This window comes from Melanaphis sacchari, unplaced genomic scaffold (assembly GCF_002803265.2).
Source record: "Melanaphis sacchari strain LSU unplaced genomic scaffold, SCAv2.0 Contig36_pilon_pilon, whole genome shotgun sequence".
NCBI classification, from domain to species: domain Eukaryota; kingdom Metazoa; phylum Arthropoda; class Insecta; order Hemiptera; family Aphididae; genus Melanaphis; species Melanaphis sacchari.
In genome coordinates, this window is record NW_020271232.1 from 2,998,076 (window position 1) to 3,056,391 (window position 58,316).

The 58,316-nt window shown below is 28.8% G+C and overlaps 3 protein-coding genes across 7 annotated transcripts; all 3 read left to right on the forward strand.

The window, feature by feature from the left end:
* The first annotated feature begins 897 nt into the window (after positions 1–897).
* Positions 898–18,259, forward strand: LOC112596991 (katanin p60 ATPase-containing subunit A-like 1). Of its 3 annotated transcripts, none has more exons than XM_025342887.1 (11): positions 898–1,302; positions 13,447–13,573; positions 13,661–13,842; positions 13,915–14,044; positions 14,607–14,965; positions 15,024–15,126; positions 15,187–15,308; positions 15,408–15,587; positions 16,528–16,795; positions 17,795–17,921; positions 18,037–18,259. In XM_025342887.1, exons 3-11 carry the CDS (start codon positions 13,666–13,668, stop codon positions 18,233–18,235), a joined length of 1,665 nt encoding a protein of 554 aa, XP_025198672.1. In that variant the 5' UTR covers positions 898–1,302; positions 13,447–13,573; positions 13,661–13,665; the 3' UTR covers positions 18,236–18,259. The 3 variants fall into 3 exon arrangements, with proteins under 3 accessions (XP_025198672.1, XP_025198673.1, XP_025198671.1); XM_025342888.1 differs by lacking the exon at positions 898–1,302 and adding an exon at positions 2,822–3,164; XM_025342886.1 differs by lacking the exon at positions 898–1,302 and adding an exon at positions 13,161–13,363.
* A 4,481-nt stretch (positions 18,260–22,740) lies between these two features.
* LOC112597057 (katanin p60 ATPase-containing subunit A1-like) lies at positions 22,741–32,820 on the forward strand. 3 transcript variants are annotated; one of them, XM_025342965.1, is made up of 7 exons: positions 22,741–22,905; positions 29,638–29,849; positions 29,931–30,054; positions 30,122–30,404; positions 31,234–31,556; positions 31,644–31,759; positions 32,418–32,820. In XM_025342965.1, exons 1-7 carry the CDS (start codon positions 22,754–22,756, stop codon positions 32,741–32,743), a joined length of 1,536 nt encoding a protein of 511 aa, XP_025198750.1. In that variant the 5' UTR covers positions 22,741–22,753; the 3' UTR covers positions 32,744–32,820. The 3 variants fall into 3 exon arrangements, with proteins under 3 accessions (XP_025198750.1, XP_025198751.1, XP_025198752.1); XM_025342966.1 differs by lacking the exon at positions 22,741–22,905 and adding an exon at positions 24,406–24,516; XM_025342967.1 differs by lacking the exon at positions 22,741–22,905 and adding an exon at positions 27,474–27,558.
* A 6,541-nt stretch (positions 32,821–39,361) lies between these two features.
* On the forward strand, positions 39,362–58,029 carry LOC112597056 (tyrosine-protein phosphatase non-receptor type 9). Its single transcript, XM_025342964.1, has 11 exons — positions 39,362–39,678; positions 39,871–40,104; positions 40,200–40,289; positions 40,361–40,501; positions 53,639–53,773; positions 53,858–54,046; positions 54,155–54,257; positions 54,362–54,557; positions 54,777–55,170; positions 56,658–56,865; positions 56,984–58,029. Exons 1-11 carry the CDS (start codon positions 39,643–39,645, stop codon positions 57,208–57,210), a joined length of 1,953 nt encoding a protein of 650 aa, XP_025198749.1. The 5' UTR covers positions 39,362–39,642; the 3' UTR covers positions 57,211–58,029.
* Positions 58,030–58,316: the final 287 nt, after the last annotated feature.

Sequence of the window (58,316 nt, forward strand, 5' to 3'; positions counted from 1 at the left end):
AGTATACGCACCCCACTCACCATATCACGTCATCTGCAATTACTCTACTTCAACTCCGTATTTTGTATAATATGTTGTTGTATCTCATCCATTTGTTTTCGTACTTCTATTTTATTTTTAAAACAAATGCTTATTTTCATTTTGTTTAAAAATTTGAATTGGTTGACCTAGAAAAAATGTATAAGTAGTTAGATTATTAATTTAACTTGTAACAATGATAATTATGTATTTTTAATATCATACATGTCATTACACGATTTTTTCTAATATTTACAAATATTGATTTCCACGAATTCTGAATAGAAATTAATCATAGTTTAACATATAGGTAATATTATTTATGATTGTTTTTTCTTTGGACGTCTAGCTTTCAAAATGTATTCCATTTCCATATAATAAAATCCAAAATTTATTAATTTCCGAATTCAAGTCCATAACAATATTATAAAAACGTGTAGCCGTCGAATTAGTATTATACAGAGTAAACTACCTACATAATATTGTATGATTTGTAAAACCCGATAATAAGAATGACAACCGCGGTTGCAATGGGACACAAAATGTGGTACCTAAAACGTGTAATTTATATATCCTAACCGCGAATTATGAGAAAGCGGTATAAAGCATATTATAATACAATGTATGAACAAAACGGGATTATTATGGATTTTTTTTGGAGAGGGAGGCGGACATAGGGGTAGGTACCAAAACGAGGTAAAAATAACGTAAAATTTCGATTGTCGCGTATCGTCATGTGCTCATCACGGAGTGTCGTTAAACCCCACGTGCACGCGATTTCAAACAACTCGGCCGTCTCGACCTTGGCTCACCCAAACGGCAACATACGGGTTATGCCGACACGGTACGAAATTGTGCTCACCGCGTACAATAACTGCCAGTCGCACCGGTTTCGATTTCATTACAGTACGTCTGCGGTTTCCGTCATCACTGCAATAGCATAATGTTATCACGACATTAATAATAACTAAATGAACATGTAAGGTGTAAAAATATTATTCAAAATATCATTTACAATAATGTACAGGCGTCGTGTTTCGAATAAAATTGTTTTTTTTGTAAAAGTATCTTTTTGAATGACGTTTAGTTATCGTACGCGTGTGTGAACAGTGCGGTTTGTTTTCATATATTATTTTGTAGGCTTGTAGCATAATGATATTATATCAAAACGTTAATAACATAATATAATATCGGCGCGCAAAAACCGTACGTTCAGCTTCGGTGTCATTGAAGACTGGCCACGGGGCCTTGTCGCGGCAAACGTCCTATTATGGTGCGAGAAAGGTAAAGTCGAACTATGATTATATTGTATATATATTAAATAAGTACCTATTATAGTACCAATATATTGTAATGTGACGACGACGTAGAAATTGAGATAACCAGATGGACAGGCAGACAGATAGAGTGACAAAAACAGAAAATAATTTTATTTTGCACATCTGTTAGTTGTTACGATAATATTATGTCGGTTGTCGAGTTTCATGACAGCAGACTACGATACGCATGGGCGTCCCCAGCGGGGGCAAGACGGGGCACTTTCCCCCCTCCCCCAAGAATTTTAAATTTATTAACTAATTGTAATAATTTAATGTAATAATGATGAAAAATAATAATTTACTATAAATAAAATATAAGTATATAATGTATAAAAAATCTTCATTTATTTTACCCTCCCCCCTAGAAAAATGTCTGGGGACGCCAATGCTACAACGTAAATCATAAGAGTCTGCCCACGAGAATAACATATTATTATTATTGCGTGTACGGGCAATAATCTTACGAATTAGTGTATCTCAGTACTATACATGCAAATGGGCAATATAAGATTTAGAATTAATAATATAGAAGAGCGAAATTGATAAAAAAATATTATGCCGTTTTTAGGTAGGTACACAGAGTGACGTATACCTACGTCGTAATTAAATAAAAACAATAGGTACATTGTGTATAGCAAAAAAAAAAAAATTTTAAGTTTCAGGTTAGAGTTATAACTTTGATGACTAACCTCCTTTTTGCAGTTAAGCAGTCTAGCCTCGATCCCTAGTTAAGCATACACACACATACACATACACATTTATAAATATCACAATTGGAGATATTAGAACCCCACGGAACAATAGCTTCTTAAAATTGAAAAATTGATACGGTATAATATTTTTACGATTATTTTTGAACGAGTTAATTAAATATTTTAGCACAAGGCGATCTATCTCAAAAAGTCCATTTCATCAATTAATTTGATATGTAATAGGTATAATATTAATAGTAGGTACTTGTACTAATGAAACCACAATATATAATATATTAGACTTCTATTTTAAAAAAAAATAATTTTTAAACGATTTAAACAACAAACTCTGTTTTTTTTTCGTGGAGACAAGCATTTTTTTTTTTTTTTTTTGATTTATCTCGAATATAATAAACAGTTCGCTTTTATCATAATGACATATACCAATGCGTACGTATCGAGACACAAAACGGTAAAAGGGACAAAAACGTTAATTTCTTTATTAAAATGTTTTGTTTTGTAGTGAAATTGTTGACGTTTTTTTGTAATCGTGAATTTTTCCTCCAGACGTCGATTTAAATAATATACCTAATTATTACACTGCAGGACATACACACATAGTAACGGTCGTCGCGCGCGCACGCATCTTCGAACCGGTGCACAGGTCGTGCACGTCGTGGGAGAGTTGGCGCGCCGCCGTCGCCGGTCCACGCAACATCTGCGACCGCGTGCTTCGTGGACCTCACTTCGTCGTCTCAGTCGTCGATATTAGCTCATCGCGTTCCGTTGACGGCGGACCGTCGTCGTCGTCGTAGTCGTCGTTTTGGTGGTGTTGGCGCGTGGTCGGTTACGTATGGTCACGACCAGATAAATAACAATATTAAAATATTATTATATGATATTATACGACCGGTTCGGCCGAGGCACTTTTTTCGGTTGTCCCCTGGGATTGGCCCGTGTTCCGGCTCTGGCAGAATCGGGAGTGTCACTCCTACGCCGTCGTCGCGATATAATATACGCTGTAAAAAAAAAAAAAAAAATCATTTGTAACCATACGTATATTATATAGGTACCATATATAAATTTATTTATGGTACCGTCCGCGTCCTCCATCCGGATGCTGCAACTGCTGCAGGTATGCGATTTTAGATTGTTAAACGTATACGAAACTCAATGATTACTGCACCGGCCGAAACGGACTACGCGCGCGACTTAGATTTCACGACTCACAAGCTGCACCCTGTTAAATATTCATATTATATATATATACGTATTATATAAATTAGGTACTCGCGGTTTATATATGGTCGCACTGCAGAGGCGTTTTATATAGGCGTTGTATTTGTTTTTGATCCTAGCCGGGAAATATATTTCAAAGCCACACGGGAAAAAAACAAATCCGTTCGCCGCACGTCCTACGCGCCAATTACTGCGCGCGATTTTGACCAGCGGACTACACTTAGTCACTCGTCACTGCAGCGATATAGGTATTATATAGGTGTGCATCAAATAAAAGACGTGTGCCTATAAATACAACGCGAACCGTATAGAAATATTCAACTTGAACAATATTGGGGACGTACGGAACCTATCTATACCCCTTTTACGCCCTTTTATAATTCTTATACATACAAATCGTATAGGTACGTTCTTGGTGACGTTATCGTGCGAAAAAATCGTTGTTCGTGTACTTCTTCATCCGTTTTATCCCCGTTTAAATTCAACGAAGAAGTAAATCACGTTTTGAAGCGAAGCGTCGGCAATGAAGGAATAAAGTGATCACTTATTCCACCAGTAGACTTATTCGCTGATCGATCTCTAAGTATGGAGTAAAATAAATCATCGTTTGTGGTATTATTGTTATTAGACAATTATTAAAATTATTACTGTTATAATAGAGCCGTCGATTAAATGTATAAATATAAATTTCTATGAAATAATGTAATAATATGAAGTATGTTGATGAGCACAATGGACATATTATTATATCGTACCTACACTATGACGTAGTATACCTACGTGTATAATATTTGTAGTTATATCGACATTAATACTATATATTCATATTTATTATGTAATAAAAAACTTTTTTTTTTAAATTATCGAATTTCGTACGAGCAGTTCGAAAAATTAGTTTTAAGTATTTAAAGTTTATATGAGCAGAGCTGTGGAATAGTACAAGAGTACCTAGCAAAGTGTTGTTTCTTATACGTACAGCTCATCTAAACTTTAAATTCCTATACTAGTTATACTTTACTAATTATAATTACCACGTAAGCGAACAAAATAAATTATTATTGTATTTTATTCAAATCACAGTGATGATTTAAGATATAAAATTGTCTTATATTTAAATAACATTTAGTTCGGAGAAGGAGAAGCTGCCCACTTAGCCTCTCCCGTGTAAATGTCTATGACTACCTACTTGTTCGCAAATTCACTTTTGTGTATTGAAATTCTCAGAAAATTATTCTGCTTTAGAATGTTAAATTGAAAATGTTTGGCCTCATTAGACAAAATGTAATAAAAAACAAATAATAAAAAAATGATTTATTTTCAAAAATGTTGATTCCGGAAAAAATATTTTTTATCTTCTGAAAATTACCTTGTACTTATACATTTATGTATATTTAAAAATTACAAATCACAATAATTCTTTTAGTAATTTAATCTATAAATAGTATAAATACAAGTAGGAGGCTTGCAGACCGCAGCCTCGTTCTAAATCTCTAATCATACTATATACTACAACTTAATACTATATGATATTTCTAAGTAATTTTATAACATACTTTTTTTTCCGTTTTGAACCGACGACGCCGTGGGAACTATTTTCGTAATGCTTCCACGGTGCCGAAATTTTTTTTAACATACTACCTTATAATAGTATACTCTACCGATTACCCGTATAAAAAGATGCTGTTATTTTTGCAACTATTTTCTGTCGTCTGTCGTTGTGTGTAGTGGGCCACAATCGTCATCGTGGTCGTCGACCGAATTGTTTATATTATAATATTATAAACTTTATAACGACCGCAGCTCCGAAGTTATGTTTAAATATGTATATTTCGTACAATAATATAATATATTATAATTTATAATCTCCAACCACTTTACAAAGGTTCGTGCATTTCGAAATATACGTTGTATTGTTTTAATTTTTTTATCCGAATAATTTAATAACAATATAAGTATTACAATATTATATTTGTACACATGTCGTATGTTTTCATAACAACACACCACGCGCGGTCCTATATAATATTTTATATATATATGCGGAAATTATTGAATTACGGTCGTTGCGAATACGCACAGCTATACCTATAGTTAAGAAGACGCGGATAGTATTATACCTAGTACATACAATATATGTGTTAAGTAGACGTTAATATGTAAATAATACGTGTTTAGATATCCTATAGTGTCTATATATACACACACATACAGTCGTGGATAATATTTAGTTTTGATACTTTATATTCAATATTTTGACGATATTGTAAATTTCGTCGTCAAAACAGTGTAATAGTTTTGTATTTCTTATTGGTACTTATAGTCCACATGTATGACGCTCGTTTCAATCGAGTTTAACCACGAACGCGCCAGTTCACGTTTTATACATTTAGAATATATATAGGTAATGTTAAGTGTTTCAAAAACAAACAAACAAACAAACCTATACTCTATTACATTATGTTAATAACTATTTGTATGTTTGACAAGTGAATATGCCTTAAATTACCAATAGTGTAGGAGCAGCTTATAAGTCACTATTTTATACTTTTATAATGTAAGGTATTTAGATATGTATAATAATTGAAAGTAGTTGATAATTTTTTTCTGTTACACAATAATTGTATACATAATATAATCAGATGTTTTTTTATGAAAACGATTTCGCATATGTATTTAATGTATTTACTATACATCTATACCTATATATTATATTAATATACAGGCATTAGGTATAAGCACACTTAAAAATTATTGATCGATATAAAAATTAGACGATAGTATAATAATATTATGCACCTATAATATACATGTGGGACGAAAGTGGAAGTCACAAACGTCATAATATTAAATAAATCAAGATAAAAATATTTTTTTTTAATGATTTGTTCACTTTAATCTTTCTAAACATCAATAATATACCACGAATAAATAATATTATAAATTATATGATAAATCATTTAAAATATTTTAAAAATTAAAATACCATTTTACCCACAATAACTCCTTAAGGTATTTTTAAAACTCACATGCACAAAATAAAATTTTTTTCATTTAAAAAAATTTAGTCAACTAGGAGAAATAATAATACAATTATTAATTTAAATTATTTAAACTCCAAAATTGTTTGTGCATTTATTGTACACCTACGGATTATACTCACTCGTTAATTATCATATAATATATCTAAAGTAATGTTCACAATACCTATTCAATATTCATTAATATTAATTTAATATTATTAGTTGTTGTTGTTAGTTGAGTAGTTGAGTACGTAATAGCTTAAGGACAAAAATTAAATTAACATTTTCACATTATTTATTTAAATAATAATGCTTTAAATCTACGAATGAATACCAACCGTTATTTTATATTGACTATTATTAATGAAATCGGTTAAGATAATATTCATTTTAAGAGCATCCACGTTTTATTATAATAATGAATATTTCTTTCTTTTAAACATTTTCATACCACATTGCAACTCGCTTACACACTTTTATATGTATCGATTCCATTGTGTATTGTACATTGCTGTTATTATTATTACACAAATATGTATTATGATTACGATTAAAAAAAAAAAAAAGAAAAAAAAAAAACAAGAATGTTTTTTGTAAACTCAATAATATATATATTTAATGTCAATATTTTATGATCGGATTTATTTTTCATACATGTATAACACTATAACTTATCTTTTTTATTCGAGTATTTACTTTTTTTTTTTTTTTTATCACGATAATAGGATTACATTTAAACCCTTCAGTATTCATTGTTCATCTCAAAATGTAATTATTTTTCAAGTATTAAATAAGTGCCTAGTTAATATTTATTATAAAGTTTTTAAAATATCACATAGTAACATTTAATATATTAAGGGACATGTTGATTTATTGGAAAAGTTTAAATAAAGACCTAATAAAAAAATATATTTATAATATTATCTTTCAAACGAACAGCGATTAAATGACAAACAAAATTATTAATTATGAGTCTAAATAAAAATAATAATTATTATTATTATACGTCAAAAAATTCAAAAGTAATACAGTCTACAATAGTACTTATTTACTATTTAGACAAGATTTAATAATATGAAAAACAATTAAGGAATAAAGCATTCTCATTAACTATCTTCATTAATCATTATTTTAATAATCTTATAGTATTGAACCAGTTAATAGTAAATCATAATATTATATATTATAATTGATAGCATCAATGACCAATGTTATATATTTCATATAATAATATTTAATATGTATGCGATTTTTATAGACCATAATCAACTTTATAGTCTCAAGTCATATATATTATAATAAATTTAAAATAAATTTAAATTAATTGGTAGCATTTTTTAATTTTTAAAAGACATCAAATTAAATACTTCAATAAATATTTTGTTATTCGTTGTTATTGTTTTTAATATGATATCTTTTATTCTTATGCATATTGTTTTGTTCCGAATACTTAAAACCTATGGTAATTTTGTTGTCTTATGTAATTCAAAACAATTAACCCAATTCATTTCAAAACAATAGAGCGTTGTTATTTGTCGATTCGTGTGATCCGACGAACTCGTGGCATATATTCTTTTGTGTGATTCGCATAATACAAATCTTTCATTCTTCAATTTTTATACATAAGACCACATACTATAATATATACTATAATATACAAGTACGTAATATATAAGTCATGTTTTTACGAAGAAATAATAATATACTAACTATGAGTTGTTATAAAGCATGCATGTATACACTATACAATAAGTATACTGCACTCACAGGCTATAATAGCCAATAGGTATCCGCATGTACACAATTTAATACGCGCTCATATAACGTTTGTTTCATAATCATCACTATATAGGATTTGTGTAATCGATTAAAATTATAAATTATAATATTATTTAGGTATAAAAATTATTTACACGCAGTTCTACGAATCGAAAATTAGACATTATTATTTATTCTTTTTTATTTAGCACGTGTTTCAACTACCTACGTGACATCTCGCCCATAATCTATTAAGCCAAACACTTATTTCGAAACCTTCGAGTAATAGGAAAACAAAAAAATAGGATAGGTCACAATCTCATTTAAAATGTCGCTGAAAAACGATTACCTATTGTTCAATGTTTACTTACCCGAAATGTCAAGTAAAAAGTATGGTCTATTTTTTTTTTTTTTTACAATCTTCCGTTTTGTCGATACTCGATACGATAAAATATAGTACTTTATATAATATTATACAAGTACTTTTTTTTTGTTAAGACTTATTTTTATTTATCATTTGTGCATCATATTATATACTATTATATTCTATTGTTTTGAAATGAAATATAATTTATTTACCTAATAGGTATTTTATATACCTATATACTTTTAAACTCTGTGCACCATGTATTAATAAGACAGAAATAGATCTAAATTATTTACATATTATGTATACTTATACTGAACTAAAAATATGTATTATAATAAATAGAACTAAGATTTTAATGACTGAAATTATACATAAAAATGTACTAAAAAAAATGCAAAAATGACCTACTTAAAAACTTTAAAAAAATGACCAAAACATATTATACTTAAATGAGCAAAAAAAAAAAAAATTAATTTTAAAATAATTATTATTTATTCATCTGTTATACTACACAAAATAGGGAGAATTTTATTTTAAAAAGTAAATTAAATAAATATATTCAAATTTGAGTTGACAATTAATTATTTTACTTTTTCAATACCAATGGACTGGAGTAGGTAATTGGGATTACCTATACAACACATATTAAAAAAAAAAGCTTAAAATAAACAAAAATGAGCTTAAATATACAAAATTAACGCGATATTTGTAATAATGACTTTAAAAATGCAATGAAATGCAAAAAAATACAAAATAAATAAACACTTCTAATATAGGATCTATTACGATTATTATATTTCTTAACAATACAGTCTATTGGATAAAGTGAGAAATAGTTGAGGAGATAGTATAATAAATATCCATTAAAGAAATACGTAACAGGAGGTAAAAATGTATAAATTTATACCAAAGGAAAATTTTTATTCTTTAAGTATTCCGTAATTTATGAATAGAGATATATATAATTCATATACTCGTATATTTAAACAATGTGCAAAACACAAGGTTTAATTCTGTAGAGTGATGATTGAAGGTGCATAAGTACATTCATATATTTTATTATTAGTAATTTTTGATGTTCATTTATGGAAACTTGCCTTATACATGCATAAATATTAATAAATATATATATAATGTACGTATATAAATGTTTGTATGAGTGACGTACCTATGTATGTGTGAGCGGTGTATCCCGCCCGTTGAATATTTGTTGTTCAATGTGTCAAAACAACAAATACCTAAGACCTACGCTCAACCATATTAATATATGTGTTAAAATATCAATGAATTTATAATTTTGTTAATTCTAAAATTGTATGTATTCCGTATATATAGGTATTTAAAAAACAATATAGTAATTCATAATACCTAAATAATTTACTGTTATGTATTTACTGTGTTATGTCGTGTATTAATCATGACTTAAATAATAGTTATACCTACCAAAATTCTTTGTCATTGATTATGTTTAATATGTTTGTAATTTTTTTAACATTAATTAAAAATAAGTTAATTCGCTAAAAATAGTATTATTAAATTAATTATGAATTTAATAAACATAGTTTATAATGCCATAAAAATGATAACCTATGAATAAAATAAATTCGATACTTTGTGTTTACATAATTGGTATAATTACTGAATGGTAAGCATGCTATCCGCAATATGTATTTCTGTTATAAAGTTTCGAAACAACACTAAAAAAATTGTGGTTTCATTATTTTTTTAGAATAAAATAAAAAATACAAACCCAATGTTCACATTTATTTCTTGTTTACTAAAAACTACAATATTTAAATCATAAATGCACTTTTATTTCTATAATATAATTTATGTTATCAAAACATATCAAACGATTTATAGCGATATTTATTTGTTTCGATCCATCGATTACTATTATTAGTTGTTTCTATTAAATTGTTTGGAGGAATATAGAAAGTTGCATTGGCCTATACAAAATCAGTCTGAACCAGTTTGTTTATGGCGCGAAGTTTTTCGAGTGAAAAACACGAAAACAATACAGGAATGTCGTCTGGATTCTTTATTGTGCAGTGTGCAGATATCGACTTTCGTGTGATAGTTATATTATGTATTTAAGATTTAAACGAAAAACAACTCACTCTCTATATTATTAAAGTCCAATCACGTTAGCAATTTTCAAAAGCGTAAATTGTTGTGTATATACTTGTAATTATGTATAATTTACATTTTATACATATTGTTACTCAAATCATTAATATATTAAATATTAAAATTTGAATACATATAAATATATCAGTATAGTTTGATATTTCACTTGGCATAAACTTTAAAGTATTTTACTATAGGTACGCTTAAGCAAAAATATCATTCTTTGCATAACAACAAACAATGTAAGCAAAATTAAAGGTCGCTAGGATATAAAATATCACTTCAATTTACGATTTAAGTCGGTTTCTTTAAACACTGCTATAGTATAATATAAAATTTACCAAAATTTATCCACATGGTTTGTCAAGTCGTTATTTTTATTTTTATACATACATATTATGTATGTTTTTAAATATATTAAATATAATAATTAATAAAGTTTAAAAAATATTAACGTACAATTTTAGTTAGGGTTGTATGATATAGATTCCTCACTTAACGTTGACCTATATAGTATAATATGCGTCTGTGCGTTTCGTTTTATCCTATTATACATTTTTATAATATTTTTATACATTCTATACTGTTATATGTATTCAAATCAATAAGTCGCTAAATAATGAATAGTAACAAAAATTATTTGGATAAAATATATTACCGATGATTAACTTCAATACTCTTATTATTCTATAATTTAACATATTATTCCGTAGATCCGCAGTCGTCCAACATCTGTGTTATAGATACATTGCAATTATATATATATATATATATATATATATATTATTATTTTTAACACTTAGCTACAGGTATTCACATATTTGTATTTGTGTCTCGTGCTCATTTATTATTTTCTATACTATACGCATAGGTACTCTGACCATACGACGGCCTTCTAATTTGGCTTTGATTCTCTTGCGCTAAACTATATTTCACTATATAGTCATAATTATTGTGCGTTGGTGTTTTCTTCGTATACCATTATACTATACACAATATTAAAGTCTAAGGTGGAGGAGAAATATGTCAAGAACAGATAGAATACGCGCTATATATGGTAAATGTATAAACAATGTACATATAATGACGATGTATGTGCAGCTGACTATATTATATGTATCATTTGTGAACTGACCATATATATATATGCAATACGATACCTATATAAGCTTTGAAGATAGAACATTTGTACCTATATCTACCAATGCTGATAATTTATTCGATTTTAATATACATTATCAACAATGATAGTTCAGGTATAAGGTATTAGTATAGAAAATTAGATACAACATTACAGTAATCAATGAATTTTGATGAAGTATTCTGTAATTTTAAAATGTACACATACTTTATATGAGTAGTATAGATAATGTAAGCCGTAAGGTATATATACAATGGCGTATCATCCAAAATTGTTTTTAGAGGGGGAGGCACACACTATCTAACATTTTACCAAATATACTACCAAAAAGAAAAAAATTAAGCGGGTATGATGTATACGAATAAAGAATACAATTCTTTAAAAAAAACTTATAGCTAATACGGCCAATGAAGATAGGCCATGGGCCATGGCCTCTTTGCTCCCCCCTTGGATACGCTACTGTGTATATATACATTATAATATTCATATATTTAATAACGATTGAAAAATTAAATGGCAAAGAACGAGTCAAACGCTTTGATTGTATACATTATAAAAACGGTTAGGATGACTATAATAGACTTAAAATATGACTTATAACTTATAAGTAAAATATAAATATAAATTAAATACCTAATCATAGCTTTAAAAAGTGATAGAGTCTTCTGATAAGAGTCTTGATATTCTAACACCGTGTCAGTCCGATAAATTGTTACCTCATCCAGTTATAGTTTTATCTTTGAATTATCGCTTTAGTAATTCATATGTAATTAAATCATCCAATAATTTTGTTAAGATTTTAACAAAAAATATTAACTAGTCGGTGATTCTAATTTTATCTACTCGTGTAATTCGATAAACGTAAAATGGAAATAAATACATTTTAATTTTTATCTGGTTTCTGTTTTAATATTTGATTTTTTCGATAATCCGGCCAATACCTACTATGATCCTATACTTGTATATTATGTCAGATTAACAAGACTACTGTAAATATTGTTGTATATTTTAATTTCTTTTTTTTTTAATTGACTAATGTCTATTATAAGTGAAAAATTTACCTTTAAAATCTTCTTTTTTACAACCACCTTATCAATCTATTAAGTATTCATAGAACTATTGATTTTTCTTAAAAAAGTATATTTTCCGAAACTTCTTAATTTCTGACTTTGGATTGGAAATCTGAAACACTATTCATTAATTTAAAATGCTTATTACCGAATTTATATTTTATAATAAATAAAAACTATTGATTTTGTCATGTTTGAGATATTTCTATAATTTATTAAAAACCGTTTAACTACAAATGGGCTTATTCAAGAATAAACAGTAACCAATAACCATATTTGAATAATTTAGTTTCCCCCGTTTTTTTGCTCCATGCAAGGATGTATCAAGCAAAAGATATATTGCTGATAAGATAACAGTTTATAGCGTCATTGAATTCTAAACAAGAGAGTGTACCTCAAAATAACATAATTTGATAATGTTTTTCCTGCAAAAAATTAAAACAAAATTGTCACAAGTCGTTGAAATCATTTAACAGTTATAGTGGTTGCTTGTTTGTTGTTTAATTCTTCTTGTTACATTGTAAATATTAAAGAATCACTGCTATTATTTTTAGTGGGTAACCTTACAAGTATTTGTCGAGACTTATCGGTCAATACAATTTAATGGTAAATTCGTTAAAAAAAAAAAAAATAAAATAAAATAATATATCATCGTTTTTTATTTTTTTGATTTGTATTTTATGTTTTAGAAATATTATGTTCCTGTTCTACACTAGGCTCCAATTTCCTAATGATGGGTGCCTGTAAAATGCATTATTCAATAATATATTGTCTTAGTCACAATTTAATTCTTAGCTCAAATTCATATCATTAAAGGTACCTAAATTATAATATTTCCACGCAAACTTTTATTGCTTTGAAGTTTTTGGTTAGATTTTATCAACTTGACATTTTTGTTTACAGCTGTGATGACCGTTATGGCAGTATCGATTGATGAAATACGTGAAAGTATTAACATGGCTCGTGAGATGGCTCTTACTGGTAATTATGATTCATCACTAGTGTATTATGAAGGAGCCAAATTACAGTTGGGACGATTCTTGTCCACTGTTGATATTCAAGCACGCCGAGAATCCTGGCGAACTGTAAGTGAAATCTGTTTCAGAATTTTATATTATTGTTTGTTATTTTATTTATATTTTATTTGTTATCTCTAGATTCAACGTCAAATCAATGATGAATGTGAACAGTTAAAAATGTATTCAAATACCTTAAATAAATTAAAACAACTAAGAAGTAATGACTTTGAAAGGAATGAGAGGCCACTTAGTGCATCTACTCCAGCATGTAAGTGTACTAGAATTATTTTTATAATGAAATGGTAGAGGTGTCATATGCTATCTACACAATAAATTCTTGTGTCATTTATTATCTACAAATATTATTTACCGTTGTATGATATCTATACAATCGTAATATTATTATCTACATTCTATAAGTTCGATTATTTTAAGTTCAAAAGAAACTGCATCGCTTTGCTTTCAATTGTTAATTCAAATGATGGAATATATAAATATGTTTGGCGACATATAAAAGTGAAACATGATATAAAATCGCACGATGCCACTAAATTGCTGAAAAGGCAGCTTAAAGAAGAATGGTGGCATTCCATAAATATAACAAAAAATTTTTGACAATATAAATAAATACTTTTCAACTTTAATTGAGAACATTCATTAATAATTTTCATTTATCCATGAAGTATTTAGATTTAAAACGAATTAAGATTATACTATAAAATCACGTGTGGACATTATTTTATACGTAGATAGCATACGACACCACTATCTTTCAATCATATTGTACCTAACTAAAATTTAAATAATTTTATCTTTTAATCTTTTATTAGTGAATAGAAATAATAGAAATGATAGAAATGAAGATATATCCCCCGTTGATGGATTGTCATGGTTTGGAACAACCCGTCAACAGGTCAATGGCAGTGGCTCCTTAGAATGGCCCCCAGCAAATAATAATGATCCTGATGTTTGGCCACCTCCATCACCCGTTGAACATAGACCTGGGCCACAAGTTAGGCCACAGAAAACATCTCGGCGTAATGAAACATCACGAGTGACCAATAGGAATCAAAAAATTGGGCCTAATAATACCCGTAACAGTGCCACTAGATCTCAGATAGCAAAAAAAAATGATGATGTTAAAAAAGGTCCAAAAAAAGATACTAATGGTCATAATACTAATGGAACGGTAAATATAAATGTTTTGGTTTAAGATTTTTTTAATAATTCTATATTTATAATATTAGACTGATAAAAGTGAAAAAGATAAGGATGAAAAAGAAGTTTTGAAGCCAGAAGAAAAACGATTTGATTGTTCCTCATATGATCAAGACCTTGTTGATATGCTAGGTAATAATATAATATGCTTACCTACGTATGATATTTATTTTACTTTATTTTATTTTATAGAAAGAGATATTGTACAGAAAAACCCTAATATAAGGTGGAGTGACATAGCTGAATTAGATGAAGCTAAACGTCTCCTAGAAGAAGCAGTAGTACTTCCTATGTGGATGCCAGATTTTTTTAAGGTACATTATAGTTTATTTCAATAACTAAAACTGTTTGAAAATTTAAATGTTTGGGAAATGTAGTGTGAAATTCATTGTATGAAAATTTATGTTTTAAAGGGAATTCGGCGACCTTGGAAAGGAGTCTTAATGGTTGGCCCACCTGGAACAGGTAAAACAATGCTTGCAAAAGCTGTGGCAACTGAATGCAGGACTACTTTTTTTAATGTATCCTCATCAACACTAACTTCTAAATATAGAGGTGAATCTGAGAAACTTGTCAGGCTCCTTTTTGAAATGGTAAGTTTTATATTATTTGTATCATCAAAATTATTGAATAATAAAAAGACAATTTAGCATATTATATAATAACTAATAATTATTTTAAAATAATCTATTAAGGATTTTTGCTTGGTAGATAGAGATAAGTGATAACATATATTATGTTAAAATTCTTTTATATTATGATAAAATGCTTATCATTATTCATTAGCTTAATACAAAATAGATTAATCAATGATTCATGATATTTTATTGTATTTTATGAATCTAAGTTTTTAATCATCCTATATATGTACTGTTTTTTCTATGAATTAATGAATATATAAATAAATATCATTATTTATTCTTTTGAATAATTCAAAATAACATAACCATAAATAAATAAGTCTAGTTTTTATTATATTTTTATGTTTTTAACCAGTTAAAATATTTTTCAGTCATAGTTATTATTTATTGTAGTATAATATGAGATAATTATTAACCTGGTGTGTTACACGCATCTTTTCATAATTTTTGCATTATTTATTTAATTGTTTTTTTGTATTTTAGTTAATAGAAGAAAAAAAAATGTTTTTGTAATTATAAATATGATAATATTTTTAATTTTGTTTAATTTTCATATAATGGTTATTAAAATTAACTGTAGTAAAAAATATATCGATTATAATTTTGAAATTTAATAAAAATATATACTCCATATAACTAAATATTTTATTATTAGTTTAAAAACAAAACAAATTTAAAATTATATAGTAAATCACTCTAAGTTGTGATATTTATGATATGATAAAAATTTATATAAATAATATAAATCAATACAAATAATCATCAACGTGACATCAAACACATGTGTTACAACAGGTTAACAATACATAATATTAAAATTATATTCCTACTATTTAATCTTTCAGTATTTTTTAATATTAATAGTAATAATACATGTATACTACTTTTTTAGGCAAGATTTCATGCTCCATCAACGATATTCATTGATGAAATAGATTCTCTTTGTTCACGGAGAGGCTCAGAGTCTGAACATGAGGCATCCAGAAGAGTGAAATCTGAACTCTTAGTCCAAATGGATGGCTTAAGTGATACAAGTACAGAAGAAGAATCTGGGGCTAGCCGTATTGTGATGGTACTGGCTGCTACCAATTTCCCTTGGGATATAGATGAGGCGCTTAGACGTAGACTGGAGAAGCGTATATATATACCTCTACCCAACAGTTAGTATTATATGTATTATATTAAATTAAAATTTCCAATTATATAATATTTAATATTGTAATTGAAATAATATGAAACATAAGTCTTTATAAAAGTCTTTATGGTTACGCACAACTGATAATTAAAGTTAAAATATAAAATATCTGCATTAAATTTATGAAGATTTGTAAACTATTTTATCAATAAAATAATTATAAGATTTTATTATTTATGAGAAGGATTTTTAATACAAGATTCTTGATTAGTTTTTTTATTTCTGGAATTTAAAAAAACAGTTTAGCGTAAAGTTATGTACATATTTTATGTATGATTAAAATTTAAATATATTTGAATTTCCTTCAATAATTTTTGTTATTTTGTTGTAATTCAAGAAATATTATTAGGTTTACTATACGCAATGAAATTTTAATAAATATCTATTTTACTACACACTGAAATTTTTAAAATATTTTTGTTTACTTTTAAGATCTTTGTACCACAAACTTATGAACACTATTTCATGGGAAATTAGTATTTTCAAAAGTTAATAACATAAATATTATTATAATAAATAGAATTTGACTACTCATTGACAATATACATTTGACACCTATAGCAGAACAAGCTTTTCAATTTTTTTTACTTGTGATTTCAATAGTATTATAACTAATTCTTTTTTAGTAAATACAAATTACCCAATTTGTTATGTTATAAATTGTTAATCATTTTTGGAAATTATTTTAATAATTATCAATATCATATTAGTTTATATTATAATAATAGTTAGTCTTAATTAGTATGTAATTCATAAAATATATTATGTGATTGTCGATTGGGTAGTATATGTTGGAAGATTATATAATACTGTTGTCACTTTACATTTTGGTAATGGTTAAAAAAAACTTTAATTAAAATTCTTCCTAATAATGTTATTACAAATAATGTAACATTTAAAGTAAACACTTATTTTATGTCTTTCTAAATGCACTATTAATTAATACAGTAATATTTATTTATAGGTGCTGGTCGAGAAGCGCTACTGAGAATAAATCTTAGAGATGTTAAAGTAGAACCTGATGTAAATTTAACGGAGATAGCTACCAAACTTAAAGGTTACTCTGGTGCTGATATTACAAATGTTTGCAGGTAATTAAATATTGATCAAATGTACATATAATGTATATTGTACATATTAGTTATTTACCATATTGTAACTAAATATACTAACTAATGTATTTCAATAATACTAATTTTTGTTTAGGGACGCATCTATGATGTCTATGAGACGTAAAATTGCTGGATTAAAACCTGATCAGATTCGGCAATTGGCCAAAGAAGAAGTGGATTTGCCAGTGTCCTTCCAAGATTTTAATGAAGCAATAGCAAAGTGCAACAAAAGTGTTTCGTCAGATGATTTGGCCAAATATGAAAAGTGGATGAGTGAATTTGGCTCTTCATAATTGTTGCTGATAATGAACTGTATTTTTTTTTCAATGCAGACCATTATTTTTAATTATTTTTCTTTTGTTGTTAATTGTATATAAAAATAGGAGGACAACTAAAAACTATTTACTTTTATTTTAATTGTTTATGGCTGTGCTAGCTTTTGAACGAACTTTATATGCTCACAACGAAACACATACTTAAAATATTGAAAAAAAACTAATATTTTTTAAGTTTTTTTTTTTTTTTGTGTCTAAAGGAAAAATTTTAATTTTACATTTATTTAATTAAAAACCTAAAAGAAATTAGAAAACATATATTATCTTGCCATTTTTATTGAATCAAAATATTTAAAATAGTCACAATATCTTGGTTTAATTTATTTTACCTGTTATTATAGGCTTTATGGAATATAAATTTTATATTTTGTTCTTTTGAATTTTCTGTTCTGCACTTATATAATTTTAATGCTAACTATTCAGATTACAACCGTTGATCAGTAACTACTAGATCCCTAATGTGATTTATATATAGTAATTTATTTGTTAATTTATTCAACAACTTTAAATTTCATATTGTAAAAAGTCACTTGTAATTTATTTAATAAAATAAAATTTTCCTATTATTATTTTTTGTTTGATCTAGATTTTTATCCAATACTTTAAACTTTTTAATTGATAACTCTGCCTTCATCATAAAAATAAACGATTAAATTTAATACATGCAATTACTCTATTCTTCAAAATATAAATAATCGATTTGCATGTAGTATTATTTAACGCTTTTATTTATTTAAATATTAATTTGATTAATCATTATTTACGACAGTCGGTTGTCTTCAAACTGTTTTTGCCATTCGGATAGATTAATTGTTGACAATCGTTCCAAACTAAAAGTTGAAATAAATGGAATATAGACTATAGTATAAATGAATTATGAAACAAATATTACGTATCTAATTAGACTTGTCGTCGTCTTAAGCGCTTATAAATCTTTTTTAGGTTTTTATTCTGGCTGCATCCGAGTTGGGTCTCGAATTAAAAATTGCTATACTAGTTGGGTCCTTAATTTTTTTTTTTTTTTTGGTGAGTACTATATAATATCATTTTCCTTCCTATTTTAACAGACCTAGGACTGTCTATGATCTATTTAGACCAAAGGTATGGTTAAAAATGTTTTTTTACAGTTTATTTTTTTTATATTTTTTGCCATTAAAAATATAAATTATTAGAATTTTTTTTAATAGTAGGTAAATGGCAATTACATATAGGTACTAAACAAAGAAATAATATTAAAAATACCAAAAAAGTAATAACTAAAAATATATTGATTATAATCAATGTAAATGACAATTTTTTTTTCGTTTGGATTGTTTATTTACTTAAAATAATCCCGGACCCAACTAGTGTAGTACCTACGATTTAACCCTAGTACTCGGGACCTAACTCGGATCTGCCGTTTATTCTATATCGGCGGTAGGTATCCGAAAACCGGATGTAGCAATCACAATAATCGTGGTTACGGAAAATCTAAACGATAACGCACCGGATACTAAACCCATGGGCGGATCGCAATATTTTTTCGAACCCATAGCACAGAATAATATAACATTATTTTGTAAAATATGTCGATGTGTCAATGACCGGTAAAGTATCCATTGTAAATTGAAATAATATAAGTAATCAAGACCAATCGTTTATTCAGTTTTTTGTTTGGGACTGTAATAAAACAATTTTATTATAAATATTATGTAATAGTATAAGTCGAAATAGTGTTGTACGGCTACATTTTTTTTTTTTTTATTACTTAAATGACACGATACACATCGCCGAGATTATTTTAATAACCAACATAATATTCATGATCAACTAATCTAAATATACTTTTACTGGAAAATTTAAAATTCATTTTACTCTACACAAAAAAAATCAAATATTTTTCCATTAAATATTGTAGAACCGTATAGGTACTTACTTATTAATTAATATGTATTATTATACGTAATACGACCACTCATCTGTTCGTCTATGCAATATGTATTAATGTATTATAATGCTTCAATGGCGTAACGTTCGTTTTCGTAGATTTTTGTCGAGTTCAGCGAACAACTGTTGTTCTGATGCAAAAGCTTGGAATGATAACTTACATAATTTTTTTTATTTTATGCAGACGAGAACAGTATTCATTGCAGAATAAAGTTTTTTGGATTCCGAAAAATCAGTTCATATGACATGTGTAGGTAGAAAATTTTACAAGCTCGACGACACACCAAGGTTGATGTTGGTTACCAGTCACCACTCACCACATTTGCTTTGCAATTTTTCTTCTTTAATTTATTTAAATTCTGGTTTTGGAATTTTTTTAAATGTGTATACTTAATACTTATAAAGGTTATGTTTTCAAATACCTACTTGAATTTTTATGGCATTTTTGAGAAGTCCTGTGGTAATATAGGTAGTTAAGGCTTTTGGATTTGAACGTGAATTAAGATTCACGTGATCACGTGTATTTAAATTTGAAAATCTGTAAATTTAATTCATATGTATATGTGTAATCAATGAGTAAATCACATATATTCAAAACATAATATTTATATCGGATATACTTATCAATTTCGTTTGACAAACGATAATTTTTTTTAAAAATTTAAATCAAATTCGAATGAGTTATATTTTAGAATCACTCAAGTTAATGTCTTACGATAATAGTCTGTGTTATTAGCTTTGGAAAATATGGGGTAGAAGTTATGATTTTAAATTATAGTAACTATAGTAATTACTGATTGATTTTAACTAATCTATTAACATTTTAAAATTCATAAAAAAATTATCAAAATATAATCATTAGGTACTAAAAAATATATTACATATTTTTTAAATTATTATTCAGCATTTTTTAAGAATTATTATCCGCATTAGTGTATCTATTATTTCAACAGTAGATTTCTCCCGATCTCGTTACATTAGGTAGATATACATATATATTTTAACTCAAACACTACTGTAAGAATTTTGATATAGATACATTAATATGTTCAAAAAAACATTTGCTTAATATTTTATGATAAAAAGGTTGATTATTGTTTTGAAAAAGAAGTCTGAGTACAAATAAAAAATAATATTTTTTGCAGTAAAAAAACCAAAAATTTAACTCATATTATCAATAGAAGATACTTATTACATTTTTAAAAATTGATGTAATTTGTATAATTTTTTGTTTTAAGCTGTTTAAAGTCTATTATGGTAATGAATCTAACAATAATATTTTTGCTGTGAATATGTCATTGAATTAAATTAGTAAAAAATATGAAGACGTAATCAATCAAACAATATCCGAAGACCATTATTGTCGGACTAAAAAGTCTTCATTGCTCTTTTTAAGAAGAGTAATGATGTATAATGACTTATTTTAAATAATAGTTATATTTAAATAGGCATTTAATATTTATTTAAACTAACTGTAAAGTATTTACCAAGCGTTAAGGTCGTTTATAACAATTATTGTATACAGGCGCACATACAGTAAAAACAAGCAATTCATTATTAGGTAATTATTAGTTATTATACGTATTTACGTACCTATATTTTTACAATGTACAATAGGTACATAATACATATACAATAAAACTATACTAATAATTTATGAATTATTATTTATTACAATACGTTTTAATTGTTAAATTGTTAAAGTGTGTTTATTGCCCACGAAACACTCATATTATTATAGGTTAAAAAAAATTAATAGCTACGAATAATTAAGAAGAATCTTCGCACTTCCTCCGGTCGTGTATTTAAGACGTGTTATATGGATAGTTGGTGAAGGGTAAATGGAAATACCGCAAAGATTTTGCAAGCGAAAATTTGTTTACATTTTAACCCTCCGCCCAAGAGTCACGTGCATTGAATGATTTATTCGTTTTATTCTGCTTCTATTTATACACGGGTTTGAGTTCATAACAAAAACGTTGGCATTAATCGGATATCGAATTCGGCGTATTATAATCGAGTACTTTTAAAGCCATTTATATAAACTTACTCGTAAATAAAAAAATTATTACACACATACATATTATTATATTATTATTGTATTCAAATATTTATAAAATATATTATGTATATACAAATAAAAATCGCGTTCACTAGGTCGACGTTCGGTTGTCTTCCTTGGCGTGCCTTAAATAAAGTCGAGTTATATATACACACTATACACTACACACACACACACACACACATTCACACAAATGATGTATATTTCCTTTTTTTATTAATTATTCACTCCGCAAGTATAGTCCTCGATGCGTCGTTGTGTTTGACGTAGGCCAATAACTTTTTATTACATATTAAGTCTTCAGTTTTGCCGGTTCCGGCGGTGGTGGTAGCGGCGGCCGGTTCAACGCACCCCGCGGCGTTTATCACAAAAGCTGTTCAATATACCTACACATACATAATATATTATAATAATGTATTGCGTTCCTTCCGGTCAATGTGCAGTTAGTCAACACGTTCGATGTGTATAACTGCAAAGGACGGGTCGACATGGTGCAGTTTGACGGACTAACCGCAGACCAGAGGCGCAAAGTGTTTGCCGCTCAAAGCCATTCTCACTCGATTACGATCGCTACCATCGGCGGTGGACCGGCTGCAGGTTTGAATGGATTGCAGGACCTACCTCCTATCGATGGATACGGGTATTATGATACAGATTATCGGCTGCATTAACAGTTTTTATTTTTTTAAGTAGTGTGAAAATCGGGTAACCACGTTTAGGGTAACTACGAGAGTGCCGATATATTGTGTGAATACTGAATAGTGATATATCTATAACTTGTACGATTAGTTTTTAACTTTTAAGCATCATACCACAGATATAAATTCAAATTTGATGTTTTAATTGTAAAGAATTCACCGCTCCTGCACTTGTTCTTGATATTATCATACTTAGTTATTAATTAGAATTACAGTTATTATTAATAGAAAGATTGTTAAATTGGTAAGAATTTGGTAGCTTGCATGAAAATTAAGATTACTAATGGTGTTCCACTGAAGTGTCTACACTTAATATTTCAAAAAATATAACTTCTTACATAACTTTAACTCTTTATGATTTTATTTCAGTATATATCAGTTGTAAAAATAAAAATTATTTAATGCTAAGTACAATTGTAATTCATATACTAACTTGCAATATCTAACCGAATTGTCAATCGAATATAAAAAGTGGAAACTGTTAATTTACTTATAATACTATATCCATTTGGCATTTAAGTATAAATTAATTTTACATTCTAACCTAATTTCATTTCATTGAAATCAATAAAATTGTTCGAAATGAGAAAACCTATTTAATATATTATAGTACGCATATAGGTTGTAAAGTATATATTGTGTATATAAAATACATTACTCACAGTATTTATAGACATGATAAATTCATGGAAATAATGAAGTAGACATCGAATGTCATACGGAATTGATGCATTTTTTAAAATAACTTTGATGAATTTGATCGAAACTCTGTATCGTTGCGTAATTACTAAAAAAACGTGCTAAATCACGCCTGTCTATATTATACCTGCGCGATTTGTGAACTATTAAAATGCATTCATTATTGCAGTTCGCACGGATCTTCATTGGCGGGAAAATGCCATTGCATCGGTCATTTACGATGCTTTCGATCGCGGGGAAACTTAAATTTACCGGGCCGACTTCTGTTATTTATTAGCACGTACCATTGACCTCTACGCGCAAGATTTGAACTAGTGATATCATTTAATACTCGGTGATCGATGTGTACCCTCAACTAAACGATTATCGTAGTTTCGTGCGTTATTACAATCGTTTCGCAATGTCGTTATGTGGCATAACATCGGACTTGGTGGTAATTATATATATATAATCGTGCTCGGGGGCAACGTTCTCGCCGCCGCCGTGGCCGCTACCCCCTAACTGGAGGTCCGATATAACACCTGCGTTCACCCGGTAATGGCGGTGGAGGTGGTGATAATGTAGGTATGGTAAAAGTGAGGGGGGGTCAGTTCGCCGACAACGACCTACGCGAGTCGTCTGAAACCGTCGACCCACCACCATGGCGTGCTGGACAACCGCGTCACGGCCGTCACGCATTTTTTTTACAAGCGCACGCGCCGGGGTCGTGTCCACTTGGGCAGTGCATATATTAATATTATATTATAATGTAGTAGCCACAACACCACCATGTCCGAAGGTAGTCGAAACGTCGAGTTCGAGATACAGATGACCGTACCGGTCACCACGAGACACTTGTACAAACTTCCTCCGGGGTAATGTTATATTTAATATACGTAAAGTAACTCGAGACCGCGGACTCCACGTGCTCGTGTCGCGCAGAATTCGACTCGTTAGACGAGAATAATATTATGATTGCTATATCGTAATGTCAGATCTTAGCGCGTTATACGATTTTATATTTTAGCACGATTTATTCGTAACGGGTTTCTGTGGCTGTACTTGTATAGCATATGTATAGCCATTTAGTATCCGTATTTAGGTCGAATTCTATTACAGATATCTGGTCACAATAATTGTCATATCCCATCAAACGCGTTTTCGTGATGATAACGATATATTGATATGTGCTGCAGAAAAACCGACCGACCCGAAAATATTTGGAACGTTTTTAATTCGGAACGTGTCTTGCTTTTATCGCGATGTTTAAATAGTAGCATTTCGATGGTTCACGACGAACGGTTTTTTACTGGTACGATTATTAACACATTAAGTTTAGTCATCAACAAACGTCTGTTATCGCTCGACCCCTTACCGCAAATTCACACCCTCTCAGAGACGAATCGAGAAACAACGGATCTTTTCGTACAGTTTTTTAGTTGAGATCTTCAAGACTAAAACGTCAACTATCGGCTCTAATAATACATATAATATTATGATTATTAATAAAATAGGTACGATTGTATATTATATATGGATGTTGAGAATAACTTACCAATGTTCGTGGTATAGATCAAAAACGAATGGTATACATTACATTTTTACCTATATCGTATAATATTTTATAATTAATATTGATCATAAGTCGTTTTTATTGTAATAAAAATATAATATTATTTATTATATTTACTATGCCTGATTTCTCTCTCAGGTGTGTTGCTAAATTGCATATTTAATGCGCCGTTAAAAAAACATTTTTCGTTTTTAAAAAGTCGTGTATTATAGCTGATACTTGCTGACATAGCGATAATTTATTTTGTCACAATTTAAGGACAGCTTTCGAATATCTCGAGTTAAATTAATTCATCGTTTTATTATTGTTATTATTATTATCTGAAGTACAGGCCAATTCAACTTCGCATACGTATATGCGAGTATATTGTTAGTTGATTTGCACTCAATTATTATTTTCATTATACATAACACAATAATATATACAATTATAAATTAATAAACACATTTACATTTTGAATTTGTATGTCAATAACATTATATTTTCTTGAGCCGCATGTCTTTTGAGTTTATTTGACTTTCCATTCCCCAAAAGGTTGTCTGTAAAATAAAATTGAAGTGTTATTAAATTAAACAATATTCTTATAAATATTCTGCCGAATTATTATTTTTGGATAATGATTATACACTTAATCATTTTATCTATAAAAAATCCGGTATATACAATGTAATTATTCAACATTTCAACATATATATTTAGTTATTTTTAAGTTTTAAGAAAATTAACAACTTAAAATTCATAGGTACCTTAAGGATGACTTTATTTCTAAATATTAATTAATCATTTATATTCATTAGAATTTATTATTTATTATGTATCTATTTATAATATAAATCTTTGTAGTTACAATATAAATATATATTTAACGGACAACATAATTTAGGTAATTGTATATATTCAGTTTTTTATATTGTAATTCGACGATATAGAAGTATCTTTCAGACATATATTATAATTCAGTCAAATATACATTGAATTCTTAAAACTTTATAATTTTATAATAGTAGTCATCAAATTAAATAATTATGATATAAGTGTACAAAATGTTGATAGACGAGAACTTATTAAAAAGTAGTATGGGTTTATAAAATGACTATTCATTTATGAGCCAATTAAAACATTTTGTCAACTTATTTTAGTAAGGAAAGTTAAAAACTGATGTCGATGTATTTAAATACGATTTAAAAATTGTTGAATATTTAAAAATATATTTTATGTGTGAGAAAAAGTTTCTAAGTTTGTATTTAAATTAACAATTAATTACCCAGCTAATAATTCATATTAAAAACTGGAATAATTAAATTAATTAAATATAATCAATATTGTACTTAAAACGTCCATTTGGTATAAAAATATAAACTTACTTATGTCAAAAAAGTGTCAGTTATGTTTGCTTATAAAGAAACATATAAAGTTTATCGATCGGTGTTGGGGCCAGAGGAGGTCAATGAAATTACAGGCACGCGTATGACATGGCGAAGTGAAATTCGGCATTTCCTTTTTGGTTGATATCTATACCAAAGTATGAGTTTTTTTAGAAAAAGAGTTGCGTGACAAGTGTTTTTGACCTATTATAACATTCCTGTTCCTGTTGTTTATATTCAAATAAGGACGCCAATATGTTTTAAAATAAAGTAATTTTTGGTTAAGTTTTAGGTTTGAAATTAAAACGGGTTAAGACTGTATAAAATTAATAAATTATTATTATCATAATTTTTATATCTACAAAATGATTAGATACTTGTTTGATGTATATACACATTTTTTCTTTTGGCCGCCAATAATTTTATTCTTCAATTATTGAAGAATAAAACTGATTTCCTATAACAGTTTTAAAATTATGAAATAATAACAAAACATTTTAGTTTTATTTCTATAGAATCTTGTTTATAGCTCTAAACTATATAGTTACACGTTATTATGTGGTTATAACTTATCAATTTAAATGTTTATGTAACATAATTAAACTTTTTATTCATCATCAACACAGTACGTATGTTTAATAGGTATGTTTTCAAATTAAGTAAAATTTAATAGAAATATCGTATATATAGGTGGTACCTAGTTATTTCATTGTGATTTCGACCCATTATCCGTAACCATGTTTCATTACTATGGCTACACGTTTGTTATACTATCGTTTTAGTATGAACGAATACCATAATACCTATATATTATATTCATGTTTTATTCACGTTTATTCATTTCAACAAATGTTATTCATATTATAAAATATATATACATATATATATATATAATTTATTTTATACAAATTTTTAATTTATTAAAATATAACGTTGATTGATATGCATAATAATCCTTTTTTTAATGATCCATTTTTTCAGTAAGTATCCCACTAAATTTATAACATTTGCATTGTATTTGTTTACCCACATTACATATACACTTTTTTTTTGTGTTCTGACTTAAGTAACTTAGTAAGTGCGCACAGTTAATATTGAAATAAATAAGTAAATAATTATATTTAATACTTATAATGTAGATAATTTAAAAATCACGATTATTTTGACATAATATAATATTTATAAACCTTTATTTTGTACTATGATAGAACAATGCTGATTGTCAGCAATCATCTTCGCTGATAGTATAAGCTATATATTATAATATTTATTTATTTATAAAGTACAAAACTTGGTGAAATGGTGACCAACTTTTTTTAGACAATACGTTGGTAGATAAAAATAAAATAAAATTTAATAATTGAGTACAAGTGAATTACCGTTTATAGTGATTAAATCTATACAAATTATGAAGCACAACTATTTAGCATTTTATAAATTATTTAAAATGTAAGTCACTCTAATAAGTCGTTTAAGTTGTAAATAGCTTAAAACTATAAATTTATAATAACAATAATAAAAGTTAGAAGCTTAAAATGTGCAGACAATTTCAAATTCGCGTATGTTTTTGTTGAATAGTTATCATAACTGGTTTCAAATATTATAGTCATATTTATTATATTTATTAAGTTATGCGTCATTTTTTTATTTATGATTTTTATTTTTTAGTATCATCATAATATAATATTTAGGTACCCACGAAAATGACATTTCATTTAAATCAATTTTCAACCAATTTTTATTAATGAATTGTCAGAAATGACACTGAAACGTCAAGGTATTTCTATTTTTAGTGTTTTTCAATCAAATATTTTATTGAAAGTTGAAATAATTGTATTATATGTTTTTGACATAAGTACGCACTTATATTAACGTAATACTCTACGTTATATAGGGTTAAAGGGTCTTATCTAAACGCTCTGGAATACTGATATGATTCTTTTCATAGTTATTATTTATATTTTAATATTATTTATCCTTAAAGTACATTGTACATATTATGTAATTTTATATGCATTATATTATAAATTATTTTTAGTGACATGCTTTAGTTAATAGCCATTAGCCGCCTGATATAGTATATAATATTATATTACATCTACCGTAGTATTGTTACTATTTTTATAATGATAATATCAATAATAAAAATAATTGAGATAATAATTAATAATAATTTATACATGTTCATTCGCGATAAATTAAATATAATTTATTCGAAATGATAATATAGAATTCATAAATATGGTGGATGTGTATTTCTTTTATACTGATAGTCTTCTTATATTACATGTAAGTATATTTAGAAATTAAAATATTAGTTCGAGGTAAGTTGTAAGGTTTATTGGTCGAGTAAAGATATAGGATATCTATAGATAATAATTTGATAGTTAAATTTTGTTTTAAATGTTTTAATACCATAAAAGGTCGTTTGTATTCATATTTGTATTTATTAGTATTTTATTTTTGCCTCTTTTTGTTGAATATGTTATTGAGCATACAATTTGAAAAATATTTTGATTCGTTGTCTGTATTTAGAACACATTCTAAAAAAAAAAAACTTTTCAAGTTTCGGGTTGTTTGAATTTTGTAATTACTTTTGTGTTATTATTGTTAAGGCTAGTATACCATGTCCTAATATTTCAATTGTATTATTGAAATAATGTAATTTTATAGTTTTTATTGAAAAGTTCTGTTTATTAAAAGCTTTTTTTAAGTTGAGCAATGCTTGTAAAAATGTCTTTCATATGACGCTAAATTGTATATGTATACTAAGTATTATAGATTTGTAAATTAATTCCAAGAACGCTTTGTTTAGGTTTCGTTGAAAAATTTTTCTACAGTTTTTGATCCCTTGAGGAAGTGAAATTCATTAATCCACAGTAATATTATAATAAGTATTAGTTATTTTAATAAATTGTGTTCGGCAGCATACTTTGACTTGCAGCTGGCTGATATAATATATTATATTGTTGCAGTTATGAATATTGTGGTTAATTTTATTTCGATTTAGGTTTAAATATTTTAAATATTAATTTGTTTTACTTTATTTTTTAAATCAGGCTATCTAATAATAGACCGTCAGGATGGATAGTTCAACAAGAAGTTGCTCGTATGATGGATTCATTGTTAGATCCGTTTTCATCATTTGCGTCATTTTCTAAACCCATTCGACGAACAAACCAATCATCAAAACGATCACACCTTTACAGATCCTCGTCACAACAAACGCAGACACAAAACTTTGCATCCAATACTAATCGCGCAAATAATGGTAAGATATGTATTTAATAAATAAAACAATTTTAACTTAACTATTGTAATTGTCAGCTAAAAGTTAAAATATTATATTTAGATAATCATTCTAACGGTAATAATCAGCAACAATATAAATCAAACGGTCCATCCGAGAAATGGGCTGCTTCTTTAAGAAAAAGAGATCCAGAGCTATTGCCCGCCATACACCCAAAAAGGGATAGGTAAATGAGGATTTTAATACTACCAGACGATCTTATCATAAATAATATTTTGCGTTCGTGTTGAAAGGTGTTGTTCACATCCTGGTGGATATAGAACAAAACCTGTAATACCACCACTTCATCATCATCCTACGCCATCGACGGCTCCTCGACCAACAGAATATAAAAAACAACCACAGAAAACCAAAACCGTCATTGGTTACGAACCTCATTTGGTAGACATTATTGAAAAAGACATTTTACAGAGAAATCCCAATGTCCAGTGGGATCGGATCGCTGGTTTGAAGCATGCGAAAACATTATTACAAGAAGCCATGGTGTTACCGATGCTGATGCCAGATTTTTTTAAGGTTCGTAAATACATTGTGTATAATAAGTATTATTATGTTGAAATAAAAATATTCATATTTAACAAATTAATTATAACCTTGACACATATAGATTAAATTTTATAAAAGTACAAAGCTATAGCTTTCATATATATGTTATATCTATTATAAATATCGCAATACAGTATTGAGATGTAATATGTAATATATAAAATATGTAAAAAATCAACGATTAGTCATGATCGATAACTAAACATTTAATATTCAGTTTAATCAATAAATCATCATTAAATATACAGAGATTCATAAATATTGTCTAATTAAAATATCCATTGATAATGATTATGTACTTATTAAAATTATTCATGACACCGTGATATTTGGAATTGCTCGTATACTAATATAAAATTTAATAAATTTTCTAAGATTTGTATGAACATTATTAGCAATATTTATATTAAATGTTATTGTTATGTATATATCATGATTTCTATAATATATTAAAAGTTAAAACGTTTCAGCTTATAAATGGTCCTCAGATAAAAACATAGACCTATAGACTATGATGTCATGGTATAATGTTATTATAGTTTGACTTTATCATAATATAACATGCATCATTCATTTCTTTTATTTTAATCAAAATGACAAAATATTATTCTATTCGTGTTTCCAAATTCACGATTAATAATTAGTGTATACTATTAAGAGTTAAGACAATATTCCATACTGATATAAATTACAATTTAATTATAATTTAAATTTTAATCGTATATGTACTACTATACTATACTAGGCGCCTATACTTACCGCTGATATGTGTAGTTTAATTTCGATATTGGGTTTGTAGGGCATCCGGAGACCGTGGAAGGGTGTTTTAATGGTCGGTCCGCCCGGTACCGGGAAGACAATGTTGGCTAAGGCTGTAGCTACCGAGTGCGGGACGACGTTTTTCAACGTTTCCTCGTCTACGATGACATCTAAATACCGAGGAGAATCAGAGAAATTGGTCAGACTGTTGTTTGAAATGGCAAAAATTCATTCGCCGTCAACAATATTCATAGACGAAGTAGACTCGTTGTGTTCCTTACGGGGTTCCGAAGGCGAACACGAAGCGTCTAGGAGGTTTAAAGCGGAACTCTTGATTCACATGGATGGCTTAAACTCGTCCAGGTGAATATTTCTAGACACTAATAAATGATTATACGTGACATTTTTTGTTTAAAAAAAAAAAAAACTATTTACACCATTATAATATAGTGACGAAGAAAATACCCCATCTATCATGGTTCTGGCAGCCACTAACCATCCATGGGATATTGATGACGCTTTCAGAAGACGCTTCGAAAAGAGAATATATTTGCCGTTACCAAATGGTAATTGTATATTTCATACAACGGGTTAAATAAAAATATATAAATTTTAAAATTATCTGTAGTCAAATTAAATATTAATAGTATTTGTTTGATTAAATTTGGCTCTATAATATAAGGATAATAAATTGGATTCTATTTCGTTTTTCACGAAAACTATTAAAACATTATAAATGATGGTGCTCATTATATTCATTACACCTTTCCAAAATATTTTTTGTCGTACTGTAATATATGAAAAATTTAATATGTTAAATTATTTAATAAGCACCTATTATACAGCACGTTTTATTTTATTTCAAAACAATAATTATATTAATTATAAAATTATATATGTATTTTTAAATTGTCATACCATAATTTTCGACTTCTTTAAAAGTTGTTTTTAAAATTCTAAAATATATCATGTTTTTGAGTCATTTTAATCAATTTTTTTCAATAACGTCTATTTTCGAGTTGAACTTACAAACAGTATTTTATAAACGAAGATATAATCTCGGGCCAAGTTTATATTTGTACTAATCGTATCAACAGTTTTGTTTGTCGATGTATGTCTATAAATATTTTATATTTTTTGATTATAATTTATAAATATACTCCACAACTTGTAATTTAAGTTTTAAGGCCTATAAATAATAAAATATAAATTATTGATTACCAGACGAGTCGCGGATAACATTGTTGAAACTGTGCTTGGAAGGTGTAAATTTGGACGACTCCTTCGATTATAGATTCGTAGCCAATAAATTAAGAGGCTACACAGGATCTGACATAGCTAACGTTTGCCGGGATGCAGCTATGATGGGTATGAGGCGTAAGATCGTCGGACAAACCCCGGACCAAATTAAGAATATAAAACGTGCCGACATAGACTTACCAGTAACGGTCCAAGATTTTGACGAAGCTATCGAGAGGTGTCGAAAAACTGTTACCAGTCAAGATATTGAAAAATATCAATCATGGATAGATGAGTTTGGCTCATTTTAATCGTTAAAAGTTTTGATTTTATCTTAACACATTATAATTTTGTTATTCTACAACAATAAAAATATATTTCCGTCCTATAGGTATTTGATATAATATATATTACAGATCTTATCAATTGATAAATTTGAAAAGTATAAGAAATTGTTTTTCACGATTTTATACTATTTACAACTATATACTGTGTATAATATTATATACGTAAGGTACATAATACATTTTTGACTAATTAAATTGAAAATTGATATTAAAAAAAAAAATTAAATATACAAATTATATATATTTATATAAATTATAATTTCAAAAATCATTCATGAAAATTGTAAAATAAATAATTTTATATCATTAAAATATTTTATGTGATTTATATGTTAGGAATTTTTTCTTTTTAATTTCAATATATTCGTGCATACAGTTTCAAACTTTGATTGTTTGATAATTTAAATTTTAGACGATTTGAACAGTATAAAATAATAATGATTTAGTATAATAATAATACATATAATAGAATGTATTATGTAACCAATTCATTATTTTAATTAAAAAAGTATTATATATATATATATATATAATATTAATGTATAATATGTATGTAGACAATCAAAAAAATAATTGTTTTTAAATCAATGTCAACAATTATAAATACTGATTAATATAAATATCATATAATATATATATTTACGCCCGTTTAAATTATTATAAAATAACTTTATAATAGGTAAAGAATTGATATGCATGGTTCAATATACAATTGAAGAAAGTTTATTTACGTATTATATTTATATACTCACACACATACAGCAAGTATAACATTTTTAAACATATCACTTGTCCGGTCGTTACCTACGTGAAAAAAAATAATTAAATATTATTATTTTGGTAAACCAAAACCCATATAAAAAATTATTCTCTTCAAAACATTAATAACTATTAAATATATATAATATTTATTATTTGGAAAAAAGTATACTGTTTAAAACATGCCGAATATATTGTGTACACCGGTATACTCCCTATAGTATATCTACCCGAGTGTACCTATGGTTTGTTTTGAAAACGTATTAATTGATTATAAATATGTGATAGAATATAGCTGAAAGCAAGTCAAAGTAATAATAAAAAAACAATTTCATTATTATACAAAAGGGAATTTGTATAATTATTAATTATATTGGCTGACGTGAGAATCAATAACTATGTATTATAAATTTATAAGTGATATAACCTCATTGTAATAGATAAATCTATGATATGTTTGGGTGACATTTGACTGCTGGATACATATATATGATTAAATTTAAAATCTTCAGTAAAATACAGTTCAAAGACTAATAAACACACTATAAAATATATTATGTGCTTTTGAGCTTTTCGTCCAGCAAAACATACGTGACAGTTCGCATACTCATTAGTTAATACTATTTTTATCAATTGATGAGTGAAGTCGTATTACTTATTAATAAAGCATTATATCTGTTAATTTTAAATTTTTACAATTTATAAGCGATATCTATTCGTCCTAAATTCTCTTAAAACAAAGACAAACTTACAGATGAGCAACAGAGCCACGCCCGATTGTTTTCATAACGTTTACCTATATCTTAGTCGAAAATTAAAAATAAACCATAAATAACAGTTAAGTTATAGGAAATATGATTAGGTATTAAAAACAAATATGATTTTTACAATTTTTAATTTTAAAATGTCGGATAAACAAGCCGTAGGTATTGAAACAGATCCGCTGAATAAAATTTCATTCTGCAGGGCAAAATCGACAAATTTATCACGAATGTTATAAACTTAGAAAAATGTTTTGTTCTAGAAATATATTTTGAACACTGCAATATAGTGTATCACATACAATATGCGTGTGTTATAAATTACATACAACTGGAATCAAATTTCAGTAGGACATTGGCCTCTATGTTCCCCTCTACGGACGCTCTTAGGCCTTAACTGAGTATAGCTTAAAAATAAACGAAATTATACCATAACACAGGGATGGCAAATAAGTGGTATGCATACTAAGCTTGGTACAGGGGAAATTTTCGATGGCACCCTAAACACTTTCGTGACGTGTTAATATAATATATATATATTTAAGTAATATATTATACGAATATTACATATCAACAAAACTGAATTATCAATTTACTACACTTACAAGTAATAATAATCTATATTTCACAACGACGTACCTATTGTTATCTTTATTATTATTAATATTTTGTGCTAGGACTCTGTGTCATGAAGTATATAGACAAATTATTAATTAATATCTAATCAGTTATCGTTTGTGTATTGAGAGAGTACGACTGTGTGCGAGTTTTACGTTATTAATACTTGTTTTTATTCAAAATATTACCTACCAAAAAATAAAAATTAAAGGATGTTCGAAATATTTTACCAACAAGACCAATTGAATGTGGCTTTATTAAATATGGAGATATAAGTCGATCCGGTCTGTGCTCTGAAATTGCTGTATCTCTGACATTTTCTACCAAACGGCATTTAGAAACGAACTACAAAAAAATGTCCAAGTTAAATATTGCCAAAAGAAAAGAAGTTATTTCTCAGCGATTGAAAGTAATTGAAAATCAGTATAATTTATTAAGTGAATTTTTATATATATCGTTATACACTCAAAGCTATTTTTTGATGACGAATTTTTAAAAACGATCATGTTAAAAGTTGCTCCTCCTACTCGTAGTTGTTTCAAGATTTTAATAATAATGTTAAAAAAATATTTCTAATAATTCAAGAATTACATCCGAGTATAAAAACTGTTAAAGAAAAAATTTTAAAAATTACTGTCAATATTTCTGATCAACTTCTGCAGACTGATATTAATAATAGTGATTTTTCTCGATTTATTTGGATGAAACAACTGATATAAAGTCATTTGGTAAATTACCAGTTTTCGCAGGATTAAGCAAATAAAATGCGTGAGAAACTTTTAAAATTATCTAATATACCGGAAAGAACTAAATAAGGTATGTATAGATGTTTGTAATGTTGTCGTCAATAAATTAAAGAAACTTAACATTAATCTAAAAAAAACATTATTTCTGTTACGACGGATAGAACTGGGGAAGTAATAAGTTATGTGAAAAGCATGTTGGACATCCATTAATTGGATTACATACTGCATCATACATCAGCAAATGTAGTGTTCCAAAGTCGACACTAATGATTAAAAAGAATTGTCAGACAAGTAAATAAAATTATTAATTTTTCTCGCGATATGCATAAAAAACAATTTAAAAAGCTTTTATATTATGTCAACTCTAAAAAATATGATACTATTTTAATATGTAATAGTGTACGTTGCATAAACCGAGCTATACCGTTAGATACATTTGTAAATTGTTCGGACAAAATTCAACTATTTTTACATACAAATAAAACCAATTTTAAAAAACTTTATGATACAAAGCGGCTAACAAAATTGATGTTTTTTTATAGATGTAATATTAAATTAAAATACTTTGAATAAAAAGTAATTAAAGTATAGATATGTATATTAATTATATCAAATTTGAAAAATTTGTATATTTTTCAAGACTGAAAAAATGTTAGGTAAAGTGGACATTTTTGAACGAACAAATTGGAATTTTACTGATGATTTTCAAATGTTCTTGATTTAAAGTAGAGTTTTTACAAAGATTTCATAATTTTAAGAGAATTGAAAAATTGATAAAAATTATTAATACTATCTCGATTTATTTTATATGCAAGATTTTAATAATTATTGCCTATTAATTGGATGCAATTAGAAAATTTATAGAAATGCAGTTATTCGATTCGCAAACTAATCCAATCAGAACAAATAAATTTGTGAGTAGTGTGCGAATACATGTTAAAGAATTGAAACGTCGTCGAATACATAACGAAAAAACAGATTGCGGTGTTGACAACACCACAATGTTCAAAATTTGAAATAATATTCCGGATGCATTTTTTTTTAATTGTGTCATAAATTAATGTGTTGTTTAACAAATCCTACTTACCATCTCTGGTATAAGACATAGCTATATATATAATATAAAATATTAGTACATCGAACGATACCTATACTATACTATACCTATTTAACACTTGTTATATACCATGTCTAAATACAGTTATTTATCATCAATGATGATGATTCATCATCCACATCTTTAATAATTATTAACGAAGTCATTGAAAATCACAATGATCATTGACAAATTCTGACGAGACTTAATCGTGTCTTAATATGCGTATAATTTGTACGAATTTTACGGACTGCTACTGAACGATTGGCCGCAACACTGCGCACGAATCGGAATTTTTTACATCGCCAGATTACGAAATCCATGTCGTCATTAATACATTTAGGTACCATCTGCCCGGGTGCAGCATTACGACAAGTTGACGCCGATTTCCGGCAAACTAACTCTATCGAGCAATCGCTTTTTTTTTTTTTTAATTATTATTATACCTACATGCATTATTCTATTAATATTCGTAACAGAAATATTATAGTCGCTGCGGTAGCACATTTGGACGAGAATTTAATGTCTCGAACACATATCTTACACGCGTTTAATTTTATGCATATACAAATATATAATGTATGACATAATAAGTAGTATGCACCGACTACTGTTTTACTATTTAAAAGCGGATCGGGCGGGGCCATCGTGGTGCCAATATAATATGAGTAGGTATATGACCACCCAATATGAATACCTACACCACCGATCACCCGTGTACATACACAATATATACATCGCAATGTAGATATAGTTGTAGACAGTGACGCAACTAAATCCATTGAGGTTCAAGTTTTTAAATTCACATTCTATAGCATTGCTATAATATCAAAGTAAACACATTCAGTGTACTCATCAACTCAAATAATATTTGATTTACTTTTATTAATGACTTCAAAAATTATATCTTACGTGCGTATACGTATAAGATATAACAAGGGGCTTTATAATATTATGTATTTTAATAAGCGAAATAATAAAACTGAGAATTTTACAAAAAACAATGTTTCGTGTACATAATTGTATTTACTAATTTAATTTAATCAACTTGGATTTATTATTTAATAATTAACTACTTTCGTACTGTGTACCTACCTACTACACAATGTGTATAGTCACTACTCACTAACCATGTACGGGCCATGGCAAACCGAATCTCTTGAAAGTTAAATGCTTAATAACGATTTTATTTTACTCTACGTGTTTAATTTTAAGTGATACCTATACCACGTATGTAAGCTTTCTCGACACTCGTCTATATACCTACTAACACGTGCAATATACGCGTAAAGAATGATATATCAAATTATACACACACACATTTATTAATAATACTTGCTGTGTTCGAATAAAAGAAAGACTATGCAAACATAGACACCCAAGTCGAGAGCCATTTGCCATCTCGGCTTTTCGAAAAAATGTTTAAATTGAGAGGATATTATAATAAAAATTATACATTACAATTGATTTACAAATTGAAAGCGATTACACGAAAAAGAAAAAATGGTTACCATTATAAAAAAACGTAAGATTATTTTTTTAATCGATCGATACATTTTTGTTTTTTTTTTGATCATGTCATTATTAAGTTTTATAGAAACATTTACCTTTACCAGTTTACCGTCATAATATTTTATTGCGTGAGTAATACGTGATCAGTATTTACCGAGCCCGTTGCCCAGTGTTTAAATGTGTCATCAAAAACTGAGAGAAGTAGATACCGAAATATAATAATCGGTATTCATTGATAATAATTATAATAATAATAAAGTATATTAAAATCATAACGAGCATATTATATATAATTACCTTCAAATCGTTCAATGCATATATTTTGTTGTATATGTTGGAGGGAGGGGGCACATTTACTCTCTTGAAGTGTTCCTGGATATACTGTATAATTGTGCATACTTTGGTATTTAGTAATTTAAATAAATGTCGTCATCATTCGCATGTCTGAAATTGATAGTTCGTACGCGTATAATGTATATACACACATATTTCATAGTTTCATACATTTATATTTATCTATACACACGCTGCAATATAATTTGGCCTACATACATATTATAACTGTGCATCCGTGGTTCGTCCAATGACGAAATTCTCGTTATTTTCCATTCGTCATTATGCACTTATATCCGGGTGTAACAAAAATATATAACAATATGCCAATACGGCAATAATACGTATACTACACAAAGTGGTGTGTCGAGATTGCAGAACGAAAAATTCATAACTAGGTACCTACATATCTACATTTTAGAAAAAATGTCTAAATTGCAGTTTTAAGACTGCAAATAAACGTATTCGGGGAGCGAACCAGCAATTCCTACGTTTGTGCGTGGCCGCGTGGGTCGCGAACGGCCTTTAGTCTTTACAAAATTATTATAGATACCTACCTACAACGAACCACGACGCATTCGAAGGACGACGCCGCCACTGGTTGCGTCTTCGTATTTCATCGACACTAGTAGCTATGTTATCGTCGTTGGTAGTTGGGGTCCGGCTCCACTAGGTAGCGTGTTGTATACGTTACATTGATAAAAAAAAATAAAAAAGGTTAACAAAACATTCAACAAACGTCGGTCAAAAAAAAAAATATCAAATAATATCATAATACACAACGGTATTCTGTCAATTATTCTATCCGATTTCGTTAACGCGTTATCGATACCGTTCCGTTCACTGAAAAATAGAAAAAGAACCACTAAACCAATCCAATATGTGCCATACGAGCGGCTCATTGTCGCCGTCTTAGTGTCGGTTTGATAGTGCAAAGCCAGATCCTTAACATATCCGGCAAGTCGGTGCGAATGTGCCGCCCGGCTGTTCAACAACAATAATAATTATTCCACAGTTGATGATCGCAGTACGTTCGAAATGGAAGTTGGGGATCTTACGCTGGAACAAGAACGGGTAAGTGGTCTGTTCAAGGCAGACTTTACTGATATAATAGGTATAACACTATTGTTCGGGCGGCTATCAAAGCGGTTTCACTGCTATTATTTTGTTCAACACAAAAGTGTGCATAATATTACACAACTATTATACCTGATGTCCAGATTAGGCGTATGTCTAATGATATATCGTGTTTTGTTTGTTTCATAGGCTGTAGAAGAATTCATCCATATGATCAATCAGATGCGTAAATCTCAGAACAAACCACCGATAGCCCGATCATCTGCTTTCAAGTTTTTGATTGCCAGGAAGTTTGATGTCACCAGAGCTGTACTGTTATACGAGCAGCACGAAGAAACTAGACTGCGCGAAGGTCTTTTTGGGTTTAATTGTGCTGTTGAGCCATTGAAAAGTGAAATTCAAACTCAGAAATTTACAATTTTGGTAACGATAAATTATTGAATTTAAAATTTTCTAAATTTTTACATACTTGATTTGTGCGTATAATAAATTTAAACTTCTTCATTCATTATTTATAGCCAACAAGAGACTCAACAGGTGCTGCTATAGCTGTTTTTACAGCACGTTATCATGTACCACAATTTTCATCTCATCAAACTACTTTGCAGGTATGCACAACATTCACACTATAGATTATTATATTATTATACATTTAATATATTATTTGTTTTTGTAATAGGGTATTGTTTACCAACTGGATATAGCTCTTGAAAACGTCAAGACCCAAAAATGTGGATTGGTGTTCATTTATGATATGTCTGATTCCAAGTATTCAAATTTTGATTATGATCTGAGTCAAAAAATCTTAACATTACTCAAAGTAAGTTTAATAAATATTATTTGCATAAAGTTAATAAATCTAGTACATAACAGTTGAAGGTAAAATTAATGAAATACTCTTATTGGTATGGAACTCTTATCTCAAGTCCTACCAAAGTACTTGTTGCTTCATATAGTTTGGATACTGTATAAGAAACATATTATATGTACAGCTAATATTTTATTGAAGATAAATTTTAAAAATGAATAGATATTTTAAATTTTAATATCATAAATCATAATTTTTTTTTTTTAATAATATTTTTTTAAATAATTTTGTATGTATTCTAAATGTTTATGTTTATATTTATGATTTTACTTTATGCTCAACATATTACAATTAGTGTTGATATTTCTAAAAAACTACAAGTATTCAAATAATATTCCATATAAAACTTGTTTTATAAATGTTTCAAAATCAAATCTGAAAAGTGTAATTATATTGTATTCTGTTATTAATATTAATTACATTTTTTAGTTTAAAAATCAGAATTTAAGAAATACTTAAGAAAAACTTAAAAATAATAAAATAATATTGTGCATAAATATAGTATAATGTTAGCATTACATGAAGTATAATATTTATCATGTTTAATTAATGTGTTGAATTTATCAAAAATTATATTTTTATTACAAACTAATTGGAAATATGTTAAATTACATGCATCCATTAAATGTATTAAAGTTTAATAAATTTAAACTGTAGTTAAAATATTTATTATTTTTTTTTTTTATTGAACTTAAACATTATTAGTTTGAAATAATGAATTTATATTTAGTTTCTTACTATAATAATATTAATTAGGTATTACAGAATAAAATTATGTTTGAATTTTGAATTCTAAAACTAATTTTTTTATAATTGTTGTAAAAATTTGATACTTTTGTAATAATATGCTATTTATAGTATATTTTGTGATTTAGTATACTATTCATAAAAGTAATAGTATCTATATTCTGTTCCAAAAGAGAATATACCAGTTTTGCTCATTTTTATTTCACTGATTACTATCTATGCTGTTATGTGGGTGTTGCGTGTCACTGGATGAAAACCGTTTGCTGCCTGGTGTATTCTTTTTTTAATAGAGTATATTAATCTATTTATATATCAAATTTTACTTTATTTGTATAGTATATTTTATTATTTTGCAATCAAGATTAGGCTTTTTACAACAAAAATAAAATTAGTTTTTCAATCAGTATTTGTGAGTAGTGGGATTTTATGTGGTTTAATTTTTGATATTTGTATCATATTATTATTATTTTTAAAATTAAGAAATATGAGAAAATTTTTCTTTTTTTATTAAGTGATTTATAATCAAGAACAATTTATGGCGGTGAATTAAATTAATAGAATAGTAGAGTATGAGAATTAGAAGAAAATATTTAATGTGCTAAAAAGGTGTTTAAAGATACAAATGGAAAGTATAATTGTGTGTTATATTTGTTTGATATCGTAGAATTTATCTGGTATTGAGTAATTTAATTAAAAGTAATCAAGATGTTTATACAAACATCAAAACCAACTATACTTGATTGGTACAATTTATGCCAATGTTTAGCTATAGCTGAAACTTAAAAACGTGAAAAAATGAGAGGCTTAGTAAATAAATTTGTTGATAGCATGTTAAACCTAAAATTACAGTTGATAAAATATTTACAATAGATAGCATGCTGTAAGAGTATACACAATTTTTATTACTTGTATTTTTTGATAAGTGAGTATTATATTTTTTAATCATTTCTTTACACAAAATACTGAATATTTTATTTAAATATAAGTATTAAGGAGTTAAAATATATATATGCTTAACCAATATTCTATGACTTGTCTTGTCCAATTATTAATATTTCAAGGATTATTTGTTTGAAAAAAGAGCTAATGCTATTTTAGTACTGACATGTATTAAATAGTTGAGACTTAAATACTTTGGCAACAGTTGATATTAAAAAAAAAAACAAAAACAAAATAAGTATCTATCATCTCGTTTTAAATAATTTTTTTTGTTTATTTAATTTTAATTGTTTAATTAAACTTAAATTTTATTACATATATAAACATTATTTACTATTTGATAGCTTAACAGAGATTATCATCAATAATAAATTGTTGAATAATTTAAGTTTCTTAATTATACATAAAAAATATATTTAATAAAATATTTTTACACCTACTAGTTGTAAAGAAATACTATTTTCTGTAAAGATTTATATTTTCTAAATTATCAAGCATAATTTGTGAGAAAAAATAGTAAACAATATTAATTTTTATGTATTAATTTTAACTTATTTAAACTATTTAAATAATATTGTTCTAAAGTATTAAAAAATAAATGCTAAACGTAAAAGCCCTTAATTTAAACTATTCTATTTGTTGTTATTTAGGAGATATTTGCACTGATATTTATTGATATAAAAATTTTTGCCTATTTAATAACAAAACCAAATTTTAAAAATTTTTAATATTAAAAACTATTTGTTTTAATATAGTGAATAGTCTAGAAACTCAAGTTTATTGAATAATAAATTGATTCTGATAGCTTACTCATTAATATTATCTTTAATAAATTGAATTATTATTTCTTTTGTTAAACATAATACTATTCTTAAAAACTAGAATTTAAAAGACATTAAATAATAATTCAGAGATTTGCTTTCTTATCTGTATTATATTTATGATTTCAACAATAATAATTCAATGACTGGTTTTCCAAGTTTAAATTAAAATTGACTTACAATTTATGTGTATTTAGTAATAAATGAAACTATATGTAAAAAAAACTGTTAGGTATATAATATATATATATATATATATATTAATCATTACCAATTCAGACATATTTAGAGTATTTATATTTTTAATCCATAAATTATATTTCATGATTTTCTAAGTCATTTTTTTTTCACGGGCTTAAAAAACTCATTTTAAAATAAAGTGCGAATCCTTAGTGAATAGGTCTGCATATTGATTTATAATGTATATTATACTAACACTATTGAAACCTTTTTTATGCAATGAGACATATTATGATCTGAAAATTTAATATTTATATTGTGCATATTTGTCCTCTTTCATATTAGTTTTTTTCAAAAAATCCTCTTATATGAATGAACTTATATTAGAAAAAAAAAAATTAAAAATATTTTCTTTTATGTGCTATGTAAGATTAGGTTTATATTAATAATATCTTTTGATGTTTTGAAACTTAAATAATATATTAATATTTAAATTTTCTAGAAAAAGTTATGTTATCGAAGAGTAGTATTATTCTATTTGAATGTTTTTCTTCTATAATTTATGATTTTCAATACAAAATAATATACATCATGTTTTTATAACTAATAAATTTGTTATTGACTGATATTTCTTTGAAATTAATTATTTTCAATTATTTCTGTATAGGCAAATCTATTTGTTTGGCATAATTACATTCAGGACACTTGTTCATATCAGTTATTTAAAAAGTAAGCTTTCAAAATGCTACAGAGTTAAGAATTTTCAAATAAATCACAACATGTTAATATTTTATTTATTTGTCGTTTAAAAATTAATAATTCTTTAAATATTTAATAGAAATAATTAATTTAAATTTTAAATAATTTAGGAAAATCTGCCTTACAAATTGGTAGTCTCGATTTTTGATATACATAATTCCATAATAAAAAATATTAATAATTTTGATCGTTTATTTAATGATAATTTGCAAAAATTAGATTTCAAAATATAAATTAGTTTCATATTTTAGACGTAATATAATATAATATTTTATATAGTATCAGAATTTGTAAACTTAAGTATCAAATTTACCTACTGTGGTATTGATGCTATTATGTATAGATTGTTAATATTTATTTTAGCAAAAATTAATAAAAAAAAAGTCTAATTAATATAAACAAGCACAGTGAATAATAAAACGATATGTTTTTTTAAACGTAATTTTATGATTTAAATTTTAACGAATCGGGGTACCTATTTTTATGCAATTAATGCTAGTCATGTAATTACATAAGCTATCGTGAGGTTTATTAGATTAAACTGTAAAAACAAACTGAAAATGGATGAATGAAAGAACCAAAGAGAGCAGAGTTGTACGATCGATAATGCTAAGAGTACAGAGCTCGCGTGAGAACACATGCGCGTATTCCAGTGTAGCAGGGGAAGCCCCCTTTGTTTCCTTCCAGTTAGGGCGATGATAATATAGGGTCCGGCTCAGTTGTATTTAGTCACAACCCCACTAAACCTTGGTAAAAACCTTTTTGCTTTCGAGCATTTTGTAAGCGACCGTTTTAAGATAGTTTTTACTCGACAAACTTGGTGTTAGTAATTTTTCAGTAAAAGTTAAAAAAACGCCTGAAAAATAACGATTTTTCGTAATTTTGATCCGACGAACGTTAAATATGAATATATATTTTTTATACGTTATGAAATATCAGATTTTATTATTAAATGAACAACAATGATTTTATCATAATATAGGTATATAAAATAAAATACCATAGACTATTAGTTATTTAATTCGGTTAATTATTCATTTGTATATCTACAACTATTCAAAATATTCATTATTTTTTTATTGATTCAATGTTCAATGTGTATAATTATATTAGTTGATTTGTGAAATTGTATTAATGAAAATTGAATTTATCTTGAAATCGTGATGAATTACGTTTATAAATCAGTACCGGTATTGAATATAATAGGTGTAATTTATTTTTGTACATTTTTTGAATTTAGGAACACGCGTTATTATATTATATATATTGTAATATTATGATGGTAGTCTATTAGTAATTTTGTAACCAATATAACCTGACATTCCATACGCACCGTGTGGACTGTGTTAGGTATTTAGGGTGGCGATGAAGTCGGCATAAAAGAGAGGAAGTACTTCCTGACACGTGATATAATTTCTTCACGAGACTGTTAGCCAACTGCACAATAGTTTAGACACGTATAATAATGGCATACGTGTACAAAATCGAAAATTACCAATATTAACTTGTTTAGCCTAGAACTAGTCTCTTAAAGTCCCAATAATAGATTCGTAGTCGTATATAATTTTACGCAACAATACAATAATAATATACTGTTCGCTGTGATTTTATTTCATTTTATAAATGTCAATTATTGCCATTCCCTATTTTAGTAGTAGTAGGTATTACGATAGATTTTTTCTCTATTCGGTGTTTATATATTTCTTTGAATTACTAATTAAATTTTTTTTTAACAAAACAACAATTTGTGGCCGGATGTTAAAAAAAGGAAATCCGTTAAATGAAGATCACAAAATGGAACGAATTGTAACAGGCAGGAAAGAATTATCCTGATTAGTCATGTTTCCGACGAGACCCGATCCAAACAAAATAAAGACCTATCGAATTATGCTAAAATGACTGTGCTAAATTTATATTTATTATATTTATTGACATTCAGAGAAAATCTTAACAACAGTTCTTACAATAGTTTATTGATCTATTTTATTAGTTTGAGAGATTAGTTTTAAAGGCACAAAGTATATAAGTTTATACTTCATACGCAATCATTACTCAATAATCACCATGTTTTTTTAATTATTAATGTAGGTTTATAATGTAGCAATATTTTTTTCATATTGCACGGTTTTTGGTTTATAAGCTAATTCAAGGTAATTAACTAAACTCAAATTTTAAAAATATTTTACTTTAAACTAAAAATTAATTTCATCCGTGTTGTTTTAATCATATAGCCGTGGAGCCATTATTTATGATTTTAATTAACGTTTATAATACAAAAATATTGTAATATACTGTTGAAATAAACAAATAAGTTTTCCCTTGCAGTAGTACAGTATAATATAACTTGACAGTTCGTATTTAATTATCGAAGTTTAAAATTTAACTTATTAAGATGATAGCAATACCCTGAAATAATAATTAATTTGTTTTATTTTTAATTTTTAAATCTAATGTATTGATCTGCAGTTTAAGTTTATAGCTTATTTTTTTTTAATTATTATTATTATTAATTTTAATTAGTTATCAATTAGTATAAGCTGATTAATTAAATTCAAAAGTTCTGCAGACAAGACAATTATTAATCTTAAGGATTTTATGATTTGGATATTATCAAAACGTGTGCAATAATGTCAAACCAATCATTCAGTTTGTGTGAATGTCAATGATAATAATTACTAATAATAATAATTTTATTCTTACAACATCCGATAGGTATCGTCGCAACGTTTGTTTCGATTCTCGTGACAAAATTGAATATACTTTTAAAGGTGCAGCTGTATGTCGTTTTGAAAAGAGTGTTATTTTAATAATTATAAAAACCTCCGTGCCGGCGAGGCGCGAACGGTAAACAGATAAATACCACACGTCTTACTCGTTCGACGCGTATCGCTCGCGTGGCGGCCGTCCGTGATTTCGATTATCCAATTAGCCCAGTCTCGTCCGCGAATAACGTAATATTATCATTGTCAAAATATCTGTCGATAGCGTCTTCCGATTCTATAACACGAAAATAAGTATTACGTCTATCGCTTTGTGGTTCGCAGCGGTAGGCGTGTAATAACGTGGTGATATACTATATAACATAACGTCGTGGTTCAGCAGTGAAAATATATCGTCGTACGAGGAGATCAGCGGTAGGTACGTCATAATATTATTGTCGCACGAAACATTTAAAAATGATTTTGGCGGCTGTAGAAATATACAACGTCTCGTCACGCGGCCGGTCGGCGGGCGCAGTAGTGTTTTTACTTCGTGTGCAGCGGGGCCCCGTAGCGCACAACACACAGTACGTTGACGACGAAAAGTCCGATACGACGATTTTTTATCATTTTTTTTTGTTGTGTTTTTGTGTTTTTTTCTCTGTCCGTCGTGGTGTTGTTTCATTCCGCGTATCGAAAACGATTACGTCGGGTACGCGTGATTTGCGGACGACGTCGTAAAAAATCGATATTATATTATATAGGTACACCGGATAATCGTGTCGTTACTCAACTACAATAATAATAATATGATGACGATGATGATTGTATGTGTATCATCATTCATCAATCGCTTGAGCGTGCACACGAAAAACGCGCGTTTCGGGAGTACGCACTACTGCTGGAAAGCGTGCGAGAGCGAGCGACGATGAATCGGCCGGTGGCGCCGGTGGCGGTGTGAGAGAGAAAGAGAGGAGTCGGTTGGAATCGCGAACACGGCGTCGTCAATGGGAACATTTTTCCATTCAACGAGAGTCCCGGCGCGTACAGCGTAACGGGAACGGGCCGAGACGTGATCCCGGGCGGGAGCGGCGCGGTTCGCGTTTGCGGCGCGGCGAGGGGGAGGGGTTTGCATTTTCACCGGCGCGGGAACCGCCGCCGCCTACCGCCACTACCGCCATCACCGCCACCTCCACCGCCACCACTACCTCCGCCACCGCCGCTGCCGGTCGCCCGCGCGCGTGTATCGACTGTTCGTCGTTCTCGCGCGCGGTGCACACGCCGAGGGGGCTCAGTCTGTTTTTCCGCGTCGTTCCGACGGGTGCCCCGTACTTCGCTCGCGGGTGTCGCGCTTCGTCGTCCGCATTCATCGTTTTCGCCGTCGTACCGCCGCGGTCGAAGCACACACGAACACACACACACACATATATATATATATATAATATATATATAGAGGCAGCAGCAGCGCCGCCGCGAACCCACACGACGACGACGACGACGCGCGTTCCGAGACCTACACCGTTTCGGTCGAGTCCCCCGGTCCACGCCGGCGGACCGTGACGCGTTGCGGCGGTGTCCGAAAAAGAAAAAAAGAAAAAAAATCCGACGATTTTCATACTGCGACGAACGCGCGACCGGAGAAGTCTCGTTCGATTCGGGTCTTGATATAATAATAATAATAATTATTATTATTGTATATTGTTCGAGAGCGTCCGCGCGCGAACGAAAGCCGACGGGGACGACACCGCCAGCGTGTGTTGTTGTTATAGTGCTGCACGCGCGTCTATCGGTGTGTGTGTGCGTATTATCATTTCGTCCCGTACAGCGGCGGCTGTACACGGCGGCAGACGATATCGATCGGGTACGAGATGGTTTTTGGATACTAAAACGTAATAATATTTTATAATGCGCACTATGATTATTATGATTTATGTCTCGATGAATTTATTTGGAAAATTTCGTTGCCGTAAATTCTTGCGCGTGTACAGATCACGCGCGGCTTCGAGAATTTTCGTCGCGTTTCTTCTGCAGTGGTTTTTTTTTTTTTTTTTTTTATCTGGTTTGGTTTTTGGCTCGGCTCGCTCGTGATGCCGTTTTCCCATTTAGCCTTGAGCCGATGATCACCGACCGTTACATATCGTGATTTTACTATTATTTATTTGCGTGTATGTGTGTGTAGTTTTTGTTTGCGCTAGCTACGGTTTAGAGTATAGTAGGTATTTTACAATATAATTTATTTACACGATATGACGACTGTGTTCCTTCGAAGAGAAAATTCGGTTTTCGTCTCCTAGACCGAAATACGCGCGCACGGGACTTAAACACAACCTTGGGCGACGCGGTATACACGTATAGGTAATACAATTCATCTTGGAAACAACGAGATTGCGTGTAATATAAACAGTCTAATCGCAAGACGAAATTATAATATTATATTGTTATCGCGGATAAATATGTTTTTGTTGTTTACGTCAAAGCTCGTCTGGGAGAAGTAAAATTTATAATTGTAGGTTTTTGCACTTTTACGTCCATATTGTACGACTTGTCGTGATTTTACATTACGATGTACGATAAATAAAGAGGTACATTGAAAGCTACCGACCCCCTTTGCGTTTTTCGTAAAATAGTTACTGCTGATTAACTTTTGTTGTGACTTTTGAGGTTTTTAGACTTGGCGTGCTAGTGTTACTATATCTGAAAGGATACCTATCGATAATTCGAACATATTTTCACCAAGCTGATTTTGAAACGGAACGCGTAGTTTATTCTTTCCACATCGTTCTCTTTTCCGCGTGGTTAATATTTGTTGAATATATAACGAAAACCTTAATTACTTATATCATTTATACGTGCTATCAATTTGTGTAACACGAACAAGGCGGTTCTTGGTTAAAATATTGCTGTCCAAACCCCTTTAGAGCATTTTTCTTTTTGAAGTAAATGTCATGTGTCCGATCTTAATTAAATGGCATCTGTCGATTTCGTCCCTCGTTTATATATCATTGACTTACAGGCCATAACAGAATGTACAGACAAACGCAATCAACTAAAACTTATTATGATCATTGGTAAACATGTCTAACTATACAAAAAAAAATTAATAGAATTGAAAAATATTGGTTAGAATAAAAGTTATTGTTTATTACATTCCTACTTCAGACATTTAGCAGTTTTTTTCTATTTTATACCCATAAACCCGACACTAGTTCTTGTTATTTTAGTACTGCATAGAGGTATAGAGCTGAAAAATCGTTAATTTATACCAATTACATGTATTTAATTAGTGATTATTTTTTAATTAAATTTAAATATACTTTATTGTGGTTATTATGACGTATATGTTATTTATAGCAATAATTTAGATAATTTCTTATTTTTTTTTCGGGATTAGATCTATAGATGATTTACGGGACCCGAAAATACGCGCTACGACAGACGTTCTGTGTATTTCACCAACTTTGTTATTAATATTGACCCGTGCACTGATTGTATCCACATGTCTCTACTTAGCGCACATTGTATAAATAAATAACTACATATAACTACCTACATCGCTTCATTTCATATAATATGTGGTGTACATTAACATTATATATGGTTTCGACTTCCCGTGTCCCGGCGTAGTACGACTACGCTCCAGCTACGTAGTAGTGTGTAGTCGCCCAATTCTATTATATTTTACCGCTGGGAGGCGTTTTATTTTAATATTATTTGATTTCGCAGAATTCACTACGAATTATTTAATCCCGATTCCTATCGGTAATATTTGTTAAAAAATATTCATTGGAATTTGGTACACTGTTTTCTCGTTAGGAAAACTACTTAAAGGCGTGTATCGAGACAGTTCTACATCGAAATTGCTTTTGAATATTTCATTTCTTCGTCATACATTAATACATTGATATTGATGTACATACCCTATATATAATGTATCAAGATAATTTTCACGCGAATTGCTGCAATTATCGATTCTTATAGTTTATCATAATTTCGGTCGAGAATGTGACCAATACCGCTAAATATTTGCATATACATATATTTATCATTAAAAATTGAATTACTCGCTGTTGTTATTATGTTTTTTAGATCAATGATTGACATAGAGTCTTAAAAATATAAATAATTTGCGTATAAATGCATTTTGAAAGTTTTTATGCCATTTAGTTTATTGGTGCTCATATGCATAATAATTATAAATAATAGTAGCTATAATATCAACTATCAATAATGCATCACGTTCAACATTCCGATAATCATTATCTATTGTAGTATATTACAATGACTGTTATTATTTAGTCGTTATTGCTAACGAATCACAAAAGTTCATTTAATTACTAATATGTAATTCATAAATTCTTATACTCGTGGCATATTCGGGAAAATTAGTACAATAGTTTTGTTTTGAACTTGAAAATGTCAAGCAATTTATTTCTGTTCAATCATTTCATTTCAAAAGTTTTAATATTATTTTTTTCAACGAATTTCGTTTCCAGTTGATTTAGTGGTAAACTTTACATTTTCATTTTGTTTTTCAGCTTTTATTAAAAAAAAATATATTTTATCACGTCATGTAAAAAAAAATTGTTGAAATATTGATGTTTTGAACGTAACAGTTTCGCGCGTTGCATGTTCAAAATATAACATTATATTCACGGAAGTTGGATACTATATAGATATACTGTACTGTTAAGTATCAAAAGTTAAAATTCTAAATTATATTTTTATAGAAGACAGCAAACAATATATATTACAGTCATATTTTTTTTTACATCATGTGTATTTTTCGTTGATAGGAACGTTAAAATGTATTTTATCGATTTGTGTATGGTACAAAATGTACAATTTATGTTATTTCAAATATATAGCACATAATGTATATACATTTTCGTATAAACGTCGTTAAAACGATGTACCTATTTATTATTTACAGTAATTTTCTGTTATAAATTGGCACCTCGACTATTGATCTATAACGTATGTTAAACGCGACCTTGAACTATATATAATATATATGTGTTAGAGATCTAACTGTAGGATGGGCACTTATATACTACTATTCTGTGTGGGAAGCGATTTTATTATTTTTTTTTTTTCATTTATTTTGAAATTCTTATAATATTTATAATCTTGAGAATTATCGATAAAAGTAAAATAAAAACTTCCTTAATATAGATGTTTGTATATTGTGCATATTATAATTTAATGTACTTACATAGAACGATAAACAGATTACACTTTCAAAAATTCTACAAGTGTATTTAAAAATGTTTACGTTCGAAATAAATACTTTAAAGTATAATATTTATCATCTGTATATGTTTGGTCAGTATTCAGTATACATATATAAAATGTATCGTGATAAATAACTCAAAGTATATATTACACCGAAGACTGGAACCACTTAACTCGGTTTATCGCACTTCGTACGTATTACATTTATGGACGTTAATCATTATTGATACTCTTGAGTAACCGCACATATAACAATAATAATAATAATAATATATTATCGTTTCGTTTTAAATTTAAATCGCTTCAAAAAATATATTCTAATATACCTACATTATTCTTAATAATAATAATCACATTGATATGATATATGTACAATTTTTATGATGAATGTTGACATTTATTTCACCATGAGTCACTGTAGCCGGTCGTTTATTATAACGTATAAATAATATTACTATATTTTTACGATTATCACGATTGCCTAATAAATTTATGATTGTTTGAGATATTGATAATTGCGCACCTCCTCCCCTAGTCATAGCTAGATGTCACTATTAAAAAACGTCATCCGATATAAAAATACGTAAAAATTTGAATGACATACTCAGCACATACATAAATTTTTACCAAAACGATAACGATAAACATGCGTATTGATATTCGACAAAAACTATATTAAAATAGTTCCGGAATCGGGGGCATTATTTTGTACACAGCCGTTTTTGAATTTAAGCCTTTTTGCCCCCTCTCTATAATTGGGCTCCGCAGGAACGTCTAAATCCTGACCGGAACGCGAAATGTACAAATATTATAATTGGCGCACGTCCGTCAAAGCTCGGCGGTATAAAGTAATCCGTTAGCTCAGTCAAGTGCCGCTCTATATTAAACGTTGTAGTACCGTTGTTTAAATTTAGAGCCTGCGACCTTTCATTTTTTTCACCGCCTCGTTGTAAACTACTGTCACTATATATATTCTCTCTGCGATTCGCCGTGGACGGTTTTTCTCGCCTCGTCTTGAATAATTAATACAACTATCATACGTTCGTCTATTAGAGACAATATTTTGCGATATTTTCTTGTTACGTAGTTTTTTATTTATTATATAATATATATACATACATACATTGTTGGTTTTTGAATATTACGTTTTTCGTTGCGCACGACGACCTACTTCGATCGCGCCCCGACCTATTTATAATACGATAACTCGTCGGATTTTTGTGACACGCGTAACGTCCCGTGCGAGTCAAGTTTGAAGAAAAATATTTATTAAATTAAAAAACTTAAGCTCTTAATACTACGCTTTCGACTCTTCGAGGGCTGCAGTACTGTTAGCTAATCAACTAGGTATATAATATGATGTACGGCCATCGCTTGGTGATTTTTTTTTTTTATAAACTTATAAACTATATTTTATTTAGTAGTCGATAGTGTTCTCGGTGTATAATAATTATTATAATAGCTTAATTATTATTTAACGGCATATATTTTAAACGTCGTCATTGTCGTATTAGTGCATCGATAACTCTAGGAATGCTGTTATATAATAATAACGATCTATACAATTTTTCTGACGTTTATAGAATGTGTTCAATACATCATATTATCTTACAATACTGCATCGAACGATTACAATTTTAATTTAATAAATTTATAAGTATATAATGATTTTTTGTGTTTTAACTCACGTGGTGCGCTTGTCTGATTCACAGGGTGGTTATCCAGCTAAACTGAAAAAAGTTCTGATTGTCACTGCGCCTCTGTGGTTCAAAGCCCCCTTCAAAATACTCAGGCTGTTTGTGCGAGAAAAGTTGAGGGATCGCGTGTTCACGATCAGCTTGCCCCAAGTACGTGTGATTTAATTATATTATCCCCACTTGTTGACATTTATATTTATTCCTTGTCGATATAATTTTCACGGTTTGACGCAGTTGATCCAGCACATACCCAGGGAATCACTGCCAAGGCATTTGGGCGGTACGTTGGACGTCGAACACGATAAATGGTTGTCCTACTGCTTAAACTACATGACGAACAGTGATAAATATGGAAGTTCGGCTATGTCCGACCACATATGCAATTCGAATAGCGCGAAAAAGGAAACCCGGCCGGAGACTAAAGTATGTATTTATATCTCAAGTACACGCATTCATCTGATTTCTTGTTTTCCAATGACTGTTTTGCGCATAATCTAGTGTTTTTTGTGATCCATTATATATTTTTTTCAGACGAACAATCTGTTGAAAGAGAACAACGTCGTTAACGAAGAAAGCGCTGTTGTTCAAGACAACTTATTGTCAGGGTGGACATGCAATACGACCAATTCAAAAGGTAGGTGCAAAAATATCGAAAGCACATACATTATTTTATAAGCAGATTGTTAATACTTTTTGTGGAATTTTATTGAGCGTTTATCGTTTTTATTATATCCACAGAAGAAATTTCTCCGATGCCACCGTCGTCGGTCAGTAGCGGGTTTTCGGACGACGACAGTTTGCGTTGCGATTCTAGTCAAAGTTTAACTATTAGTCAATTTGTTGAATATGTGTTGAAAAAGAAGAGGGCCGGTCTCATCAGGGAATACGAAGAGATAAAGACCCGCTCTTCCGACGGTACCTTCAACGTTGCCAAGTATGATAAATACTTTTAATATTTTCATGTTTAATCTTTTTTTGCGATACCGATGGTACTCGCGTTACGAGTATATATTTGTATACATTTTACACGGGAAGTTTTCCGGACCTTCGTCTCTTTGACGGTACTTACTCTCCGGATGCGCCCTGCGTGTACGCATTTATATTTATCGTTTCACTGTCTAACCCTCTGTTCCGTTATCGTACTCTGCTGTAGGTCTCGACCCAATCTCTTAAAGAACCGGTACACAGATGTGCTTTGCTACGATCACACCAGGGTGCTGTTGGCACAGTCGGAAAAGGACTCGATGTCCGATTACATACACGCCAATTTCGTCGATGGTTATAAACAGAAGAACGCGTTCATTTCCACGCAAGGCCCACTGCCGCACACGTGCGCCGACTTTTGGCGCATGATCTGGGAACAGCAAGTGCTGGTCATCGTCATGACCACCAAGGTATTTGAGTGTGGCAAGGTCAAATGCGAGCAGTACTGGCCGCCTGACGAGACGTCTGATGACCAAACGTACCAAAACTTCAAGGTGTCAACTACCTCTCTCAGTCAGTTCGAAAACTACTGTGTCACCCGACTGGAATTGACCAACACCAATGTGAGTACGAAATTAGATTAGGTTTTAATTAAGATTTCTTCTTTCCTGGTGGTGCTTTAGGAGACTGATTAGATTTTGAAGTGAAATCATTTTTTAAAGTTTATGTTATATTTTAACTATAAATAGGTAATAAATGTATTATGTATGTATGTATTAAGCGTAATCATATCGAATGTACGAGTATTATCACATGATAATATTTATTCATAAAATAATTAAAGTTAATAAACAAAACAATTATAGGTACTCAACTATAAAATATTGAATTCAATAAAATATCTTGTGTACGGCTAATATAATGGCTCTTGCAGTATTTTAAATATTATTTTATTATCACTTTTATCCACAATTATTATCAGATATATACTCCATTTATTTATTACCAGCATAAAATAAATCAACTGTGAAATATTTTTGCGCGTCAATTATGTAATTGAAAATGTATACTTTGTTTGCGTTTATTAAATTTTCTGTTGGCGGTAGCTATTGGTACTTGTAGTACCATGCGTGTACCTATACTAACTGAACTTGCGATCTATACCCGTATTTATTTTATAAGTTTATAACGAAGATTAGATCGATTAATCAAGTTTGCACGTGCTGTGTCTTATTGCAACCGGTGCATGCTATCGATCAGTCCCATGTCGTACAGCTGTCAAAAGATTAGTAGATCAATTGTACGCCCCCGGGTATCAAACCTGTCCGTAAAGCGTTCATTCGCGACGATCAATAGGCTGCTGCCTGCTAGGATGTTACCCGATTGTGCCCGAAAAGCTCATGCATTGTACCTACAGTGAAATATTGGCCGAAGATCCAAGATAACATGTAATAAATAATATTATGCTGGTATATAACTACAAAGAATTATAAAATGACAAAATACAACATAGCACATTTTACACATAAAAAACATATTTCGAGTGGCGAGAATAGTATCTATTAGTGATACACAACGATGTACTATCGATACACTTTACTGTGATTCTTTCTGTGAGAATTTAATTTTACCTCTACAATTGTAAATAAAAATCATATTGATATTTTTTTAAATATGTAACATAAATATAATTTTATCTAGTAATTTTGAAAGAATCAGAAAAGTTATTTAGAATAATTTAAATTGACAATATTAATTAACTGTTTTAATGTCATTTTTTCTAAAGAAAAATGCCAAATTTGTTCTTCCTTAAAAAAATCAAATAAATTGTTTACTTACGTTATTTTTCTTTTTAAAAACACTTAAAAATTGTATTATAAAATGTATAAGTATATTATAGTTTGTTTAATGAGAACCACGTAAACAAATATAATTAGCTATTAACTATTAGTTAAAATTTAGTACGTAAAACGTGTAAGGATATTTACGAAATTATGATAGGACGACATCGAAGGTATTTTTTGACCAATCAATTATCATCGGAAAAATTTTATATTATAATATAATTTATTAGAATTCGTTTACATGATTTATCTTATTCTTTATTCAGACCAACGAGGTCAGGCAAGTGTCTCATTTCCGTTTCAACTCGTGGCCGGATTTCGGCGTGCCACACAGTGCTGTCGCTATGTTGGATTTCCTTGGTAAAGTCCGGAAATGTCAATCGTCCATGTTACAAGACCTTGGTGACAAATGGGCCGGACACCAGCGGGGGCCTCCGATAGTCGTCCACTGTTCGGCGGGCATCGGACGAACAGGTAAGCGAAAAAAATGATAGGAAAAATAACACGGCGTCAAACTTACCTTACATTCGTATCTACTTATTAAATCTCACACGCCGCGGTCTTTCAACGTTATTTTTCGTTTGTCCAACAGGAACTTTCTGCACGTTGGACGTTTGCATCAACCGTCTGGAAGAGACCAGCTCTGTGGACATCAAAGGCGTGGTGGAAAAGATTCGGTCGCAGAGAGCTTATTCCATCCAAACGCCCGAGCAGTACGTGTTTTGTCACTTGGCGCTGATCGAATACGCGTCGGCCAGAGGGTTCCTCAGCTCGCCTCCGGACCTCAGCGACTTGAAACCCCTCGAAGATTCGGACTGATCGACGACAACAATGGAAATCTCATCAGTCGGGCAAAGCATTTATCAATATACTTCTATGGAAATTAAATATTTATATGTATATATACATATATATACATATATAAAATATATGTTTTGTATAAAAAAGTATACACATATAATGAATTATGTGTGAGCATACTTACGTTATACGTGTAGATAATCAGAAGCGGGATGAGCGCGCCCAATTATATACATATATTATGTCATAATATATGATCTGTTGCTATCGTTTTCTGACATTATACTTTTGTATTTTTTTTTTTTTTTTGTTTTTCGTAATTATACTATTTATATGTTTAACAATATCATATATTAATCTGAAACAGATCTAATTAATTCTTATCGATCTAAGAGTTCATATTTTTTAATTAAAATATTATTTTTCTCTATTTCGTTTTCACAGTGGCTGTTGGAACGTTTGTGTTTGTTCTCCGCCCTCGACCACCTAAAAGTCGTGCAGTACATTACATACTGTTTTATCATGTAATTGAAAATGTTCTGTGATCATACGCCTTTTGCCCGATACATAATATTAACCAACTTGTCGTCGAAAACCATTTATTATAATTTATTTTTGCATACATAATACTATTATTATTATTATTATTATTATTATTATATTGATCAACGATAATTTACACATATTTTTCAAAAATCCCAATGCAAAATATGCATGTGGAATTGTACAAATGGCTTTGTTATAACAATATTATTGTGAACAAACTATCAATTTTTTTGCTGACCATTCCATGTATCCAACTTTTTTAAATATAACCCCAAATCTGAGATAAATATATATATATATTTAATGTGATAATTATTTTTGTCAATCGCAATGTGGTAGGATAAGATAATAAAACGAATCATTGTGCCACTCGTATTTCATAATATTGTGATGCCCAAAATGAATTTTTTTTTATTACAATCTATATATTATATTATTTAAACTTTTGGTTGTAACTCTTGTAACATAATTAAAACCAGGCATGTGAATTAATAAAATTACATGGACAAACACTGATAAATGTCTGATTAATTACTATTTAAACTAATCGAAACTATATGTAATAATATATTAATAAT

Excerpts from the sequence above, each read along its gene's own strand:
- LOC112597057 (XM_025342965.1), top strand. The coding sequence starts at position 22,754 with ATGGTGCAGTTTGACGGACTAACCGCAGACCAGAGGCGCAAAGTGTTT. Across the intron at positions 22,906-29,637 it reads CCTCCTATCGATGGATACGG|GCTATCTAATAATAGACCGT; the intron begins GTATTATGATAC and ends TTTTTAAATCAG. Across the intron at positions 29,850-29,930 it reads TACTAATCGCGCAAATAATG|ATAATCATTCTAACGGTAAT; the intron begins GTAAGATATGTA and ends TATTATATTTAG.
- LOC112597056 (XM_025342964.1), top strand. The coding sequence starts at position 39,643 with ATGGAAGTTGGGGATCTTACGCTGGAACAAGAACGG. Across the intron at positions 40,290-40,360 it reads CTCATCAAACTACTTTGCAG|GGTATTGTTTACCAACTGGA; the intron begins GTATGCACAACA and ends TTTTTGTAATAG. Across the intron at positions 56,866-56,983 it reads GGCGGGCATCGGACGAACAG|GAACTTTCTGCACGTTGGAC; the intron begins GTAAGCGAAAAA and ends TTTGTCCAACAG.
- LOC112596991 (XM_025342887.1), top strand. The coding sequence starts at position 13,666 with ATGACCGTTATGGCAGTATCGATTGATGAAATACGTGAAAGTATTAAC. Across the intron at positions 14,966-15,023 it reads GTCATAATACTAATGGAACG|ACTGATAAAAGTGAAAAAGA; the intron begins GTAAATATAAAT and ends TTATAATATTAG. Across the intron at positions 15,127-15,186 it reads AGACCTTGTTGATATGCTAG|AAAGAGATATTGTACAGAAA; the intron begins GTAATAATATAA and ends TTTATTTTATAG.